The 72089-nt window shown below is 40.5% G+C and overlaps 1 protein-coding gene across 1 annotated transcript; it reads right to left on the reverse strand.

Moving 5' to 3' along the window:
* Positions 1–28935: 28935 nt before the first annotated feature.
* GALNT8 (polypeptide N-acetylgalactosaminyltransferase 8) lies at positions 28936–53179 on the reverse strand. Its single transcript, XM_026106271.2, has 11 exons — positions 52643–53179; positions 47376–47664; positions 45781–45947; positions 44680–44863; positions 43116–43313; positions 41010–41124; positions 38463–38648; positions 36316–36453; positions 35375–35470; positions 34628–34795; positions 28936–32915 (listed from the first exon to the last, which is right to left on the reverse strand). The coding sequence occupies exons 1-11, from the start codon at positions 52836–52838 to the stop codon at positions 32736–32738; spliced, it is 1917 nt and encodes a 638-aa protein (XP_025962056.2). The 5' UTR covers positions 52839–53179; the 3' UTR covers positions 28936–32735.
* Positions 53180–72089: the final 18910 nt, after the last annotated feature.

Below are 72089 nucleotides of genomic sequence, written 5' to 3' on the forward strand. Positions count from 1 at the left end.
GGGCTAGAGTGGATGCAAAAGGAGAACATTTACTCCATGGCCCACAGATGTTCCAGGACTGGTTTCCTCAGGAATTTAGAGCAGTGAATAACATGATTCAAGATGGTGTTTTTCACTCCTCCTCTCTTTGTGAGGAATGGCAGCATCACAGGAAGGGGCACATTCACAGCTCTGCCACAGACCTCTCGTGTGCCCAGGCACATCACAGCTCCCCAGGTACCGAGTGGGCATACAGCAAGCCTCCATCTCTGAAGGGTCTATTGAGGATAAATAGCTAACTTTTCGAGCTTTTTTCACACTGTGGTGACAATAGCAGATAAAGAGACTTAAATAATTGTCTGAAGTACAGAATGTGTTAGTTCTTTCCAGTTACTGAACACACTATTTTTGCCTTATTTGGGCTAAGACAATTGTAATTGTTTTTGTTTAATCATTGTTTTCTGTCTAGGTAAATAGAGTATCCAGTCAGTTTCAGTTTTAATTCTTAGTGATTCCTCTGTTGTTTCCAAGTCAGCAGCAAAACTAACTTTGGAAATTAAAAGATATTGTTCAGTTTTTAACTCTGCTACTAACTGACCATGGAACCTAGGATGAGTATCTTCATTTCCTTGTATACTTCAATTACGCGTATACATAACTATAATAAGTGTAATAGTGCTTGACCATGTCTTCTATAACAATGCAAGACTTTTAAGTGAATAGCTTATTTAAAGCAAACTTAATATTTTGAAGAAAACCCACAAAAGGATAGATTTTTTCTGTTATTTGTTTTTTTAAGGCATTTTGCCTGATATGATGAAAACCATTTTGGGGAAAATACATTTATTTCCTTTGTTTTTCTCTTCAAAAGTCATAAACAAATATGTATTAGTCCTGTCTCTCTGCAATAGCATTTCAGAAAATCTTGGAGAGAGATTTCAATTAACTCCAGGTAAGCTGCAGCTTTACATCAGCATATGCTAAATGCATTTGGGTTTTACTATGTCAAGTATGATCACATGTACCACAGCAGTTTCTGTGCAGTTGCTCGATCTTGTTTTTTATAGCTGTATTTCAAATTTTATGATATTTAAGATTTATCTGAAAAGGAGAGCTATTGTTCTTGCATAAGAACATCTATGCAACTTCCTTCAAGATTTGTTTTTTTATAAAACTTTTTTGTTTGTTTTTTCCTTAGTAACCTTTAGCTCTTGTGATGCAGAGGAAAGCTTAAAAATACAAATCAAATATTCTCCAAGGGCTCAGAAATAAGATGATAAATAAAAAGATGGTAAAACATGATTCTTTTTAAGTGCTTTGGGTAAGAAACTTTGTGTTTCTGTTTCAGGCATAGGATACTTGTTGTGTGTTACTGGTCTTATTAATGGATATTGTTCTTTCTAACTTAGTCTATATACTAGTGTCCTGTAATGAAAATGGTGGAGCCCTGTCATCATGATGGAAGCTTTTGGATTAATTGCTTAGAATACAGATGATATCAGTGCAAGTTCTACATGTATTTGCATATCTGACAATATTTGGGATGTAATAAATGCTGGCAGCCTTGACATTTTTCATTCAAAAGAATGCAGAGAGATATAAATGCCAAATTCGAGGCTGAAAGCCCTTTGGCACACTCAAGCCAGCCAGTATTTCATTTATTTTGATTGAAAGAAATACAATCAATGGGCGCAGTAGATTATATTCCGTCAAGCTTCTGTGCATTCATGTTTCACACACTTGGTTATTACTATATTACTATTGATCATCTTAATTCTAAGGGCTCTCGTGCAGCTCAGTTACTTTAGTAAGGAACATTTCTGAAAGTCCACATGTATCAGTATTCCTGATTTTACTGAGATACTACTGGATACAGAGGTGCCGAGGATAGGCTGTGATTTTGTTTAGTTTTTAGAAATGTTTGGAATTCAAATCTGCCATTTCATGAAAAATTCCAATATTTTGACTTTTATTTCCAAACCAGACCTGAATGTTGAAATTTACAGTCTTTAATATTACCAAAAATGTTAATTTAGGAATAACAAAACAAGCTTTCATTATGTGCCTGCAAAATAGTTTGACACAATCAAATCTGCATTTTCTGTTGGAAAACTGTTCCTCCAGGTTGGAAAAATTATTCTACTAACTCTATTAATTTTTTCTGCAAATCTCAGATTAGTGAATCCCCCTGGAATGCTATTCATGCTACAACCTTCCATCTTTTGTTGTGATGTAGGAGCTTTCTGATCATTCTGCTTAAAATCAGGCTTTGCTGGTAAAGGTGACATTGCTGCCTGGGGCTAAGCATTCTCACTCTGTGTGGAAGCAGGTAATCTTAGCAGTGTACTGTACCCTGTGCAATTGATCAGCAGTCCCCATTCTAAAATAGGACTATAGCCAGAAGAAGCTTACATCCCTCAACCTCATAGCTTCACAGAACACTTTGTGACTTTAACAGCTCTGTTAATAACTAATAGCTATTCTCATGGTATTCCACTATTTGATTGCAATATTGATATATTAGGCATGTATCTGTAAGTAAAACTCAGGGCAGAGAATAAGAAGTGTAAGCGTGTAGGAGTCCTGAAGCAAACAGCATTGCTTTTAAATTCTACTTACAGCTACATTTCATTTAGAGACATCATCAATCAACACATGATTTCTGTAGGTCCTGCATATGGTATTTTCAGAAAATATTCTTTAGCACATTGTTCAAAAAAAGTTTTGGCAGAACTTTCTTGATAATCAGCCCACAGGCAGACTATCAGCTGACATTTCCAAAGCAGAAACTTGTAATTTTGCAAGCAGACTTACCTATTCTTTCATCTATAATCTTGCAAATGGAGAGTTAGCATTTTTCCAAGTGCTCTTGAAGTCGAGCTGCTCAATAATGTGCTGATTTTTCAAGAGTGATCATCTTTAGCTCCCAGTGACTCAACAGCTCAAAAATTCTGTCCTAAAAATGTATTTATGTGCCGAAAAATGTACTTAAAAGTGCATAAGATGTGTTTTTCTAATGTTTCTGCATGCAGCATTAAAGCTTTGTTTTTTAGCATGTGAACTTGAATATCTCAATGAAGACCATCATTTGTTTAATTTCTCAGTCTTCTATGGCATCCAGGCTGATCTCTAATTCTGGTCCTGAATGTATCTTTTATCTTCTTGACTTCAAATCTATTGCACTACCACTATCTAACCATACTGGGAGAGACTGATTCCTGTGTGAGTCAGGTGCACATTCTCTGACCCAGTTATCCTCTCCTGCTGCACTTTCCACCCTGAAATCTGTTAAACACCCATCATCAGCCAAAGAAACTGTGGAACCATTGATAGAATGTGCAACCTGGGAACGTCCTTTTGAACTATTTTAATTATATTGCTTCATGTTGCTGATAATAGCAATTATTTTAAAGCTGCCAAGAACACAAGGGAGCCTTTCAGGGAGTAAAAGATGAAACTCTGGATTACCCAAGAGTTTAAGCGACGCAGCAATGAACTGTCTGAGAATGCAAGGCAGTGAGGCCTGTGCTTTTCCCGATATTTCCTTAAGACTTGCATATATTTAAGTTTTTTACTTTGTGTTTCATCCACTTGCACTGGGCCAACCTATCGGAACCTTACAGTGAACCATCAGTTCCAGCCAGCCATCACTCTGTACCTGCTCTATGAGGTACCTATCGGTCCCAAGGAATGGCATTCTCTTCTCTGTTTGTGAAACCTTTCACCAGAGAGAGCTGACTTGGGGCTGCTTGTTCAGCTGCTCAGAATTCACCTGACAGCATGCAGCTTTTCATTGTCTTGTTGCAATGGCAGTGGTATCTGACTCCACAGCAATGAAAAGGGGATAGCAAAGGAAAGACAGATGGTTGTGTTAATAATGGAAGAAAGAAGGGAGAACTTGGTATCAAAGGAGTGTATTGCTTCACTGCAACTTCTCACTAGTCAAAATTCCCCGCCTGGAAAACTTTGCTGTTTTCCATGAAATTTTTCATTTTGAAATTAAACATTTTGGTGACACAATCTGAATCCTGAGCCTCATCTGGTTCCAAAGTGCCTCACAAGCTCAAGCACAGCACAGTTCTTCTGTATCATGAAGGAAAGATTCAAAACCTCATATGGCTTCAGCTGTGGAGAGCTCCCAGTAAGTAAGCAGGAAACCTTCTGCCTTTTAACTTGAGACAGGCCACACAGTTTGTCCTAGAGCTATGGATTGCAGAAGCCAGAGATCCTACATTTTTCCTGCACTTTTTTCTTTTTTAAGTACATTAGTGCCTTTTCGGCTTTTTTACAGACAGTGTCTTGCCTAAAGCATTCTGCTTTTAGATTAAAAGAGCAAGAGGATCTGACTGCTTTGTAATTTTTTTTTCCTTAGTGCCAAAAATAGCCAGAGCTGAAACCAGGAACTGTTATCTTCTAGAAGGACTGTTTATTCGCCTGTGATAATGAAGAGTTATGTCATTTGTTCTTTAATGAGGCTTCTTCAGAGATTGGGAACTCATGTAGGAAGAACTGGGTGAGCTGGAGAGCTGAACTTACAGAAATGGGATGAAATTCAATAGTATAAAGTATAAGAGTATATAGTAACAGACTAATAACAATTTCTCCTTTCTACTATGTTTTCACAGACTGGAAAAAAATGAACATGAGAAGGACTTCCTATACTGCTTGATTACAGGATGATTATGAGACACCGTCAGGACAAGGCTATGAAAATATCTAAGATGCCCCTAGAATGCATCGAGAAAGGTATTTCCAGAAAACAGTAAAATGAAAATTACTTTGCACTAGGCCTTCCTTTGAAATACTGTGTATGAATCTATCCCACTGTTTGAGGAGGCTGAACCATAACTGTAACAGATGCAGAGCAAAAGTAAGCAGGATGATCAGGAAAGAAGACGGCTGATCATATGAAAAGAGACTAAAAAAATGTCTACTTTACTTAGCCTAAAAAATGAAGTTGAAAAGGGGATATGGTTGCTTTTTTATGTTCCCGGGAGGGTAAATACAAAGAATGAGGAAGAACTTTGAAGCTAAAAGACAATATTGACAGAAGAACATATGGTCTGTTTATTTATACTTACCAAGGAATGATGTGGGCTGAAAATTTGGGAGAAGTTTCTAACCATCAGCTATAAAGAGCTATGAAGTTCTGGAACAGCCTTCAAAGAGGAAGGGGCAAAAGAGCTATTTTTGATACAGAGCTTGACCAGTTCTTGAACTGGAGGATTTAAGAGACCACTTGCAATACTGAGAAAAACAGATGTAATGATTAAAGAAGTCATAGGTTGCCCTGTATTCCTACAGATTCCAGGTCTTTGACATTGTACTGGAGTTAAAAAAAAAAAAAGAGAAAGAGGGAGAGAGAGGGAGAGAGGAGAGAAAGAGAGAGGGAGATGGAAGGAAAGAGAAGGAGAGACAGAGAGAGAGAGAAGACTGAGGGCTTTGACTTGTGAAAAGTGATGCTCTGAACACAGCCACTATTTCACTTGTTGGGGTGAGTAAAAATGAAGCAAGAAGCATAGACCAAACTTTTTTTATTATTGTTAACAATATTGACCGTGTGTGTGTGTTTTTTTTAAGACTGTATTTGAGAATAAAATCAGGCTGGTGAAGAGCAAATAAACCAACCAGCCAAAACAATTAAAAACAGAGAAATTGAAGGTGCTCTGCAATGGCAGATTTCAAGCATAATCTGCTGGTTTTTTTCTGTACATCTCTAACACTGCAAACACTGCAAACACCCCTGCAAGCACAGTTGCAGAGAGAAAATAGAAAAAGTGGCAAACAACCTTCAACCAGGTCTTAGTAGAGTTGGTGCCATCTTTCTCTCTCCACTTTTCTCTCAGTGTTTTCCACTGTTATTCCTCTTTCCATTTGCTTCCTTTTATCTCTTTCCTACACTTTTTTCCTGGAATTTGTTTTTTGGAGCTTTTCTATTCTGGTCTTCTCTCAGTGCAAAACAAGTTGAAGCAGGAGAAAATGTCAAAACTCTTATAGAAGAAAAGAGGATCAGGGGACTAGAGGTAACCAACTTGGGCCTACAGGCTGTATGGGCTGTATCTGCATGAGAAGTTTCTGTAAGCAGTATCATTGGAGGCTACTGTGGGAGCAGACATGAGAAACTCTTTCACAGGGTTTTCCCCATTATATTTATTGATCAAGGCTCATTGAATTTTTTCTGTTACTGCTTTTCTCCAGGCAATGGAGTCACCAGGGCTGAAAAAAGGTAGACAAGACCCTTTGCCAGAAGTGCACTTAGAACATGAAAAGCAAGAGATTTTTTTATATTGCCATCAGTCTCAAATGAACCAGAGTGTCAATTTTTGTAGTACCAGCCACAAGGTCACATACTTCAGGACTATGTGCTGGAAGGTCAACTCCCTTCAACTGGAAATGAATATGGAAGTGGAAGGGAGAAGCATGGATGAGGGAGGAGGGAGCAGGGAGGAGGGAGGAGGGAGGAGGGAGGGCCCACCCACCAAAGGGAGAGGAAGAGAGGAGGGAGGGCCCAGAGGGCCCACCCACCCCCATGAAGTTTCAGCCCAGGAAAGATAATGAAGAGAATGGGGGGCAATAGTCTCTGTCTTTTGGCTCCATTAATTGACTCAGAGGGGAGGAAGAATGGTCTCAGCAAGCCTACAGTGGGGACCTACAGAAGTGAGATCATTTGGAATGAACACGGAGGATGGCAAGGGTGAGGATAAAGGAAAACAAGGGGGAAATAATAGAAGAAGAGATAAAATCAGAATACATGAAAGAAGAAACAGGAGAGAAAGGGGACAAAAAAAGAAGAGAAACAAGAGGAAAGAGAAAAAAACATATAAAAATGTGACAATTGAACTTACAATAAACTTTTCAAAGTTCAGGTCAATACCAGATTTAGAAAGGTCAGCTGAGAATTTTACTCAGTTCTGTTATGCAACACTCAAACCCCAGTACCTACACCCTGTCCCACAAAGCCCAGTGTCATGGTAGCTCTGCTCTGCACAGTGCTCTGCTAATTTGCATCCTTACACTCTGGTTCTGGACTTGCCAAAGAGTTCACCTGAGCATTTAAAGTACTTCACAGGCACTTTGGTGACTTGAACCTTGAGCAGAATGAACCACATAGTAGTACCTGCAAAGAGACACATTCCAGATCAGCATAATACAGTCATTATATTACCACAGGCCTGTACCAGGATACTGAGTGTGCAATGGTAAGCAATATCAGAAATACAGAACAAATATAATAGGATATTTCACTTCATTTCAGAAGTAGGTTTCCTTGAGCTTGAGCAATTATTTCTTTGAACAGAAAACACAAAGATTACTCTTCATTTGAACTTAAAAAGTGCAAAAGACTGAAAAGTAACAATATTGAAGAAACAAGGAGAGTTCCCCAGGGTGGGAGAACTGGCATCCTGTGGCATGGCTCCTCATGGCATGAGAAGACCACTTCCTCACAGGCTCTGTGATGGTGATGTGACTGTATAAACAGCTCAAGAAGCAAAAGGGTGGGATCCTATCTAGGTCACAGAGTTCCTGAAGAGGTACAGAGACCTGGTCTCAGCCGCAATGCCCTGTGCGACGTCTGCTGGATGCCTTGTGGGGGATACGATCTGAAAACAGGTGGAAGGCCAAGTAGTCTCGATATCTCCCCTCTGGTTAGGCTACTCTTTAGACCCCTCTGAGTGCATTTTCAAGACCCAGATAGTTTGAATAGTTAGGGAATTGAGGCTTTTAGAAAGCTGCTGGAGACACTGTCACAGAACAAAGCAGGGATAAGGTATGATCCGTTGCCTGATGAGAGTAACATCAAAACATTTCAGATCGAGAACACAAATAAACAAGTGCTTTCTCTATGAGAAGGCACTTTAGAGCAGCATGAAGGATAACTTGGGACAGTCTGTCGAGGTAATACTTGGTGACAAGTCAGACTGATGTGAAAAGAGCAGTTGCTGAAATTGATAAAATAAATAGCTGCAAGCAGGTATTTAGAACTGTGAAAGTATTTAAGATGTAAGTGGCTGTGCTTCTAACAAAAACAGGCAAATCTTATTAAAACTAGTGGCACTGTTATAGAATATGGGATGTCAAACACTGTACTTATCTTCCAGGCAAGTTGAAATATACTGTGGACTCTAGTGATTAAGGGCTGCATTTTAACTAGTAATTACAATGTTAGCCGTTGAAGTTTCACCTTGATTCCCTCAAAGGATTTAAATAGGTCTGGCTAAAGAACCATTATTTCTCAGCTGTCTGAACTGACTGGTTTAATTTCAATGGAAAGAGTTGTATGAGTCACCAGAGTACTGCCCATAGGTCCAAGAAAGACCAAAAAGTTTTACACACCAAGGGTAAAAGTCACAAAAATGCCTCCCATTTCTTATTCCTCTCCACAGCTACACCCATACTCCATACGCCATGGAGAGGTGCTGCTGCCTCTTTCCCACCCAACAAAACAACCAAACAAACAAACAGCCAAATCTGTGATCTGCTAATTAGACATGTTTGGTGTACTGGTAGAGGAAAAGGGCCATGGTGTTACACTACCACCAGAGATATGCTGTTTTGAGCTCACTGCGCTGGTAGGAGCCCTGCTTCTAGCTGTCTTCTGCAATGTCATCTGCAATGCAACAAAGCAGCCCCCTTCCCAAGCACAGGCCTGAACCTGTGTTTTGGAGTCTCATTTGTCATGCCAGAAGTCATCAGACCCACCAAAAGTAGACCATGGAAAGAGGATTTTATTAAAAGACTCCAGGGCATACAGTAACTGGGAACTAATGAGAGAGGACAAAAAAATTAGTAATTGAGGGTTTTAGTCTCTTGTTGCAGGATATTTTGGCTTATTAAGCACACTGATGATTAACATGCTTCAGATTGAGGCAGACTGATGGCTAGGTCTCTGAAAGCAGGTAGCAAAAAGAAAACTCACTGGAAACTGCCAGTATTTCCATAGAGAGAAGGGAAATACTCTGTAGAACAACTTTTCTGAGGTCTTCCTTGTGGACTGGAAAGATGAGGAAAAAAAAGGGAAGGATACCCTTGAATGTGAAGAAAGGCATTCATATGACAAAGGTCATTGGTGCCTAAAGCTAGATAGCCAAAATAACGTGAAAAGCAATGAGGAAGGGAAGAGGTCTCAAAAGATATCTTCCGAAAAATGTAATAATGCTTTCTTGTTCCCTTCAACACTCATAGCCCTGCAAACCCAGATAAGCAAAGTTTTGTCCTTCAAAAAGGACAAAGAAGAACAAAGGGCATTTCACCATAACCCACTTAAGTCCCAGAGATTCTCTGCCACAGTTAGATGACATCATCTTTGCTTTTTACAAACACTGTTTCTTGGCTATGAAGAGAAAAGACCATTACACAGGAGCTAATTTAAATGAAGCAGTAGAAGAAGTCAGAAAGAAAAAAAGACTGTCTTTGAAACACACAAAGAAACTAACAGAACAGGCAAAAGTTCAGATACGCAGGTGTTTTCTAGCACTGTGTGAGCATATGCATGCATTTTCAAAGTATCGTGCTATGTTGATAAGAAATTGTTTGACTTGCAGAATCAGTCAATGGTTAGGTACTACTAGCGCTAAGGCTGTCTTTACTACACTTTAATGCAATCCTATCACATATGCATTAAGATATAGTCTTGCATCTTAACCATGCAGTGCTTATTTTGCCATCATTTTGTATGCTGGATGGGTGGTGCTCTCCATGCAGGTAACTATGCTGTATTTTTTTTCAGCCTTGTCATTTAGGACAGCTTCAGCTGTCAAAATGCCTTATATAGACATCATTGATGGCAGCTTTTTTCATTCCTTAGGTTGTTCCACATGGGATAGGGTGTTGTGCTGAAACATTGACAGCCTGACCATTGCCCCCTCGCATGTGCTAGAGAAGCGTCATTTCCAAAGTTCTAACTCGGCTGCAATTGTCATGTTCTAGTGAAACCGTGCAATAGAAAAATACTTCTTTTGTTTGCTTGGCAGAATCAGCCATGGAGTTCATGTGTCTGTGCAAACAGGCCACATTCTGCACTGAGAAAGAAGCCCTCTGAGTGGAAGAACAAAATCGGAGGCGAATGCAGGAAGGAAATGAATATAGCCACTACAAAAAGTGGTTGCAGGCTTTCTGTAGTAGTTAATGACTGGAAGACAGACAAGTTTTTAATATTAGGCTAGGACTAAGGCCAGGTACAGTCATTACCCTTATTTAAACTCTTGTGGGGCAGAGGCTAAAACTGAAGTGCAGTAAGAAAGCGTGGAAGAAATACCATATGTTATTATACAATGGTTTTACCTCTATAATAAAAGACCTACATATCTCTTAGCGCTTATAGGTCTTCAGAGCTGGTATCCACTTCCCTTGCTTTAACAGAAAAGAATTCAAATCCAGTACTATGATACTCCAGTTTCATATTGGATATCCAACACTGATGAGCCCTTGCCAGGTCAGAAAAATATCCTCACTGATCTGATGATACAATGTACAGGCAAGCAAAAAAAGTATATATTTCTTATTCTTGGATATGCCCCTGAAACAGAAGATTAATTTTACAAATCGTCTTTCCAGTAATCTACTCCATGCCTTAAGGCCATTTCCTTGCAATTATACTCTGCTCAAAACAATCCCAGGCAAGAAAACAAACATGTGAAAATGATAGAGATTGTTCCTAAAGAATCATGGAGGCTTGCTTGAGGGTACAGGATGACCCTGGAGTAGCTTTTTACTGTCAAGATAAGGCTCATGTCGGTTCAGGCCTTCTTTTGAACTGGGGGCAGTTTTACTTTTGCTTTGTTCCTCCCATTAAAGATCACAGAATCACAAAAGGGCTGAGGTTTGGAGATCATCTTGTCCAAGCTCCCTGCTCAAGCAGGGTCACCTACAGTACACTGCCCAGGACCCTGTCCAGACAACTGTTGAATACCTCCAAGGATGGAGACTCTACAGCCTCTCTGAGCAACCCGTTCCTGTGCTCAGTCACCCTCACAGTAAAGAAGTTTTTCCTCATGTTCATATGGAGCTGCCTGTGTTTCAGTTTGTGCCTGTTGCTTCTTGTCCTATTGCTGGGCACCACTGAAAAGAGTCTGGCCCCATCCTCTTTACACCCCGCCTTCAAATACTTACCTGCATTGATAAGATTTCCTTCCCCCCCCCCCCCCCCGAGTCTTCTCTTCTCCAGGCTGAAGAGTCCCATCTCTCTCAGCCTTTCCTCATACGACAGAAGCTCCAGTCCCGTAATCATCTTTGTAGCCCTCTGCTGGACTGGCTCCAGTAGCTCCACGTCTCTCTTGTATTGGGGAGCCCAGAACTGGACACAGTACTCCAGATGCAGCCTCACCAGGGCTGAGCAGAGGGGCAGGATCACCTCCCTCAACCTTCTGGCAACGCTCTTCCTAATGCACCCCAAGATACCTTTGACCTTCTTTGCCACAAAGGCACATTGCTGACTCATGGTCAACTTGTCCACCAGGACTCCCAGGTCCTTCTCTGCAGGGCTGCTTTCCAGCAGGCCAGTCGCCAGCCTCTACTGGTGCATGGGGTTATTCCTTCCTAGGTGAAGGACTTGGCACTTGCCTTTGCTGAACTTCATGAGGTTCTCCTCTGCCCATCTCTCCAGCCCGTCGAGGTCCCTCTGATACACCAGCCCTCTGGTGTATCAGCCACTCCTCTCAGTTTTGTGTTGTCAGCAAATTTGCTGAGGGTGCACTCTGTCCCTTCCTCCAGGTCACTGATGAGTAAGTTGAACAGTACTGGACCCAGTATTGACCCCTGGGGGATGCCACTAGCTACAGGCCTCCAGCTAGACTTTACACCTCTGATCACAACCCTCTGAGCTCTGCCATTCAGCCAGTTTTCAGTCCACCCCACTGTCTTCATCTAGCCCGTACTTCATCAGCTTGCCTGTGAGGATGTTATGGGAGACAGTGTCAAAAGCCTTCCTGAAGTCAAGCTTGACCACATCCACTGCTCTCCTCTCATCTACCCAGGCAGTCATTCCACCATAGAAGGCTACTGGGTTGGTTAGGCACAATTTCCCCTTTGTGAATCCATGCTGACTACTCCTGATCACCTTCCTGTCCTTCATATGCTTGGAAATGGTACCCAGGATGAGTTGCTCCATCACTTTTCCAGGGATCGAGGTGAAGCTGACTAGCCTGTAGTTCCCTGGGTCCTCCTTCTTGCCCTTTTTTGAAGATTGGAGTAACATTTACTTTCTTCCAGTCCTCAGGCACCTCTCCTGATATCCATGACCTTTCAAAGATGATTGAGAGTGGCCTTGCAATGACATCAGCCAGCTCCCTCAGCACTCGTGCGCATATCCCATCAGGGCCAGTGGGCTTCTGTATGCCCAGTTTGCTTAAGGGATCCCTAATCCAATCCTCCTCCACCAAGGGAAAGTCTTCCTTTCTCCTTTCTCCAGACTTGCTGAATGAATCTCCAGGGTCTGGGTTTCCTGAGGGCTGATCTTAACAATAAAGACTGAGGCAAAGAAAGCATTCAGTACCTCAGCCTTTTCTATGTCCTTTGTCACCATGGCCTCTGCCCCATTCAGCAGCAGGCCCACATTTCTCCTAGTCTTCCTTTTGTTCCGATGTATTTAAAGAAGCCCTTCTTGTTGCCCTTCTTGCTGCCCTTGCCAGATTAAACTCCAAATGTGCCTTGGCCTTCCCAGCCTCAACCCTACATACTCAGATAACATCTCTGTATTCATCCCAGGATATCTGTCTCTGCTTCCACCTTCTTCTGTTTGAGTTTTGCCAGGAACTCCTTGTTCATCCATGCAGGTCTCCTGCCCCTTTTGCTTGACTTCTTGCTCATTGGGATGGACCATTCTTGAGCTTGGAGGAGATGATCCTTGAATATCAACCAGCTTTCTTGGACCCCTCCTCTCTCTAGGGCATTCTCCCATACGATTCTTCTAGTCAGGTCCCTGAAGAGGATGAAGTCTGCTCTTCTGAAGTCCAGGGTCGTGATCCTGCTTTTTGCCCTGCTCCCTCCTCACAGGATCCTGAACTCCACCATCACATTGTCAGTGCAGCCAAGGCTGCTCCTGACCTCCACATCCCCAACGAGCCCTTTCTTGCTTATAAGCAAGAGGTCCAACAGAGCGCCTCTCCTCATTGGCTCCTCTATCACCTCTATCAGTTGTCACTGATGCTCTCCAGGAACCTCCTGGATTGCTTGTGCCCTGCTGTGTTGCCCCTCCAGCAGATATGAGGGTAGTTCCAGTCCCCCATGAGGACCAGGGCCTTGTGAATGTGAGGCTACTTCCAGCTGTCTGTAGAAGGCCTCATCTACTTCTTCCTGATCAGGTGGCCTGTAGCAAACACACACAACAGTGTCAGCCAAGTTAGTCTGCCCCTTAATCCTTACTTGCAAGCTCTCAGTCAGCCCACTGACCATCCCCAGGCAGAGCTCCATACATTGCAACTGCTCTCATGTAAAGGGCAACTCCCCTCCTCGCGTTCCTGGCCTGTCCTTCCTAAAAAGCCTGTGTCCATCCATGGCAGCATTACAGCCATGTGAGCTATCCCACCACATGTCCATAATAGCAGTGAGATCATAGCCCTGAAACTGCACACAGATCTCTAATTCCTCCTGTAAGATAAAAGCAATGATTTTTCTGAAGACCCCATTCCAAGTCATGGCTTTCTTATATGAGTCACTAATTTTGGATGGAAGCCATGTATGCAGCAAAGCATAAGTCATCCTGCTGAATTACCCCAGTCAGGATATTTACCCCAGCTATACCTTTCAGTCCTGACCTGCCAAGACTTTGCAGGGCATATGACTGTCGCTTGAGAAGAAGAGTCTGAGGCACAGCAAAACGCATTACTTAGCACTGTCACTGCTGTCGCTTTCAGTAGTTCTTCCCCTAGAATCCGTGTTGAAGGAAACTGGAATGAAAACGCTCCCTCAGTGAGAGGCTCCACTGCTGTTCCTGGTACTGCTCCCCTTTTCTTTTCATCTGCCATATAGAAAAAGGCTGCAAGACAAATAGGAGCAAGAACTGAAGCATCCTGAAAAGGGAGTAGTAGAGCAGGAAAAGAGGCACAAAGAAGAAAAACATAGAGAATGTCAGAGGAACAAGTGATAGTCCAGTCTTGCACTTATTCACTCTACTGATACAAATAAATGATGACTAATAGCAGGCAGTGAAAGAAGGGCCTGACCCCTGAGGCAGGTGTGAACATATGGATGTTTGTGCATTAGATTCATTATTATGTACATTGTATTTTGGGCTGCATCTACCAAACCATTAAGATGTGATTGCCAAAGATGCCTGTCAGGACATTCCCAAAAGAGAAACTCCTGCCATGAAAGTATAAGATAGTTCCACTGGGCCAACAGTAAGTCAAGTGTTTAACTGCGTAACGCAAGCTAAACTGGACTGAACTAACCCTGCACAGAAAATATGAGTGATAAGAAGCTCCAATAGTTTTGCTCTGAGTTTGTATTCAAAGTGTATTATAAACAAGTAAGACAGGCTAGCATAGAAAAAAAGAATATGAGATCCTCTATACCCGCTTTTTAAGCACTTAAAGAACAAATGTACACATGGTTTAATGTGTTTTATATTTTATCCCCACAATAAATACTACTGAATTCACAGCACAGTGGGAACATGAACTGGGACAGTATGTTTCAGTCCTCAGAAAAAAAGAACTCAGAGTAGTGATAAATTATTATTCACCAAAATATTCAATTAATTTTGTGGAAAATATTAATATATTAATATTTTAATATTTTAATTATATTGTTTGTGGTTAATAATATAATTATTACTGTTATCTTATATCATTAATATATTGTATTGTATTAACATTTTAATTAATATTTAATATTAATAAAAATATGCATTTCCCCTCTAAATTCAATGCACACCTTCGTACTATTAAATGCACCATTTTAAAGTTGCTCCTGAGCTAGAACCTCTAACTACAAAGTGTGTTGATGTTCTCACTGCCCCTGTGCTGTGTTCTTTGGGAACATTAACATTTCATGATTGCCACAGATGGTGTAGAAACACAGAGACTTATTTCTTTGTTCCAAAGTAGCTTTCTGCCTAGTTCTCAGTGTGCACAGAATTGCACCATAGTTTGTTTTAGGCAGCATATTTTGGCAAGGAAAAATTAAAAAACATAAAAATAAAAGATTTCTAGATATAATACACAACACTCTCAGGCAGCCTTCCCTCTCTTTCCCCCTTCAGGCAAATTTTACAGTGTGCAGTGACTCCACAAGAAGAATACACCCAACTGAAGACAACAAAACAATTATTTGGCACAGTAGATTATTAGGACTAATGTACTCCCAGGCTAAGCGTTAATATGTTCACTCTACCCAAGAAAATACCTGATGAGTCTTGGCTGGTAAGGTAGTCATCAATCTATGTGAAAGTAGTGGCCTCCACTGCTTCCTGGAACAGGCTGATTCTAGATATTGTTGAGTTGCTGTCTTCTCACTCCCTTTTTATTTTCACTTGGTTTCAGTCCTTGCCACGTAAGAAGTTTTCTTCTTGAAACCTTAAGGTGCTAAGCATTCTCATCTCAGAAATTTTGCTGCTGTGTTTTTACTGCTGTATTTTACTTTTCTTATATTACATAGCTTTAGCATAAAGACTTTCTCAAATCTTAAAAATAGTCAATAAAACAGTTTGGTAAAACTGATCAATAACAGTGACTGAGCGTTGGATTAGGTTTTCCAGAAAGGTTGTCGAATTTCCATCCTTGGAGAGTTTCAAAACCTGATTGGAGAAGGCCCTGAACAACCTGCTCCAACTTTGAAGTTGGCTCTGTTTTGTGCAGAGGTTTGGACTACATGACCTCCTAACGGTTCCTTCCATCCTAAGTTATTATATGAGACTGTGGATCTAAATATATGCAGCTTCTTTCTTGTCTGTAAGGTGAATACCACCATCAACACACAAGAAACCAGAGCTCCTCAGCTGTTGCTGTGGGAAGGTGTAAGGTAGGAACATGGCTGAATTACTTCTGAGCTAGAACAGAACAACAGCACAGGATCCAAGGTGAACATCTGTACGCTTCAAAACACCCCTTGTGCATACAACACAGAAAGCAAAGGGACCTTGGGACAGAGCAGAGAAACAGGACTTGGAAAATTTGGATCTATTCTGTTCAATAGTGAATACAGTCAGCCCTTTGCTGTAGTTTTGCCTTCAGGTAGACTAAGACAGAAGAACAGCAGGATTGAAACATTTTGTTTTAAGTGGAATAAGAAAAGTAATTTGCAAAGCTACAGACATATTTATTTTTCAAATCAGTTGTGTGCTTGAACAAAATGTCTTTTTCTCCTGAACAAGAGATTTTCCAGTAGAGTAACCAGTCATGATAGTGTCACATCTTCAAAACCAAAGCTACAAAGTGAACACAGGCAATTGGTATGCTCGAACATTAGCACTTTTTAATAGGATTATAATATAACTACTGTTTAAAACCTAACATCTGTGAAGGTTTTAAAAATACATTATAACACACTCCTCACTGACACAGAACTAAAGATGCAAAAGCTATCCTGAGCCCTGAGCATGGGTTTACCTCAGATAATTTCACAGCACTCTGACCTTTTTATTCCAGCCATACAGGCCCATGAAAATTTGCACACCTCTTTGCAAAAGCATATGCACAACATAAAAAAGAATCTGTCGATATTTTTTCTAGCTTCTCCTGCAAAAGTTGCACCATACTCTGCAAAAATTGTCTTATCAAGAAGAGCTTCTGGTATTCTTACTATGAAAAGTCTTCCTTTTATCTCTGTGTAATAAAGAGAAAGGTTGTGAAACTGAGTGACAAAAATAAGAGAAATTCCACATGAACAATGAGGGAAATTTCAGAAGTGCTAAAAAGCAGAAGAAGGAAGAGAGGTGGTAAAAGAATATAAATTCAAAGTTTCTCTCTGGCCTTAAACAGATGCCCCTGCACTTCTCAGCAGTCCTGGTAGGTGACATCTTTTGTTCCCAGTTGAATTTAACAGTGCAAAAGAAATTAAGAAATTCTAAAATTCAGGCTTAGTCTTACAAATTGTAACTTAAAATAATTTGTTTCCTTTGCTTCGTTCTTTTGTTTTCTTTTTAAAAACAGTCATTTGATTACTTTGTATACCCAGATGTGATGGATGTGGGCTTCTTTTAATGTTTTTGTTAAACTGAAGTTTGTGTATGTGATGTAACATATCGTATTGTTAGTTAGCATTTGTTTGGTCCTGTGTCATCTATACTGACATATAAAGAAATAGTCCTTGGGTCAAAGATTTGAATACACCTAGAGGAAAACAAAAAGTTTCTTGAAGATACCTAATAACAGGTAAAAAAATGGTTACTGACTTGTGGAGAATTTCAGAGAGCTACTGGATTTTTATTCAGAATAAAATGCTGCAGTCAGCATTCCTCCTGGAGAAGAGTAGTCCTGCTGGGCTTGCTCAGATTGAAGTTATGACTCACTAGCATGACATTGGCACATATTCTGTTCAGGGATAAAAGTTCTCTGATCATATCCAAGTCAACCTGCAAATGAAGTTATATGTCCTATAATCTCTTTTTCTCCTAATTCAACTGCAACCAAAGCTAAGTTGTGTGGTCTCAGCTGTGTTTCTCTTTTTATGGACTGATTTACTCTAACTAATGAGCTGTAAGATATTGCTAATATATCACAGTTTGCTCTGTACCACAAAGACTTTCAGATCACCTGGGGGATGGAAAACAGTATAAACTTACACATATTCAGTAAAACAAAATTAAAAAACCTGCAAGCCATGTACAGAACAAAATCAAAATTCAGCAAGACCTTAAAAAAACTGAAAAGCTATCTGAAATCAGCAAGATGAAATTCAGTAAATAGCAAAGTAGTCTTGGGAAAGACACTGCTGAAAAGCTAAGTGAGGGAACGGCTAGTTAGAAAAAGAACTTAGATTTGAAAAAGATCTGAGGGTAATGGTATATCCAAAAGTAAATACAAGTCAGCAGTGCACTACTATTTTTAATAGATAAATGTCATTCTGAGACACAGAAATAGGCATATCTTACTTAAGAAATGGGATAACCATTGTGCTCTATCCTGCATCATTGAGGCCTTGTTGGAGTAGTGCCCAGTTACGGGAACCACACTTCAAAAAGGAGATAGCCAAAAATAGTCCCAGAAGAGGGAAAAAAACAGCAAGGCACAGCTTAGAAACAATCTCTGAGGAGAACCTGAAGGACTGCACTTGGGAAAAGTCTAAGGTGAGACTTAAGCCTTCAATTACATTGTTCTAAAGAAAGTGATTGTCCACTGCTGAACCAGAGATGCTCTCAGTATAACAGACAATGGTGGGAATAATGAAGCACCCAAAATGGATTGCTGGGGACGAAGGCATTCCTGGTTGTCTCAGAGAGCAACATGAAAGGATGAATCCAAGATAGCTTAAAGCAGATGATTAGTTCTTCCAGACCTAAATCTAGATGAAATAAATTCTGTACTAAGCATTTGAAGAACTGGCTATAAGCTTAAAGCCTGAAATATGTATTGACCAAAACAATGCAGAAGATGTTTTCCCCATTCCTCCCAGCTGTTTTCCTTTCTGTCTTTAATACTTTGGTACAACTTTGGGTGTTTCTAGTGTCAGTTACCTGAAGAAGTTACCACAATCCTCACACAATCCTTATCATCATTTGAACCACAATAACTCCCAATCACTTTTTTCCTTCAAGGTTAGTCATTTCAGTTTCTGAACATGTTTAGAACTAAATTTTTTCCAGTTTCCTCAACATGCTTCTGATTTTTAGGTGAGCAAAAGGTCCTAGGGAGGTCCCATTAGCTAGGATTTCTTACCTCTCTGCTTGGACAGACATTCCACATGCAGCAGCCTCCAAGAACTGCTCTGATACATTTCCCAGATCAACCTCTTGCCTGGTGCCTTCACTTTCTGATTATTCTCACCCAAGGTAGTAAACTTTCTAAGAAAAGATGCAGATGGTCATTGTATTTGTTCAAACCATAGCACTGCTGACAGAAGGTAAGTCCGCAGACTTGCCCGTGTCTGCCGTATCTCCTCAGCCCTCAGAGGTTTTCTCTTTTCTTATTTCACTTCAGCTGTCAGAAAATAAGAAAAATTTGGCCATTCTCCCCTTGCTATTGTACATCTCTGTTACTAGACATGTTACTCCTGACACAGTATTTCCTGACCCTTCCGCCCCATATTATGGCTCATGAGTTGCTCAGATATATTTTCCTTGAAACACTGTGTGAGGTTTGAGCACTGCCTATTCCGTATTTTATAGATGGGGATGTAAGGTACAGAAATAATAAGGTGATTAGCCAAATGGTAAGCTGCAAGGGAGCAGGAGATTGAATCCAAATCCCAGATCCACACTGCAGTCTCCAAGCCACCCTTCTGGCCTATCTTCCTGCTCCTGGACCCTTGTATGACAAACATTATGGAAGGGGATGCAAAGTTGCTCTTACCAACTCACTTCTGAGGGGAGGTTGGCCCCTTTACCCCATGCTTGTTTCACTCATTGCATTTTGTTATCTGATTTCTCTAGTGGTTCTGACTCTGAAGTGTTACTACTGTCCTTCTGGGAGGAGTTGCAGAGTCACCAAGATAGGTTATGCTGGAAGAGTTACCATGCTACCACAATTACCCCCAGCCTGGGTAAGCAGAACAGAGTAAGCGGAGCAGGGTGGACCATGGGTGTCACCAGTTAATAGGACATAACTTGTTAATTGATGGGAAAGAGAAATGTGACTATGAAAACTCGGCTCCCACTAACTCCTGTCAAGAAGGGAGAAGAGGTAGCATAAAGAACATCCTGGATTTTCTCACAGGGAAATATGTTAAGAGCCAGTCTGTACAAATGTTTTAAAGGGGTGGACCTACGCAATTAGGGTGCACCCTACGCAATTTGCTGTGGGTATGACCATTGCAATGGACACAGACCAGCCACACCAGCCTACCAGGACATGCTTATCTTACCCATCCTGCCTCTTAGTCCCTGCACAGAGAGCATTTTGCCCAAGGGGGAAAGAACAACATTGGGTATATGGATATTTCCAGTCTCTGCTCTAATCTCTCTTTGTCCCAGTTTTGTTCTGGTAGCAGAGAATTAATAATAAAAGATACCCCAGCTTCAAATCAGCTGTGACAGTTTTATGTCCATTTAGCCTCTCTTTTGAAAATGCAGGGGCTTCTTCCCCTTTTTAGTCATGGGAATAAAGGTAGCCTCCAATAATGATGACCGCAGACATTAGATGGCAATATCTAATTTTGCAGCCTTCATTGTGCAGACTGGCAGCACAGCTGCCAGCTCAAGTCACTCAGAAATCTGTCAACCCACCTCACACACACTTATGTTGCAGCATGTCCAGCTATTTAGTCCTCAGACCCCATCTGTTCTCTCCAGCAGAGACTCCAACCACTTCTCCTTAATCCTGCCCTGGAACTATCCCATCTTCCACCAACCCTGTCCTGGGTTCCCTACACAGCTCCAGCAATACCCATCACTGCTGTTCCATGCAGTCCTTCTGCCATCCTAATATGGCTCTGCCAAAGCTCTGCAAGTCTACCTTGATGTCTCCTTACTTTGTACAGTGGCCATTAGATGTTTCCTTCCCCAAAAGCCACCTAAATACATCCAAGTTCTTAATAAAGAAGAATTACACAAAATATGAAGACAAACACTGAGAGATAAACATAGAAAACATACATTTTTCTTGTCCTACCAGCTTTGTGGGTCTAAAAATGGCTGCTGAGACTGAGTCAAGACGTGAAGTATATGTACAGGACATTAATTCTTTAAGATAAAATTATTACCCTGATATGAAACCTTGCGATGTTCAGCACTCAGCATGAAGTGATACAGGTGTTACATGAGGTCACTTTCACAAATCCAGGTAAAATAAAATATTGATGTTTTTACAGACAGATGCTGAACTCCACCATCACATGCACAAAAAAAATTGCAGTGCTCTGTGTCCATTGTATATAGGTGTCTACAACCCCAAAGAAGCAACAGGACAGAAAATCAGGCTTGTAACAAGTACATATAGTGTCAACCAACTTAGCTCTTTCACTCACTCATAGGTTCTGCACTCCTAATTGTCTATGTTTGCAGCCTCCCTTTCAGAGTGAACCAATTAGTTCTTTCTAAACAGAAACTAGGGAACAATTCTGAGCTCCTGGGTTCCCTCTCTCTTGGCATTGTGGATGGGACCACCCCTTCACGATGCATGGTCTTCCATGCTCTCCCAGCAGGCCTTGTAGGCCAGCACAAGCCCATATGTTTCATGCTGCTTTCCCAAGCATATAGCACACCCACTTGATATGCTGAATTTTGGCAGAGTTTCAACCCAGTCCTCCTTATTTTGTGTGTTTTTTTCTGGAAAAAAATCCAAAAAATGAATTATTATAGCTTAGTAACAACTATAAGATGTGTGACAAGGGCTTCGCGAGGTGGGTACAGCTAATCCTGGGCAATATAGATAGAAACTCCTCAGCTTTGCAAGTGGCTTGTGCTCAGGGTTGTCTCCCTGTGGTAGTTATCTCCAGCCGTGTAAACAACCAATGTGAAATCTTCTATCAGGTAAGCCTTGAGTTTCATAAAACACAGTTCAGGCCCTGAAGAGAGGCAAGCCCTGAGACTGACATAAAAAATTTAAGTCTTTGGAAGTCACATTTATTTGGGCTCATTTTCCTTCTGGTTTCTGAATCTTTAATTCATCATTTCCAGCATTCTGTCTTGTTTTCTTACTCAACAAAAGTTTATATTTTATTGCAGTCTTGTATTAGCCATAGAACTTTTAAGAACAGCAACCATTTAGAGTTTCTTAAAACCAAGAGAGTTGGTCCAAGATTTACTGTTTTACATAAAGTAACTCAGATATGTCTGGGGCAGACTGAACTGAAAAGTCTGCTAAGGAAAATTTTCATTTTTGTTCAATTAAATCCATGTTGCTGAAATAAAAATGTAAGTTTGAAATGAGCTGTGTAAAAGTGAAAATGTTGGACACAAGTCTGCACATGAAATTAAATGCTTTGCAACATCAGACAGAAAGTGCGTCAAACATATAGTAATCTAGGGGGGGCTAATTTCCTCAGGAAATAAGACCTACGGATGCATGGTCTGTGTGCAGGTTAGTGCATGCATCCACCTGTTCCAGCATTCTTTCCAGTTGCTTCTGGACCTATGGGTATCTCCAACCCAGTCTGCTACAGGTGTAAAGGTTTCAAAGCAAAATAAGTTCATACAACCTCCTTGAAAATAATAGGAAGAAAAGGGCTTTGTTAAGATACTCACTGAGAAAATAGATTTCATAATCAGTAAACAATTGATAAAGATAAGAGCAGTTTCCATTTTGTTTCTTAGGTTTATTCCTCTAAACACAGTGTAACCACTATTGGAAGCTGTATTTACATTGTCCTGAACCAGAGGCATGATAACTATAATTAATGTTAGAAGTCAGTCTCAGGATGAATAATAAAGCACGTAAGTATTTTTTCTCACACATACGCAACCCTAATACATAAAAAACAACAAAAGGAACAAGCCTTCAGAACAAATATTTGGGGAATCAACACTGAAGCACAGTTTAATACCTCCTTTATTAAAAACTCATTAAATTGTCCTATTCATTAACAAATTATGTAGAGTATTTCTGAGCCCACAATAACCTTGGGATATATTTTGTTGGGTCTATATAACTCCATTTCTACTTACATCACAGTATCATTCATGGTCATGAATACCCTTCCAAGTACATATCAAGCATTTCAAGTCAAAAGAATTTGTCCTCATAAAACCTTATCAAAATAAAATGTCAGAAATACATTAATAGTCTAATATCATTCCAGTTATAGTGAATTATCATGTCATAACTCTCATTATCTTGTTATCTAAGCAGCCAGAAACACACATGCTTTCTATGTCCTAGCAATATCATGACATCCCACCCTAATTTCACAAAAATTGTCAATGCTTTCAAACTCACTAAAACTCACCACAGCTCTCAAAGCCCTATCCTCCCTCTGCCATTTTTATTCAACTAATTAAGCTTTAATATATCAGCAACAGTTCCAAGGTGCAGAAAATTAAAGTTCACAACATCTTTAACACCACAAACAAGAACCCAAATACAGAACTGTGAAGTCATTTCCAGTTCTCAAAGAATGATTTCTTTTACATTTTAATGTATCTAAGAGTATGAGGAATAATTACATGAAAAAGATAGTGGGGTAAATATCTAAAGGATTAAGAGATAGGTAATCAGCCCATTTGATAAAATGAGTTGTTAAGGGTATTTCTCTAGAAATGTGTTGTTTGCTGAAGCCTGTAACTAAAATATTTAACAATCAGCTCAGTGCCATCATGGAAGTTGGTGTGAGTAATGATTAAAAAAAAAATCTCATTAGGAACAGATGTCTGTTCAAAAGGCAAACCCATTTTTCTGTATAGTATGATAAGATATGCAATCATATACAGTATTGAACCAACTAGAAATTTATCACAAAAATAATATTAAACTTTACAGGCATGAACGGGTGTAAACATGAAGGAATGTCACAGATATACTTCAAGCCTGCATCTCTGTGTACCCATGGTTGCAGGTACTGAAACAGCACACGTCTAATGGAGAGCCTCAGAAAAGGGTTTGAGGTGCGGAGTGGATTGCAAGCTTGGATTGATGGTGTCATGCTGTTGCGAAAAAGGGTGCTGTCTTACTGGCATGTTTAAACAGGAATATAGCTTGCGAAACACAGGAAGTCATTTGTGAAGTAGGGAAACCTAGGCCAGACCATTAGGAAACTATTTTAAACCCCAAGTGCCACTCTGGAAGAGGTTGCCTGAGTCAGCTGTAGAGTCCTCCCTTCTGGAAGACTGAAAGAGCAAGTTAGACAAACACCCACCGCGAATAATACAGACAGAAATGATCTTGTCTTGGGCCAAATGGGGCCCTGAATGCCTAGAGAAGAGCGCGCCAGGGACCAATCCCCCATGTCAAGGCAAATGGTACAACTGGTTCCTCATTGTACAGCTTGGAGCTAGTTCTTTCTAGAGTGGACAATGTCACATTGCCCTTAACTGTGAGTGTCCTCTGGATGCTGGGTCAAGCCTAAGTCCAGCAGCTCCAGCACTAAGTCATAATGACTGGTTTGTACATGCTTTTCAGTTCAAAGTGTCTGAAATAATGCAAGGGCTATGTTGCAGCCTCCAAAGAGAGTTTGGAGAGGGGGCTTTTTGTGCAGCATGCCTTGGGATGCTCAGGCAGGGTGTGCGTGGAGGTGTCTGAGGGTGCACAGGCTGCTGGGGAAGTTTTGGAGAGAAGAAGGTCGAGGGAGCCAGGTGTCACACCATGCTGTCCCAGCCACAGGTCCTTCTGAAGCAGCCTTGAGGTGAACCATCCCTAGCCCATGCTGGGGGATCAGCCTAACAAAAACAAGCTGGAGCAAGCTCAGCAGAGGTGACTGGAGCAAGCGCATGATTAATCTGTGGGTCCCAAATCTGTGGGTCCCAAAGAAGGGGTCTAGTACTTGAGCTTAGTCCCTGGCACTCATTTGTTTAGCAATGCACTCATACCTGGAATAGATGAGATACCATTTTGATGTTTCTTACAGCTGTACATTTTACAATCTTGCTCTACCAGGAACAGACACAATAGATGGAGTTCAAGTATCAAACAATTGATACAAAGAGATCTACTTGTGGTCTAAATCAAGTTATTTGTACTAAGAGAAGCAAAGACTTTTAGAACAAAATTCATTTGACACATTTGAAACTGCAGCTCTAGGATAAGAATGATGTTTCAGAAGTGTCTATCAACCTGGAAGAGAACATGGATGACTAACTTGGATATAAACATCTACACTGGGAAATTTACTGTCAGGTGAATCCTACCCAAGGCAGCAGAACTGGAATTCAAACAAGAGTTCAAGAGGGATGACTGCTCAAAAATACCTTGAAAATAGAGGTGGCATAGAAATTATAGACTGCCATTTACTGAACCACCCTTACCAAGTATCAATTATATTCCCCAAGACAGTATTCTATTTTGAGCTAGAGCTGATTGAAAAAACTCTGACAGAGCTCTTCGACATCATAAATTACACTGAATTAAATGATCTGTTGCAGTCAGGCATTTTCATCTTCATTTTTTGGAGAAAACCAGAAAAGAAGTTGTAAGAAATTGAGAGTTCCTGGTTTGACATATTTACAAGAAAACATTTCATTTTTATTTTGAAATAACTCTTTCTGAATAGTTTTATTTCATACTATATTAAATATAAAAAGTGAAACATATTTAGTGAATAACTATTTTTCATTTGTTTTGCAGAAAAATCAGTAAATATCAAGCATGAAATTACTCATTTTGTCATTTTTACCTTCTAATTCTTCTGAAATCAGGGAGAAAACCCTAGAGTTTCTTAACACAAGGAATATCCATTTTCTATTCAACACCAGTTATGTCTACAGCTACAATTCAAGTAGAAGCAGCCTGCGTATGTCTCAAAGAAAAACGTACGTCTTCCAATTTCTCCATTCCATCTCTCTGAAAGTATTTCTTGCTTTCACTGCTGTTGAATATTATTTTCTGGTTTTCTCCCTCAATATTCTTCCTAACAATTTCTGAAAAAAAAGATGTTATCCATGACTTAATTAAAAGCAAACAGAGAGGACCCTCAGATGAAAGCAGATCTTCGGTGAGTAGTAAAGTCCCACAATTAAAGCATAAAAAGCCTGAGAAAGCTAAGCATGGATATGTTTTTTGCTAAGCATGGATATGTTTTTTTCTACTTCAACATTCTGATGCCCAAACAGATTTAAAAAAAAAAAAAAAAAAAAAAAAAAAGATGTCTGAGCTCAGGCACAGAGGGTTAAAAAATAAAATCAAGAAATACTGGCTTCCTATGAATTTAAATCACATGGTATATTGACTTTCTAGCACTTGAGAGATGTAAATTAGACTGAAGTTTTCTCTGTGGCAAGATAGCTTGTGTAAGTTCTCTCCCTTGTGTTGTTTCTAGCAGTTGAAACCTGACAGTGAAACCTTACATCCATTTGAGGCACTTGTCTCCTCTGTTCTCTGTCTGACTCTGTTTTCACAGAACTTGTAGAATTACATACTACTGCTAAGGGGTATATAAACAATAAGGAACGAAAGAACATACAGAATGGCTTTATGAACTCTCTTTCCACAGGAAACCAAGAAAATTGCATGGACTGATTGGAAATTTGTTTTTCCCCCTACAGGCATGTCTACTTTTTAATTAAATAGTTATTTCTTTCGAAGTATTTTGTATTTTCCAAGAGACAAAAAAAAATATGAAGAAGAGGTACCATCCCCCTATTCATATGCACATAAAAAGATTTTAATGAAACTTTTTACTTTGACGTTTCTCAGTGAAAAGCACAACACAATTTCTACCTTTACAATATCATAGCAGACTCTGTACAAATGCAATCTTCTGTCTTTGCAACAGCACAATGCTGGTTTCTTTCCCAGCCTTTACAGTGAGAAACATTATATTATGTTATTTAAAACTCTGTGGACAATTGACATGGTCCTTGAAATACTGTTTGTTATGGCATCACACTTTGAGAAACATCCCATCCGTGGAGGCTTCAAGCAGTATGCCACTTTTACTGTCTTTTTATATAAAGGAATCAGAAGAACAGCATTAAGGATAGAATTTTTATTCCTATTTGTCCATTCTGTTTCAAAGAGGAAGCCATGGAAGGATTTCTCTATGAAGAACCCAGCAACAAAGCAACTGAGGGTGATGCTTTCCATCTGGAAGTTGATTGATGGTCTGCATCTCAAAGAACAATACCCCAAGCAGGGCAGTGGATAAAGTAAAATAGCAGTGAAACAGGTAGGCCATAGTATGCTAAGGACTGCAAGGTGGGATGATGGGAACTGTGGAAGGCAAAGGCAAGCCATGAATGTGGACTGACCTCTTTTCCTTCATGACACACACATGCTGCAAGATAGCCAAGGTAGCCAACTCAGTCTGATGATTCACCCCTGCACAGATTCACTGCCTGCTCTCTTTAAGGGATGTTAAGATTGATTCCATTTTGTTCACCTCATGCACCCTTTTCGTACTGTACTAAGCTCTTTGGATGAGTTGAAAATAGCCTGACACTCATGGCGGAGGGTCTCAATATTACACAACCAGGATGGTGAAGGAGAATCTGCTAAGGAGCTTCTGCCATTCCACACAGTCAAGAATGCATGCTACTAGGCTGTGCCCATGAGGTGTAAAACACAGCTAACTAAGCAGATTCTTCTCTTCAGATCCATTATAATAGATCAAAAAGTCCACCTTCCAGAATATTTTCTTGGACTTGGGTTTCTCCTAAATAACCATGGTCATGACACAAACCAACACAGGCATCAAAACTCATCATATAGGAAAACTTTGAATTCAGATTCCTGTTGTGCACCTAGGAAGTGCTGGTTCTTTCTGGACCTCAGAAGAGGTCAGCAAGAAAGAATCCCCACTTGAATCTTTAAGTATAATACAATTTTTAATCAGAATAATAAAAGACAGAAGCATAATAAAAGATTAGCAGTTAAATCTTACACCGCTTCTGATGCTGGGAACTCCAGCATGATACAGCATCCAACAGAGCTCTCAGTCAGGACACAGCCCACTGCGCAGAACCCACACGTGGTGAGATTCACCGGCAGTTTGGTCTTTAGAGCTCTTATAGGATTTTCTTAGAAGAAAATGACTCTATTAATCATTGCTACAGTCAAGAGAAAGGATGTTCACGTGACAACATGCTGCTTCACTTTTAGATACAGACAAGGACACAGAATTGGCATAATCCTTGGTGCCAACTGGGATCTGCCTAAGGACTCCTTCATTACAATTAGCTGGCTAAGTTTATTCTGCAGCTACATGCAGCACAGCACAGGCCTGTGCCTACTCAGTTCAACTCTTACGTGGACCACTAACTCCTCGATGTAGTCTTCCTGTTAGGATCACTACAGATCCCAGTTCAGTATCTTCCTGATAACAGAGGGAGGAGGAAGAAACTTGCTGTTCAGTTACTTTCTGGTTCCCTTGAATTCCTACAATACACAAGCAGAGCAGATAAAATCCATATTGATTAATCTTGATAATCCCATTGTGTCCAGCACAGTCGTAAGATGATGTCATCTGGATTTTGTTACAGCAGGGCTGTGCCAAACTGGGCCTCCATCAGCAAGTTGGCCAGTTTTCAGTCTCTGAATCATGGCTGCTAACACCTATATCACTCATTCACGAATGCAGTTCTGATTTTGTGTGTGAATGGATGTCTATTCAAATAAAATAACTTGAACTGGTGGAATCATTAGAATCATTTTCTTTAGACAATCATATATTTTCATATTTATCACACAATCCTCAGCTTCCTTACTGTTGAAGGGCATGAATGCCAGCTTGACTGGATTTTAAGCATCGGGAAACCCTTTCAGCTGAAAAATTAATAGTTCATCTTTCATCAGATTTCTGGGGAATTCTGCAGGCAAACACATACACTGTAAGATTGCCTTTTGCTTTGTCCAGGGGAGGGAGGTTGGAAGGGCCAGGAACTGCAGATAAATTATCAGTGAACAGATGGAGGAACATGCTTTGAAGGAACAGTGAGTTTCTCCCCAGTATCAGCAAAAGCAGTCTAAAATCTAATCCAAGATTATAAGCATGACCACAATAGCTATCATATCTCAGTAGATGTAATTTACCTACATTGTGGAAGTAAAAAACAACTACTGAAATCACATTTGCTATAGGGAGGTGAGCTGAATATTGAAGTGGAATTTACGTATGTGTGGATACAAGCATGAAGCTCAGTGCCATATTTTCCATGCGTTAGAGATAAAACATGGCCTGAGCCTGTCTTTAAAGCCTAATCTGCCCTGTGTGATTGGTAAATACTTCATCTCTTTGGAAATTTTCAGGCTTGCACTGTTGTTACGGATTGTTTCGGGGTGGTGATAGAAACTCTTTATTGTGGCTCTTATCTTTATTATCATTATTAAGTACATATAGTGTCAGAGCAAAAGAGTAACAAATTAGGCTCTGTCATGCAAACTGAACAAACACAATCAGGAAGAAAATAATAATTCATCTCCTTCAGATGCCAAAGCAGATATCATAAGGAGACAAGTACAACTAGAGAACAGAATGAGCAGAGGAGGCTGGAGTGTCCCTAGCTTAACTACTCACAACCCCAGAGAGCCCCAGACCCTCTCCTTACTTCCTCAGGACAGGCCAGCTCTTTCCAAAATCCTAGCTCTATTCTGCATCAGAGCCATTCCTCCTTACCGCAGACACTGCTGTGTCTCTCCACTCATTTGCTTCAATCTTCATTGTTTCCAACTTCTGTCTCCTCTATCGAACAACCCTCTCAAGTCCCCACTGTTCCCCGTAAGCAGCTGATGTGATCTCCACTTTATGAATCCTGAGCTTGCTTCTTCAGACTTCTGGTGCTCTACATCCTCTCTTTCTTTTCCATCTCTAGGGTATGTACTACTCAGCCTTAAGTTATTATCTCCATTTATGCACTCTGAGCAGCTCCACGATTCAGCCCAGTCCTAGCAATTACCTGCACTCTCCTTGGACTGTCACAACTGGCTAACCTCCTTGCCTCAGCCAGGTCTCTCAGCAGAAGGAATATCTCAGGTTCCTAGTTTGCCAAGGATTTCAGAAACCACTCACTCACAGAATACTTAGCAAAAATATCCTGGAAAACACACTGTGCTCGAAGATGTGTGCATGAAAACAGGCAGGCATATGAAAACTTAAATAGGGATGAACAAAGCCTAGGAACATTGCCTGCAACCAGAGAACAAAGTGTGTTATTTCAATCTTGTTCAGAAATGGAAAAAATTTGTTGTGATAAGGACACACATAGTGGAAAACTGGTGAAACCAATAGTAAATCATCCAACTCTCTGAAAAATGTAATTCTTCTACCAAATGTTCTTATACCTAGAGAGGAACCCATACTCTGGACATAAAACAGATAAAATGATAATAATTATTTGGTTTAAAATTGCCCACTGAACCTGGTTGCACTTCTTTCAACTTGAGTAGACAGCCATACCCCAATGATAACACGTAAGTTTAATGATTCAAAAGGATGAGCTCCACAACAAGGGGGAAATTTAGGAAATTAATTTTGGTGGGAAAAATCGGGCATAAAAATGTGAATGAAAACAGTCAGGTTGTTTTTTAAATTTATTTGATTCTTAATTATCACAGTTCCACCCCTCACGGCTGGTCAGAAATAAACTAATCCCCTGATGATAGATTAAATAATAGTCTGCTCCCTGATTTGTTTTCCCCCCAAAGAGATTAATAATTAGCAGTCTTTAAATAATTCCTGTTCCCAGACTGCCTCTTTTCCCTATTCTCCCAGGCAATAAAGAAAAAACTCTTTTCTCCCTTTAATTCCTCCTCCTAAGGTGGCTTCCTATTGCATATATACTAAAACAAAGTTTGCTAGAGCACAAACCCAAAGAAAATAGCTTTCCTGGTCTGTGTAGGCTTATCCTTGGGGCTGCCTTAACAGTAGCAAACACCTTGGTCATTTTGTTTATATTTATTCTGAATTTAGGCTGTCCTATTCCTTTGGGGCTGCACAACCATTAAAAACACCTGTTTATGTTATTATGTATTACCTGTGTTCCTCTGGATAACACATGGTACTGCAGTATTATTGTTATTTTGCAGAAGCTGAGGTGTGTGTTTCTGTAGGCTCAGCTGAAGACTGGTTTTCAGGTCAATGAACAGATTCCACTCATTATGCCATGTCATAGTCATAGCTTCCTTCTCAAGATACCCCATGATTTACAGCTTCTAGTCCTACCACTATTGTTGACTTGTCAAGGAATCATGCACCAATCACTTCATCGTGCAGTGAATTTCCAAGTGGAAAATTATTACTAGTGAGAACAATGAATTACTATTGCAGCATAAAAAACATTAAGTTGTTATTTATGTCTCACTAGAAAGCACTAGTCTGAAAATGGAATTTCTCTCCTCTGGCTACTATTTTTTTCCCATTAAAAAATTAGCCAAAAAGCCATATTTTTGGAGGGTCTTCAGGAAATTAAAACTACTCATATATAGGATATATCAAAATATTTGATTTTGATACATCTGAAGCATTTTGTTTTTGTGTTGATCCTTATATATAACTAAAGGCTGTACATTTGGAAACGGAAGATCCAAACTTTATGGAACTTTTTGATGTTTTCCGAACTCTAATTTCAAAACAAAATTGTCCAAATGTCTGCAACATTTTGGTTCTATTAAAGTATTGTATTAAGATGAAAAATGATTAAGTAAATGTATGCACCATCATCAGCAGTAGCAGGACAAATTATGATCTCAATGGTACCAGCGAAATTCCCACCATGTTCATTGTGCTTACCACAACGCAAATCCTTGGATTTTGGTAAGCCACTTTGTTACTCCAGAGCAGTTATTCCTCTTTCTGTAATGTTATTTGCTTTAACTAAGGATATGGCAATAAAAGTTGATTCTAGTAATTTAATTGAAGTCGGATTAAAATGTGGCTTTTTACCAATAACTTTTCAGAACCAAAAAAAGCAGGTGAACAGACCTTAAGAGACTTAAGATTGTTCTTTAAGAGCTTGCCCAATTACAGTCCTGAATACCAGAGCCAAATTATCCACATCAAGTTTAGAGAGAAATTAGGAGGCACACAAGTTCACAAGATAATATTCAAACAAAACCTGAATCCATTTTCTATTCAGATAAAATGTTTGGCATGCTTAATGGTGAAACTACTTCAGGCCAAAGCTCTAAATGATTTCAGTGAAGTTTGTTTTACAGGAGTTCCCTTCAACAAATAAAGTAGGACTTAGAAGTGGTTACTCTAAGAAGCAGAAGAACCATTTCCACCTAACCCTATTTCTAAAGCAGAGAACAAGAACTCACAGCATGTCTACCTGGAAGGGCTCAGAGAGACACAAACTACCTCCCTTTAGCATTCCTGCAATATTTTACTGAGTTTCTTTGACGCATGCACACTATGGCATTGGGCTTGTGTTCATTTGCAGAACAGACTGAGTTGGATCCCCTTGCTTCCAAAGGTTTGACTGGATTCTATCCACACTGTTAGGTGGCTGGCACAAACCAGCTTCAAGTACTGCCTTAGTGTAGTACTGCCCAATCTAATGAATTTAACTGAGAAGAAGATTCATGTCTAGTGGACTCATAAGAGAAGCAGAACAAGGATGCATTTCTTTTCCCCCTCTACCATAAACACACCCTTACAAGATTTTTTTGTATTGTCTATACAACCTAGAAAAAGACAAATGGTCCATTTTTAGTAAACTCTGTGTGTGACAGGAAATCTTAGACTCAAATTCATTCCTTCTAAACTGCAATATGTAACTGAAATGCCTAATTTAGAAAGTTAGAGGGCTTACACCATCAATGAGCAGAGATAGTCACCTCTAAAGAACATAGAGAACTCAGATGGGCTGAAACACTTCTAGAAGCAATCACTTCCCTCCCATGATTATAAGACAGAGCCAAGGCAATCTCACTCCTAACTGAGGAAACTCTGGCAGATGGCATGAATGTGGTAAGATGAATGTGGACCTTTGCAGTCATGGCTCGTAACTACTGGAAGTAGTACTCATTGTAAATGAGTAGCTAGTATATTGTAAGTTCCTGTGTAAACAAACTCTTCAAACTGTTGCTTCCAGTGTTGTGTTATGAGCACAGAAATTTTCATGAATCAAGGTCCTCCAGTCAATGCTTTGAATGCTGTGTCTTCTGTTCCAGATCTTTCGTCTTTCCCCAGTCCTTAAGAGTATGTTGAATATTCCACCTTTGTCCTGAGCAGGCCTGCATCACAAGTCGGTATGAAGACTGATTGTCTCCTGTAATTTCAAGGCATCTTCTAGTGTTTCTGTTGATTACTGCTGATCCCTGCAAAAGAAAGGAAAATACAAGGGAGGCTGTGGGCTTAAAAATTTACTGCTCAGTCAGGAAGCAATTCTCTTGGCCTCTACAAATGTGTCTGATAAATACTACCAGGGCACAGACCGGAAAGAAAAGTTTTGCACTTTCTCCATGTTAACGAAGCATGACAGCTTTCAGAACTCTCCAATGTTTATTAAAATATATTTGCATACTTATTCTGTTTCTGTTTTTCTGAGGGTTTTTATTCTATTTTGTGGGGGTTTTTTACAGTTCAAAACATCATTTTAGTAATTTTTATACTGTATCTTGTTCTGCAAGAAAAGAGCTAATAAAAGATCAAGAGAATATTCACCTCTTATCTCTGTCAGTATTTCAGTGTAAACTATTGTGAATAGGGTGGGTGTGACTAAGTCCTCTCATCATACTGGAAAGGATGACATTTGTAAGAGGCTGGGTTACAGAACCAACAAGATCTTAACAGGCTTCATTAGGCAAATAGTTGTTTTGCTCTAATGATGTTTGACACAAAGAGCCAAAGATTTACTTTTAAGGTGGGTCTAAAATCTTTAGAAACATACCTTTGCCTTTTTCTAAGTTCTGTGGTTACACAGCAGACTAAGAACAAGAGAAACTCTGTGCTAGCAAAATTTCTGGAGACTGTGTAGAGCCATATTATTTGTTATACATCACTGAAACCTTTGTCTTTCAGCAATTCAACCCTAGTCTCAACCACTTCCCCAAGATTTGTCTCCTGTCTAGTATTTCACTGAAAAAGGGATATAGTAAACAGGCCCACAGCTTATATGCAAGATTAATTACTTATTAATTACATAAACTGATGAGATCTGAACTGCCTGAGAAGGGAAAAGCTTCATACCTTCCTTTCCCACCTCTCCCCTCCATCGTTGCTGCTGCTGCCCATTTATCTTGCTGCAGCATCTGCCTTAGGTCAGCTGACTGAGCACAAGAAAGAGACACCGAATGCAGAATATGAGATTATCACTTGGGATCTGAAGTTTGTCAGTGTCAGCTGCCATAAATACGGCACAAATGGAGACAACTGAACTATGCACTGGGTGAGTTTTATCGCAGGCTGTAACCTGAGCCCAGAGAGGGTGAGCCCAGCCTGATCCCTGACAAGGACTTCCATGCTAAGATGCTTTTGCTGAAGATGGCTCCAGAGAGTGCTCTGGACATAGAGGCCGGCCTGCTGCTCTTTTGTCAAGACAAACTGGTCCCATGAGGAGGCTGGGAAGACAGATGGTGGACAGCGAAGAGAGTTCATAATTTATAGTCTGACCATCAAAAACAGGAGATACCAAGTCTTGCACATTTTCTGCCTGTGAAATGGGCTGTGACAGATGAGCAAGTGAGAATTTTTCACCTGCACAGCTAAAAAGTAAAAGGCTTTAGATTAAACCACTTGATTGCACCAAGACAGACAGATGGACAAATCTGTGCCTATGGCTCAGATAATGTGTAGTAATTGGTTAAATTCTGGTAGGTCAGTCAGTTACATATGTGTGACTGTCCCCTAGTTTTTAACATCACACACCCCTGCAGACTCATTGACTTCACCTTATCTCTTCCAGTGGTACCTGCAAGTCCTGAAATTGAAGCAACCCTATTCAGAAGCAAACCCTTTTGCAAGGAAGGTGTTTAGGATTCCTCATAGTGAGAAAGCTTACTGAAATGAGGGGATATAGAAATGTACCTACTTGCTTAAAATCCCAATACAGGTTCAGGCCGCTATTCACAGCTGTGTCACATTGCTCTAAAACTGGCAAGTCTCCACTCCCAGGGTCAGTTAGGCATCGATCAATCGTATTCAGTCGGGCACGCAAACCACCTACATATATTTCTCCAGTGCTGTGATAAAAGATGTGCTGAGAGGGAAGGTGACACCACTGTCAGTGAATTAAAATACCAAGGAAATCTCAAACGGTTCTGCAACTCACATTAAGTGTGAAATATTGGCTGTACAGAACTAGCATTCACTGATCAGTAATTAAACCAGGATGAATTTGATCCCATACAAGGGACGACATCTTTCTCCTTTGCCTATAGACAAAAGCAAGGTGTTTGCAGTTGAATGGTAACCCTCAGCTTCCTTCCTACTGAGAGGACAGGCAGCAAGGTGTGAGGAAGAGCTGTCTCTGACCTATTCAGCCCACTGATCTTCTGTTAATCAAAAACATCAGTCAGTATCAACACAAGGTCTTACTTTTTGGCAAGATTAAACCAAAAGCCTCAGTTTAATGTACTTAGATCACCACAGGAACCTGTGCTGCTATTGTTTTGATGGGGGCAGAGGCAGAATGGCAGAATATACTGAAGTGAAGGTTAATCTTCCCCTCTAGATAGCACAAAGATGACAGTTCTGAAATGCCCATTCTATAGTCCTGTGAGAAGTTACACTTTAGTAATGGCTCACATCTGAAGATCTGATCAGTTGTCTGCATTACCTGCGGTGAGTATGCATGACAAACATACATAATTGGTGTATTTCCAGGGACAGGACCTTGATCAATGCAGATGTCTTCTTTCAATGTGTTTCTCATCTACAGGATAAAATAGAAAATTTACTGTGAGGAACAGCTATCCTGTTTCCAGCACCTCACTACTGATTTTGGAACTCTCCTGCGAGCAAGGCTCTGAATCAAATTCCAAAGTGGAAAATACAGTATGGAGTTAGAAAAGAAACCTCAGACTACCTTTGCAGAAATGATTATCATAGCACAAATAAGAAACAAATCTAAGGTCCTTCAAAGACTCGTCTACGTTGTACTATGTAGCACCATGTCAGAGGTCACCAGGCAGCTCCAAACAGGTGGTACAACTGCCCAGCTCTACTGAGATATACAAGCTTGGGTCTAGAAACAGTCTACCTATATCAGGAAGACACTGCAGCCTGACTGATTAATTCTCTCTCTTTTGCAAATAATGGCCTGTCTTCCACACTATTATATGCTATTTTGTCTTGATTTATATCTGCACAGCTCCCGAATTATTATCCTGCTAGACTTTTAATCTCAGCAGAAGAATTCCACACTATTCCATTGAAAAATGCAGACCATTACTGGAAGATATTGATCCATTCTTGTTACTCACCTGGCAAGTTTTACATGCAATAAAACAATGCATATTAAGCACTTTCCCAAGCAACTTTTATGTTCCCATCAGTACATAAAAATAACAACAGTTCAGAAATTCTAGATTCTCAACAAATATGAAAAAGATTTTAGAAAACTTCAGCGTCTAGAAAGAAATTTAGAAGCCTTTCTAAAATTTCTAAAAAATTATATCACAATCTCTAAGCAAAACATAGAACTGTTCACAACAGTTCTTCATAACACTGGAGTTAATGAATTGTTTCATATTTGAAATAAGTAGACTCAATACTTACTGTTCCATAGGCCACAATGTTGGGCAGAACTACTAAATTAGGGTAAACATTTTTTATGTACCAGTCAAAGCCTTTACAGTTCAGTTTTTTCCTTAGTTCCTTTCTGGAAGAAACATCTCCAAAGTCTATTCCAGGATTCTGGAAGCACATCACATTTAATTTCAGCGCATTAAGACAGTCTGAGAAACTGGAGAAATACAGACTTCCTTCTCCATATTGACTACTCACAACAAACAAAAGATATTTAAAAGTTCATTTGAACACACATTTTTTAAACTTCAGAAATTCTGAGCATGTTTTGTCTGGAAGTTCCAATAAGCTACTGAAGAACTAACATGTTATGACTTCATAAATGTAAAGAATATCAAAACTAGACATGGATAGGAAGTAGTAGTTTTCCTAATTTATAGTGACATAAAAACTAGATCAAGGTGAAAAGATGAGAGAGCTTGTTAACAACGCTAGCTTGAACAACAGTCTATTGACTGTGGCACTTATGTCATATGAGAGAGATCAAGATTCAAATTCTTGTTTCAAGATGATGTAACTGCTTATATAAAGCAGAACAGCTCCAGCAGGAGAGCTGGACAGAAAATAGCCTTACAGAAGATTACATCCTGTTTTTACACAGTTCTCTAAAACACAGAACAAGTCCCTGGCCTGCAACATGTAGCTCAGGAACTTTAACCTGGCTATTGCATATTCCAAAGAAAAGTGATTGTTTAAGATGAACAAGCTTCTTTCAAGACCAGAAATTGATTCACTGTGAAAACTGGTGCTTTTGTTCCTATCAACAGTTTCATTTTTGGTGACTAACATTTCTGATGAAAAAAATGGTTCTAAGGAAGAATCCCAAATACTTTCAGTAAAAGTCAATTAATGGGAAGAGGAAGTGGATTTTTTAATGTATTAATTTATGCTATATATTTAGCATAACACATGTATTTTAGAATATATTTTAATTTGTTTCTTTAATATCTATTCAAGAAAACAGAAGGAGGTAGGAGGCTATCCTTCCTTTATTAAAGATGCATAAATCCATTGAAGTAAGGACTTCATGAGCTTTTCCTTCTTCATGGAAGATATTAATACTCAAAAAATGGTGTTGACACTTCCAGTATTTTTAACAGTCTGTCAGGAGGGAAGTTAAAACCATATTCAGAATTACTGAGGTTAATTAAAACAAAAAAACCCAAACACAGTAATTTAAAGGACATAGATTATCTCTAAAGGAAAAATAGCAGTGTAAAAAACAGTTTTTCATAAATAGGCATAAAAAACCAAAATCTGATCGCAGTACAAGAAAACTGAAAAGTTCTAACAAAGAATCAAACAGGAAGCTACATTCATAAGGTTTACTTTGTAGTTCTCAGTAAGGGTTAAGAATATCAAGTCAAATGAGGAATCGATATCCTGGGATTTAGTACCCCCCAAAAAAAGCATTAAAAATCACTTTATATGCGTGGTGCCTGATACAATTCACAATGCTGTGTTAACAGATCATATTAAGAACAGCACCACATTGAAGAAAAAGTTAATACTGAGCTTCCAACTGTATCTATGAACACTGAGAATTTATAATTCTTAATTTCCTCATATTAGCATTTTTCCAGCCTTCCAAGGATGCTATAAGACTTTCTCCTTTTTATTCCAGGAAAACAAAAGCAGAACTTTGAAATGCAGACAGGAGACCTCACTTAAATAGCTGTTGGATATTTGATGAAGAGTAACTGAATTTTCTATTCAAGGTTCACTTTTGCCTATTTAAAGATATTCAGGGACATCCAGATCATTAGAGAAGTTTTCTTTCACAAGAATTTGTAAAGATCCCAGGTAAACTAATGCTAAGTCTGCTAGATATCTGCTAGATAAAATGTATGTGGATTGATTTGATTTAAAGTCTTTAAGCTAGCTGTCAGCTCTTGGTCTGTGAATATACAGCACTTAGCATAAGAGGGACATGGCCATGATCACAGATGTTGGATGCCATCTGTATCAATAATTAATGTATCAGTATTAATAACATTTTTTTTTTTTTTACAGTGAATCTCATAACCACTCCAGCTTGCCTCCTGTCATATGATCACTTGCTCTTATTTGACTTTTAGACTATGGATCCCAATTGAAATACAGGGAAACACCACCACCTCCACTGGAAGATTCCATGCTAAGTAGACCATGTACTTGTAGTCATCCATCCACACTTCTGCCACCCGCAAGGCATTCCGTCTCACAGAGATACTCAAGTCTGGCAAGTAAGGCTTGTGAGCTCTTTCCAAATGAGCAATTCTTGAGCAGGGCAATACTTCTATTTTCCCTCCACACTGCCAGGCCTGGATTGAGAAGAGAGAACTTCAGGTAAAGTTGCCTGGTTACTCAAACTCTTTTCACTTACTGTTAGAATGCTCCTATTTCTGCTCCCCCCATTCCTTTACCAGACAGACTCATGTGCTCTAAACATTCAAAGCCCTATTTCCTGACTTGAGAAAATAAAGGGAATTTTTCAATATCTTTTATTCCCACTATGTGTAGCCTTATCACAGGTCACAGCTCCAAGAGAGTAAAGGAATGTTCTTTCTCCTCTTTGCCATCATCATCAACAAAACTGTTCACTAGTTTTCAGTTATAATGCACTCAGAATCATTGGCACAGATGTGCTAAGATAAACCAGTGCATATCTCCAAATGATCTCACTGGGACCCAAACAGCTAAAGACTGTGGTGGATGTGGGCCTGAATCTTTCAGAAGTAATAATATTACCCAGGAGATGACAAGGACAAAATTGGTCCTGCAGAATCTTAAAAACTAGAGAGAATTCACGAAGTAGTTGTCCAGTGGATTCCTGGAACGTGCCTACATGGCATCCACAGAGATGCCTACTCATATTGCAACCTATGCTTCAAAAGCATAAGGGTCCAGCACAAACACACCCAACCTGACTGTGCATGAGCCAGTGCAAGTGTGGAAGCTCTTCAAGAAACTATAAGCTTTGTATAGTACTGGATCTATGCTGATCTAAGCTCAAGCTGGGAAGTACACAGGGCACTAGCTTAGACCACACAGCACTAGCTTCACAAGGCAATAGAAAATAAAGCGTAAATGTATTTTCAAGCAAGACAACTGAAATATTAATTCACCACCTGTGTCACCTGATGTGATGTGATAACATCAAATTTCTATTTTACAGACAGAAACTGAAGAATGGAGTCTTTGGACATCTCCACTACGTATAGTGGTGATGTTCAAAGGTGTCAGCATCTCCAATAGACCATCAACCCAAGTTAATAAATCCATGTAACTCAGTGTGCTGTCTGACACAGGATGTCAATTTACAGAGGAGTTCCATCTGTCCTAGCATTTAACGTAGTTGGAAGACAGTTACTCTATCTCCTCTCCATCATTTTTTCTACCGACTAAACAACTTCATTTCCTCCAGTCTCTGCTCTAATATCACATGTTGCTAGACCTCTATTCATTCTCTACTTTGCTTCAGACTCTTCAGTTGTTCCCTGTCACAGAAAAGAAATAGACCTGTTTGATATAATTTGTTTAGACAAATGTATGTTGTCTATGTTATCTTAAATGTGTTTACAAACAGATATCAGAACTAAAAGAAAAAGCTGTAAGAACATAAGAGAATGGTCATACCGGACCAAAGGCCCATCTAGCCTAGGATTCTGTATCCAGCAGTGACCACAAACTAATGCCTGGGAAAGAGTAAAAACAAGGCAAATAGGGATGATACTTCCCACAGAATCCAACTATTTTCAGCTCTGGGGACTTTCTGCATATTCCTGTGGTTCACATTTGTTCGCTAACTCTCAGAAGGTTTTTCTTTCAGAAACCTGTTCATTCTCCCCATGAATCCCTGCAAGTTTTTAAGATCCACAGTATTCTTTGGCAAGGAGCTCCATAAGTCTGTTATCTGAAGAGTAAAGAACCTCCTCATGTTTATTTTGAACTTGGTTACTAGCCTCTTTCAAAGCTCCCTAACTTGCATATTGGCAGAGAGAGCAAATTAACCAACCCTCCCCCCCCAGAAATTGAAATCTTGCTGACAGGTTTATAATTCTTATGCCCTACCATCCTTTCTCTTCTTTGTAAAGATAAGTGCTATGTTCATTTTTTTTCCTCTCAAGTCTTCTAGAATACTTCCCACTACTATTACTTTTCAGAAATACTTGTTAATACCATTTCTAGTGCTCTAACAAATTCTCTAAGAACTGAAGACGCTCCTGGTGAAACTCTTCCAGCAAAAAGAGGCATCCATCCTTGAGCTGAAGATACCCAAAGATGACAAGCACATTACTTTCTAGGACAGACAGACTTGTTTCTGTTACAATTTTTTCCTAACTTTATCTAGCTTTACTTAATTTGATTTCATCTTATTCTATTGTTGAGCCAAAAGACATAAATTTCTGCAGAGAACCGCATCTCATGATTCAGTATTTTCCAATTGAAGCATGTTTTCACATCAGGAGTCAAACTCCTTAAGAACCACATATAAAAGTGTGCTGCTGAGACTTAAACACTTCTGGAAACCTATCCACATCCCTTGGTACCCAAAATAAACTGAATTATTCTGAAAAATTAGCCCATGCTTTGGGCAATGACCAGTAACCTGAGTACTTTCAAAAATCATGTACCAATTTTCAATGCTTCTTTTAGAAAAAAAACCCCAAAAAAACGTTTACCCTCAGGCCAAGTTCCACGTTTTCTCCTCCATATATGTGCATTCCACCATCCAGGACACCAATCTCACCCAAAAATTCTCTATGTGCAACAAGAATCCCCATTATAGATGGGCTTCTGGAGAACAAAAAAGTAAAATGAGAAAGAAGCAACAATGATGGAAACAAAGTAAAGTCAATTAGCAATCAATCACTGCTTAGGCTTCCAAAAGGATTCCAAATGTATTTCAGAGAGTAACAGGTTAACTTAAAAGAAATCATGTAAACCAGTAGGAAAGAGTCCAGACAACAACAAAAACATAATCAGAGGAGACATAACAACAGTCTTCAGATATCTTAAACAAGAAGAAAGAATCAGATAAAACTGAAGCAAGGAAGGTTTAGGTTAGACATTAGGAAATTTTATCTAACATTAAAGAAGCTAAAACACTGAAGCTGGTTGCCAAGGGGGACGATGGAATCACTATAAATTGAGGTTTTGAAGGAGAACTGAGACAACTCTTTAGCAAGAACAATTTTACTATTGTTGAAACCAGCCTGTAGTGTGGGGGAAAGGGAACTGAAAGTGACATGGTGCTCCATTGGGGGATCTTATCGATGCATATAAATGTCTGAAAAGAGGGTGTGAAGAGGATGGGGCCAGACTTTTCTCAGTGGTGCCCAGCAATAGAACGAGACACAACAGGCACAAACCGAAACACAGGCAGTTCCGTCTGAACATAAGGAAGAACTTCTTTACTGTGAGGATGACTGAGCATGGGAGCAGGTTTCTCAGAGAGGCTGTGGAGTCTCCATCCTTGGAGAGATGTTCAACAGCTGTTTGGACAGGGTCCTGGACAACGTGCTGTAGGTGACCCTGCTTGAGCAGGGGGGGCTGGATTAGATGATCTCTAGAGGTCCTTTCCAACCTAAATCATTTTGTGCTTCTAATATCCTCATCCTCTATGACAAAACCTAGTTCTATTTTTTATTGTCTAAAAATTGTGACCTTCTCATGAGCCATTCTTTAAGCTACATTTGGCTTTCATTTCATTGTCCTGCCTGAACCATTAATGTTTACTATAGAATACTTTTAATGCACACAGGCTCCAATTTCACACAGTTATTTATCTAGGCATCTATGCAGCCTTATCTCTAGTGTTTGGCTACCAAGAGTAAGATAAGAGTACATAAAGAAAGAATTCTTCCATCTCTTCTGACAAACACAGTACATGATTTTGTAATGTTTTCACAGTGTCTTTGCTCTTCAGGATTTACACAGTACATTTTTAAAGCCCTTTATGTAAATAAAATAGAACTAGAAAAATATGATGACTGTGTCTTATATATTGCTGGCTTTTTTTTAATATTGCTTTACAGACAGTTATTAAGGGGTTGTAAATAACATTTGGCATCTGTATAAAACAGGGAGATCAATGCTTTTATGTACTCAGCAAAAGATGGTGGCTTATATCATAGTACACCTGTAATCATCTTGTGTTGAGTATATATACTAATCTGAGTAGTTAAGGGAGATACGGGAAGCACAAGGAAATGGACTGAATCCTAAACCTAGCAGTAAAGGGCTGCTTTAGGTAAAACAGCCATATGCATTGTGTTAATGCCTTTGTCTTACTTTTGTGTAATCCTACTCATCAAGTGGTAATGGTTGAAAAAGGCTGTCCAAGGTAATCTCAATTGCACATTGCCTCTACATCTCTAAATGAAGAACTTCAGGGCTTGAATCGATGTGAATCTTCACAGCTGGGACATGCCATTGCCCAGCAAAGCTGTAAGATCCACCCCAGACTCGTGGGCAAGCAGAGAGAGGGACCACAGTTCACCTCGGACAATTAATGAATATTGCTACCACCTTCCCAGGTAAGGACCAAAAGACAGAAAAGTTAAATAACTTGACCAGGATTGCCTGAAAATTTGACAGCAGGATTAGCACAGAGGAGACTGGAATACAGCCAATGCACTGAGATTTTTCCCATCCATTTCAACTGCCTAGACATAATGTGCTTCATAGGTATCTAACCCACCACCTATGAAATCTCTTCTTCCCTCTTCCAGCTCTAAGTTGGATATCATGTATCTTGGCTCCCTCTCAGTGCTATCCATACTCACCGAACTGGAGCTGTTTCATCTTTGAGAGCATACCATTCAGCTGGTAAAGGTTCATAAAGGCACCAGAGTGCCCAGTCAAATCCATCCGCAGCCACTGAATACTGGAGAAGCTCAAAATTATCAAAGTGAATATTGTCAAATACTGGTGATATTATAACAGTGCGATCTTCTTTTATTCGAGACAGGATAGGTTCAGCCCTACCAAAATTAGCAAACAGAGTCTAATCACCTTGAAGAAGTGGAAGTCTTACGAATAGAACTAAACTGTAGAACCATTTTCTAAAATTGGGTTACCTTGTTTATTTAATCGTTGATATTTGCCTCTACAAAAACAATTATGCTGTTCTTGGAGCACTAGTAATACAATTTGCTAATGTCATGGCTCAATCCTCCCTTCCATTAGGCAACTTTGCATTTTGACTGTCACTTATGCTAACCATAACTTCCACTCTTAACTTGCTGGGCTGTATTGCCACCTGGGCCTGCTTCCTACAGACTCTAAATGTTCTTCACTATCTGCACAAAGAGACAAGAGGAGAGAGGTTAAGAGGATCCTCAGGGTCTAGAGCACCTCTCAGGAAGATCTGTTCCCCCTCTTTCCCTTGTGCCTTAATGGCATGGCTGCAGTATGAAGTAGGAAGAGGCCAGTAGGAGAGGATGGGACAGCATTTTTTGCTAGAACACTTACTGTTGTTAGGCCTGGAGGAATAGACCTTTTATCTCCCTATATACTCTTTGCAGCTTTGTCTACCATATGGCCCTAAAAGCCATGACTAAAGGCCTATGGTATTACCTTTAAGACTGTAACAACTAGGAAGTGTCAGTGAGTGTGCTATCCAAAGAGAAGAGAGAGATCTGGATCAAACTGCCTTTTGGCCTGAGGAGGGCTGAGAGAAGAACTTTATTCCCAGGAAAAAAGACAGCATGGACAATAGTCAGCCACTGAATTCAACAGTCCAGAGGAGAGAGAATGTAAAGAGACTTGACACAAAACAGCATTGTGAAGATCATTATCTAACAGAATACAAACATCCATCATCAGACACTTGTGTCTTGTTCCAGAGTACTACATAACTATGACACGCTATTAAATTAACGGGCAACAGTAGTTAAACATTCTAAAAAGCCAAAATTGTAATAGGAATCAAACCAATTTAAAGTTGTGTCAGTATTACAGCTGCCTAATATACTTATAAAGGGCTAACAAAGTTGCTAGGACTGGAATCATCATTCTCAACCATCATTCTCATGGTATTTCACTGCACAAAGTCTTTTCTCCTAGAAATGTAATAAATATATAGAGATGGTAGGCATTGCTCTCTTGTTCTTCACTAAACAGCTTACTCTGTTACCTGGCTGCTTTGCTATTTATTTCAAACAATTTTACCCCTTTCCCTCTCAAAAATAATGACTCAGTGGCTGTCAATTAACACGTGGTTTTCCAGAAAGGAGAACTATGTACAGATGCTTGTCCCAGCTATACAATTAAACTCCTTGTCCTCCTCCTCCTCCCTACTCTAAAAATAAATAAATAAATAAAATAAGCCAATCCTCTTGGTTTTACCATGCTACGTTCACTTCAATATGGGCATCCAAAATTGCAACAACATCTGCAGTTGACACCTCCCAGCCAGAAATCCGGGCTTGTGTTAGGCCTTCTCTTTTCCGATGTCTTATGATTTTCAGCAGTCCAGGATGCTTTGCATTGTAACTTTTGATGTGTGCTTCCAAAGGTCCTTTCAGATCATCTAAAAACAGCTCCATACATTTTAATGTTTTTTAAAAATTAACAGAGGTCATCAATATTAAGAAATAGAAAAGATCAAGTAGGCAACTGCTTTCTAGCTTCTCCCTGTTCTGGACTGAAAATGCCTAAAAGATTCTTTAAAATAGAATAGCTAGAAGAAGGAGAATCAATCACATCTTATCAGACAACATAAAAACAGATTTGCCTGCAGTATCCAAGTGAGAGTGCTGTGAAAACTGGACAGGACAGAATTTCCGCTGTAAGCAAAAAAACAGAGGTGAGGCCCTAACAATGCAATGGTGGTGTTGGTCATAATCTATGACAACCTGTTTAGTTTTCAACAAATTTAAAAGAACCTACTGACCAGCTCAGAGTTTGATTGCCATGAAAAATCATGGGACTAATTTAAGATCTCCCAATACGAGACAGATTATAACTAGGGTAATTTCAACAGACATATATTGTCTATTACAGCACCCTTGAGACCAGGGGCATGACTATTTCTTAAAGACCATTTTCCAGTCTTTTGCTCAGTCCAATTCTAAGGGCAACAGGACTCCCAATACTTCCCTCAGGAGTATTTTCCATAACACTATACACCACTCTTCAAGGAGTTCAGATGCTTACAAAAACGGCTTTCTTAGTATACTCTCATTTTTGTACCTTACCTGACAATCCCATGAGGATAAATAGTCTCCTACTTCAGTTTTTAAACTTTTCTAATAGTTGCAGATCATCACCATGTTCCTTATTAATTGCCATTTTTCAGGCTAGTAAGGTGTACTTTTTTCTTGTATACTCAGTTTACCTCTGAATTTTGAGAGGTCTACTCTGTGTGCCTCCAAAAGGCCCGACACATTCATTTAACACAATAGTAGCATAAATTAGAAAGGCTCCTGCCTTCCCCAGGTCACTTACCATTTGAACTGTAATCATCTACCAGGATGATTTCTTTCAATAAATGAGAAGGTGTTCGATTAATTATACTAGTAATTGCACGTAGAATGATTGACAGTGCCTCATCCATAAATATAAGTACAACACTGAGTGTTGGAAGGTCTTGGGGATATGTTTTCCTTTGACAGCTATAAGAGAAGGAGAACAAATTAGCACAGTTTCCAAAGAAAATCAGAGAGCAAGGCAGCTGCAAGAAGACAGAACTGGCACATTAGGCTTAAAAACACATAATGAGAGTTAGTAGAAGAGGCAAGAGGGGAATCTGCCAAAACTCAGTTTCACCATTCATTTGAACAGTGTTATACTGAGAATGTAAACTGTTGGGGTAAAGTTAATTTCTGTAAAGATAAAAACAACAATTATTGTTTTGCAGTCCTGAAGGGTCATAAAACATTGTAACTGAAGAATATGCGTAACTTCACTAGGGGTGATTAGCTTACAAAGCAGTGGACATGTGACTGAAATTTGGTTTCTAGCATCCACAGAAGGAGATGACAGTGGTCAAACTTGGCAGTAAACAGAAGCAAATTAGATCATACTCCTTTCATATATGCAATGAATAAGATCAAGATAGGTATAGCTATACTTACAGGATGACATGTGAGACGAATAACTTGGACAAGGGATCTCTTTAGGAAATCCTTGAAGGAGCTTCAAAAATCCTTCTTACTGAGTCAACAGTCCCTGTAGAACTCTATGCTACCCCACACTAGACTGCTTCTAGTACTGAAACAAACTAGTACCATGCTAGCTCGAGTACCTCTGTAGTTCCTGCTGACCCTGCCTGAGCACCTTAAGGCATGCTGCACAAAAAGCCCCCAAAAAACTGACTCCGGAGGCCAGAACACAGCTCCCACGTTACTTCAAACACTTTGAACTGAGAAGCACATACAAAACAGTCATTTTGACTTAGTGCTGTAGTTAGGGCTTGACCCAGTGCCCAGAGGACACCCATGGTCAAGGGCAATGTAATGTTGTCCACTCCAGAAGGAAATAGCTCACAGCCATACCACAAGGAACTGGAAGTTAGCAACATATAGGTCTGCTTCTTTAGTGGCTATATTGGCATGGGGGGGAGGGTCCCAAGCAAGAAAAAGTTTAAAACCTCGATATTACCTGGATATTATACAAGCCTCTAGGTATTGCAGCATAGAAGAGACTTACAAAAGACAATGTAAGAGACTAGAGCAAAACATGTTTCAGATGTCTTGCTTTTGGGGCTTAAATAAACAGACCAGAAGGTCTCATATCTTCTGAATTTTTTTATTATTTTTTCCCCTTTTTCCTGACTTTAGAAGTCCTATTTCAATTATAATGCTAACATTACATTCTTTTTTTCCTAAGTAACTTCTCTATACTGTGACTTCTTTTCACACTTTGGAGTATTACCTAAAAGTCGAGCAATACTTGGAAGAAAATTATAGAAAACATTCTAAACAAATATAGCATAGATTTAGATCTGTTTGTATATTATTTTAACTTAGTCTAAAGCAATGCAGACCCCTTCCCTTTAATTTTATGTTGTCTTGTGAATATAGAGAGGGCTTATACTGCACCTGGGAGATCTGGTGTCTTTAATAAGTCGGTCCAGAGGTAGGTGGTCGCTGAGATAAACATTATACCCATATTTTAAGAACAGATTCTGTGCAACAGTTTGCTCCTCTTCTGTTAAATCTGCACCCCAGCGCTTGAACAGAAGCGAGTCTGGGTACAGCAAGCGATGTACACTCTTCTTTTCCTCCTCTGCATATCCAGCCTGATGTACTTCACTCTTGGAGTTATCTTGCAGTTTCTGATCATATTTTATTTGTTTTATATTTTCATGAAACTGTTCCACTGATTTTGCTGGTTGAAAATGAAAGCAGATTGATTAAATCAGCAACTGAGAATACTGTCCATCATAAGTGAGCCAAATTATCCTCACAATGATGCAAGTCAAGAGATATGTGAAGTTACAGCTAACCTGAAATTAGCATGACAGTAGCATCAGATCCTCCTTCCTACATGAGAAATATCTTTAAACATCACATTCTGCAATACCATTGGCCAAATTCTGCTCTCAATCGCACTAACGTAGAGCAAGTGACACCACAGTGGTATCACTGGAGAGATCTAGGAGTAGAAGCAGCACACAAATTAAATCTGACCCAAACCATATCCGTGATGTTTGACTGACGTTAATCTATCAAAGATCCACAGTGGGGTTCCCGTCTATGTTAGGATGTTTGTACCATATTGGTCTTGGCCCTCTTTTTTGATCAGCTTATCGGGAACTTTGGAACCTCACCTCTCAGGGTTCTGTGAGGTTTACAAGGTATGACTATGTCATAAGACACTGATAACACTACTCCCCTCCAAGCTATTCTGGACTAACTTGGGAGGGATACCGTAATTATTTAACCCAAAACAATGAATACAATAATGACCAGATAATAGACCTAGTAAAATGGAGGGATATGCTTTTCTCCACAAAAAGCAGCCAGTCAGTCTCCAACACAAAGCCATGTTTGTCTTGCTCTCTGTCAGGCTGTGTATGAAAGAACTTAGCAGCACTGCAAGGAGAGTCTCTCCTTAAGGTAGAACACAAATGCCACTGAACATAAAGTAACATTATAGATTTTGAGCACTGAATAATAAGTATATCCTAAAAATTTTATGGGGCACTTTATGATAAATTACTACCCAGGATCTGACATTTTAGCACTAAAACATTATTTGGAGTAGCTTTAACTACATTCAAAAAAAATTATAATTAAATGAAAGTATAGCAAAGATAGTATTTTAGAAAAACAAATCCAAAAACAAATTTTAAAATCTAATTCATGCTCAGGATATGTATTGCTGAAGAAACGATATTCAGGAATACTTTCAGATATCCCAAAACTGCAAAGCAGTTTTGTCTATCTTTACCAATAAAGAGAAAGAAAAAAAGGCATTCTTCTTATGTGTTTCTCACTTTGTTGCGTTAACACAATCAATTCAAACAAATTAGCATCCTTTTTCCAGATGCAATGGAATAACTTCAGAGTCACTGAACTAGACCTGATCTCCTAGTATTTTGTACTCAGGGCCCAAAATGGAACAGAAGAGTATGCTCCTGTATGCTCCCTGTGTATATAATCTTAACTTATTTAAAATTTGCCTTACAAATTACTTTGTGCAGCCATGTCCATATAGCACGATCCAGTGCCACATGGTCTGTCTGGATTTAAGTAAACTTGGTCACTCGAAGCAGCTTAGACATCTTATCTTGATGATCTCCCTGGACTGGTAAGCCTTTCACTGCTCTGTCCTGTAAAAGCCACAACTCTGGCATATTGAGAAAGCACCCACAGGGAACAGCTACGCAAAGTTATTGCCCTCGTACACCAAAGTTAGTCTAACTAAAAGCTTGCGTACGCAAAGTTATTGCCCTGGTACACCAAAGTTAGTCTAACTAAAAGCTTGTGTCCTCAAGAAGGACTTAAATACCTAGAAGGCCAATCCTGCAGGACTTTGCTTTCAGCATCCCGTGCTCCACGTGGAACCCACGCAGTTTGGTTATGCACCCAGGCTCATGGGACAGAAAAAACTCAGCAAATGCATATACCAGCTCTCCATGTGAGAGCAAGCCAACAGGAAGTGCTGTGCATGTTCTGAAATCTCCCTCTCTTGGTTTTGGAGCTTCACATTCAGAGCAGACAAATGAAAGTATCTTTGCTCTCCAGCATTCAAAATACAGAACTTTTTCAATAAAGGCAAGTGCCTGTAACGTTTACTACAGAATCATCCCAAGCACATGCATGTAAATAAGGAAGTGCCTATGGCACCATATTATGGGGAAAGCCCTCATGTCCTTTCTAGGAAGTCAGTACACCGGGGTGCCTCTCTGAAGTGCCTGTACACTAAAGCATGCAGCATGAGAAGCAAACAGGAGGAATTAGAAGGCTGTGTGTCATTACAGGGCTACAGTATCATTGAGATCACAGACACTTAGTGGGATAGCTCACATAACTGAAGAGCTGCAATGGATGGATGCAGGCTCTTTAGGAAGGACTGGCCAGGAAGGTGAGGAGGAGGAGCTGCCCTTTATGTGAGAGAGCAGCTGCAATACATGAAGCTCTGTCTGGGGACAGGGAGGGGTCAGCTGAGGACTTGTGGGTCATGATTAGCCAGCAGACCACATGGGTGACATTGTAGTGGTTGTCTGCTATAGAACACCTGACCAGGAAGAAGTAGTAGATGGGAGCTTCTTCAGAGAACTGGAAGAAGCTTGATGTTCTCAGGCCCCGGTCCCTGTGGGGGAATTGAGTGACCTTGATATCAGCTGGAGGGGCAACACAGCAGGGCACAAGCAATCCAGGAGGTTTCTGGAGTGCACTGATGACAACTCCCTAGCACTGGTGACTGAGGACCCAGTGAGGAGAGGTGCTCCGCTAGATCTCATACTTAAAAACAAGAAAGAAGTGGTCAGAGAGGTGAAAGTCAGGGGCAGCCCTGGCTGCAGCAACAATGAGATGGTGTAGTTGAGAATCCTGTGCGGAAGGAAGCAGGGCAAAGAGTGACAGGTGCCACACAGGCAAGCATGGGACTCTGGATGGTGCAGCCCACAGAAGAGTGGTTTGCTCTGGGGTGGTCCCCAAGAGTTAACAAACCCTGAGTGCACCACGGCCAGAGCCTCCACATTGTGAGGTTGCTGTCGCCTAGGGGCACACCCTCCAATGACCCCATGATTGACAAGTCCAGACAAAGGAGAAGTGACACCACAGACCCACACCATAAACATCTAGGTGCTGTGGAGCCATTCCCCACAGAATGACCTGTTAATGGGCATATTGTTACCCACTGAGCACTGTTGTGGGCTGAGCACTAGATTACCTGCTGATATGCACACTGTTATTGACTAGAGCCATACAACATTTGTATAGCTGTGGGCTGGCATTGTTTTGACTGGCTATAACAGACAGTAAGCCACATACATTTGTTGCCGACTTGGACCCACGGTCAGCTGGCCTGCGGACCCAAGGACGCATCAGCAGGGATGCCCCTGATGTCAACAGCATGTTGAGGAGAAACTGAGGATAATTAGACCAGAAAGATGGCCCATAAAGGGCAAGAGTGGTTGTTGTACAATGCACCTGCTGTTTGGGAATCCGGAGAAAATTATAGCAGAGGGGTGGCCTATAAGGGTTAGAGTCGGGAGAGAGTCATTGCTGTACTGTGCACCTGTTGCTGGAGAATCTGGGGGAAACTACCAGAGGGTGGCCCTCAAGGAAAGGGCAAGAGCAGTCATTGTACCATGCACCTGTGATTTTACTGGAGAGCTCTGATATGTATATATATTTTCAGTTCCATTATATTTCTAGCTTTACTATACTTTTATCCTTGTTATAACCTCTTATCTCTAATAAATTCTCATACTTGACAAATCATGATCCCTTGAGTTCAGTGCAACTAACTCCGGGATCCAAAAGAAACCCAGACATTCCTGTACGGACACGTCACAAAGAGCAGGATCACAACCCTGGACTTCAGAAGAGCAGACTTTGTCCTCTTCAGGGACCTGATTGGAAGAATCCCATGGGATAGGGCCCTGGAAGGAAGAGGGGTCCAAGAGAGCTAGTTGATATTCAAGGATCACCTCTGGCAAGCTCAAGAACCGTCCATCCCAATGAGCAAGAAGTCAAGCAAAGCAGGGAGGAGACCTGCATGGAGGAACAAGCAGCTCCTAGCATACTTGGATAGAAACAGGAAGTATACAGAAGATGGAAGCAGGGACAAGACCCAGGAGGAATATAGAGACACTGTCCAAGCAGGTAGGGATGGGGTTAGGAGACCTAAAGCTAAAGCCCACCTATAGTTGAAACTGGCAAAGGATGTTAAGGGCAACAAGAAAGGCTTCTACAAGTACATAAGTAGCAAGGGGAAAGCTAGGGAAAATGTGGGCCTGCTACTAAATTGGTCAAGGGCCCTGGTGGCAAAGGACACAAAAAAGGCAGAGGTACTCAATATTTTCTTTCCCTCAGTCTTTACTGGTAAGCCCAGCCCTCAAGAATCCCAGGCCCTTGAGATCAGAGGGAAGTCTGGAGCGATGAAGACTTACCCTTGGTGGAGGAGGATCAGGTTAGCAAACACTTAAACAAGCTAGACATACACAAGTCCATACCCTTCCCAACAGTCAAAGCTACTACAAATAACTGAAGCAAGATCCTTCGAAATTTGTAAACTGCACTGTGAGAAAGTAAAGGCCCTTCCTAAATTAATATCCCTCATACACAAACACATCTTCTTGGATGTTGGGCTTGCACCATCATAGACTGAGAGAAAAATAGCCTTGCTGGTATATATCAACAAATGCTGCTTTAGAACATGGTCCAGTTAAGTAGGTGGCACTGAGTTCAGCAATCCCCTTTCCCTCAGAGCTACTCCATCGCGTCTATACTTAAGGCACAAGGACTAAGGCAAGACCCTTGTTCCTCACCCACAAAGCAGAGGCTGAGGAAATGGGGTAAGAGGATTCCCAGGGACTCCCTCCATTTCAAGGAATAACAGCCACTTCAGATTAGCTTGCTGATACAATCACCTTAAAACCACTAACCCCTTCTAAAAGAGTTCAGGGGTAGGAGCTATCTAATATGCAAAAAACACAGTGATGGCTGTGAAAGACTTCATTGTGTTATATATAAATGAAGACATTATCAAGTCCTTTTCAAGTTTGCAAGAAAGAATGAAGAATGTCCAGTGAAATCCAAATTAATATTAGCTCTACTATCTATCATTCTATCCTTCAGGAAAACTAGAGATCTGATTTTCACAAAGTTAAACAGCACTGTATTTTACTTACAGAGGTTGTAAATGCGCCAGTCCAAATGGTCCAGTTTCTCAAAGATGGTATTTTCTTGGTTAAGAGACCAAGGATTAACTACTACAGAGTCACTTCTTCCCTTTCTTAGATCTTGTAGTGAGTGCATAATATAAAACACAAAACCTACATTTATTATTAACAGCATGACTTTATCCAGTCTCCTCCAGGGTGCCATTCTAAGTGTAAAGAAATCGAGCCTTCTGCTGGTTGGAATCTGTATTTGTTTCAGGTTTCCACTGTGTTTTCTCTTTCCAAATTTGCTGTTTCAAATAGCTCTCAGTCAAGCAGATGCAAAGACTGCTCAGATGAAGCACTTAACTGAGTTTACTAGGTCATATAATTGACAAAAATAAGGTACAATGTAGACGTATTTTCACTACCATTTTTACATATATCTGTAAAAGTTACCCATTGACAGGGAAAGCACGCAGCTCTCACAGCTTTCAACCAGTCAAATGACCTGAGGTTATTTTGTAGGAAGTAGAAGGCCGTTGGGTAGCTATCAGAAAGGCTCTGACGCAACAAAGCACACCTACACCCAAAGAAGATTGGAATAAAATGTAAGCCACTTATGTGTTTCGTGATCACTATTAGCTGGGAAATATCTGATTGAAAAAAACCTGTGAGTTTACCACGTGTGCATCTGGGTGGGATCCAGATTCTCCAGTTGAAGTTTCTGACATGTAGGGAGTATGCCAAAAAAGAAATGCAATTTTCCTCAGAAGAATTAGGTCAGTGCATTAGTTCTGGCTTGCTCTGTTTTTTTCATAAAAGGCAATAATTCTCTGAGCTCATCTTTTGAAAATGCAGATAACTGCTTTTATGTCCATCTCCCAGTCAATGATATTGTGTTGAGCTTCATATGCATACTGTATAATGCTAAGATTTACCATGGTGAATTCCTTCTTTCTAAGTGAATATTAAGGTACATGTTAGTATATCCTACTGGCTGGGTTATTTCATTTTCCTTGTCTGAATGCAACACGGGCAATAATATTTCATAACTATACTCCTGCTGAACCAGACTTTACTTTTTTTTTTCAAATGGGTCACAGGGTGGGTTCCTATCGCTCAATAGCACACTATTTACCTAAATGACTTACAAACGTTGATTTTCCTCTTTTATAGCACCACACACAAACTCCCTTCTGTTGTCCGAAAAGCAGATTCGTTGCCCGATGTGCAATAAACCAATAATTACACACTCAGGAGAGACATTTGCTTATTTATTTCAGAGTTGCGCAAGCCTGGGTGCTCAGTGGTTTCCCACAAATCAAGCACACCCCTCCAACTTTTCAAGTAGCATTTATACAAATTGCCAGGTTTGCAATTTTCCCTTTTACACTGATTGGTTAGTGATTTCTTCATTCGCCGGGTCCCACCCCTGTCTCTCAAGGTCCTGATGAGGGGGAGATAGTAATTCCAGCAATTAACACTGCCCCAGCAGTGACAGTAGGTGTTATCTCCCAAGGTCCTGACGAGGGGGAGATAGTCCAGACCCCTTAATTAACATTGTTTCAGCAGTGAGAGGAGGCTTTGTTTCCCAAGGTCCTGGTGCCCAAGCAGGCCTTGTTTCAAAGCCTTGACATCCTCCCTTTCGGAGTGTGGGGCATAGGAATGCAGACTGCTTGTAACTCCCTTATCTTTCCAGCCTGCACCAGCTCTGAGGCCCTTTCTTACTGAACTAGGAGTGCGGGCTAAGGGTTCAGCAAATTTAGCTACTCATGCTAAGCAAGTTTTATCTAAGCGGCTACCTCTAGACAGCTTCAGTTCAATAATTTACAGTTCAAGTCCCAAGGTCTTCAGTTAAGGATCTTTTAGGGCTTTAGCAGTTCTAGGATGCCCTTGATTAAAGAATGCTTCGTTTTAGAAAATAGAGATAGAAGTTATCCTAATCTACCTAGTTCAAACATTCTTTCTGAGCTTCCCAGGGTTGTCTTGTAACAATTCCCCCCTTTGAGACTTATATGATCATTTTCATATTAGTCTCACTCTTTTAAAATCTTTCCCATATTAATTTTGTACAACATCTAGAAATGCATTGAATCACTACATAAACGCATACAAAAACTACTAACACCATTCCCAAAATTGTTAAACACTTTTTAACCCATGAGCTCATGTCAGGGAACCAGGAAGTCAACCATTTCCATGTTTCTTCAAATCCGAAAGAGGTATCATCTTTCTGAACCCCATCTAAGATTTCAGTCTGCTTCCAGATTTCATTTAGATCGGTAGAAATTCTCCCGCTTTGATCCACATATACACAGCAACTAGTATTTATTACTGTACATACTCCTCCCTGAGATACCAATAACATATCTAGAGCCATCCTGTTTTGGGTAGTTATTTTAGCAATTTCCTCTTGTAAAGCTGCAATGGCATCAAAGGTTTTATTCCCTATTTTTTCAATAACTGCTGAAATATTTCCTAAAGTACATGTCCCTGACCAATTAGGAGGTAGCACTATTCGTGCCTTGTTCCCACACAACCAATACCATCCACTACCTTTCGGAACACACCACCCATTTAGCTCCTTACTTAGCCACTTCTAACCTATTTCAGATATCTGAGAGCAATCTTCATAACTTCCTACCTTAATGGCTCCAGTACAGTTGATCGGTTGCTTTACATAAAGTATAGTTTTCTCCCACCATTTATTACTATTATTACATCTTCGGATACATTGATAATAATCTCCTGTCACACTCTGGACTTCCCATTCCTGTTCTGTTGGTTCATCATATTTTGTTTGATCACTATCATTTCTTATCTGTTTCATAAATTCTATAAAGGAAAAATTAAGAGGCACTCCAATTAGTGGGAAGCCCTCGTTGGAATGTTCAGGGAAGTGGGTACACACCCAACAATCCATCTGGTTAACTATCTTCATAGATTTCGTAATTACTTCCAAATGGAGATTTTGACCTCAAAATCCTTCCTGATTCCCTTTAATTGTTTGGCTCAGGTAACCTAGAAAAACTAACCACCACATTTCTCCCCTGGTTGTTAAGGAGAACATCATTTTTAACAACAATATTAACCCTATTCCTAACAAACAGATTAAAGCAATTTTTCCCTGAATACAATCTAAAATTAAAACCGATTTGCTTCTAATACAACTCATATATCTTTATATATTTTTAACTTTAAAGGTTGAACTTGTTCAGCTTTCCACATCTCTCGAGGTACTGCTTTCACTCGGGTGTAGTGGATCCAGGAATCAATTCCCTGCAGTTTCACAGCAGTATTTGTTGTTAATAGTACAAGATACGATCCTCTCCATTTTTCTACCAACGGCTTATCCTTCCAGGTCCGAAGATATACTTGATCTCCCGGCTGGAATGAATGTACAGGTGAATCTAAAAGTACAGGAGATCTTAACTGGATGTACCTACGGAGAGAAGTAGGAACCTTTGCCATAGACAAGAGATAATCACTTAAAATTTGATCACCCTTAATGTGCATTTGAATTTCATTTCCAGTTAAATTTACAGTGTGAGGTTTACCATACAGAATCTCAAATGGACTAACTTTCTCCCTAACCCTTGGGGTTATTCTGATTCTTAATAATGCCAGAGGTAAAACATCAGTCCATTTCATCTGAGTCTCCTGACACAATTTTCCTACCTGTCTCTTAATTGCTTGATTCATTCTTTCCACTTTTCCACTGGATTGTGGCCTCCAGAGGGTATGTAAGTCCCATTTAATTTGTAGTATTTTTGAGATTTGCTGTACTATTTCTGCTATAAAATGAGGTCCCCTATCTGAAGAAAATCCTTCTGGTACCCCAAATCTCGGTATGATTTCTTTTAATAACATTTTCACTATCTCCTTTGCTTTATTGGTACGACACGGGAAAGCCTCAGGCCATCCTGAAAAGGTGTCAACAATTACCAACAAATATTTATATCCATTACATCTTGGTAATTCAGAAAAATCAATTTGCTAGTAATCCGCAGGCATGAAGCCCCTTTTTACTTCCCCCGTGGGGGGCTTCTTCTGAATCTTGGGATTATTTCTAAGACAGATTTCACATTTTTGTGTAGTACCCTTTGCAATTATTAACATACTAACTCCAACAGCAAATCTTTTAACTGTTTCAACCAATGCCTTGGCTCCCATGTGGGTACTATCATGTATTTGCTTCATCAGCTTCTTCATTATCGGCAAAGTTACCACACACTGTCCAGTAGATGTTACCCATCATCCTTCGGAAGTTTTTATGCATTTCAGTATTTCTGCTAATTTATTTTCTTTTTCAGTGTATACTGGAATTTCCATTTTTAACATTCTCTTTGGAACTAATGCTGCCACTGACACGGATAACGCTGCCCTTTTTGCAGCCTCATCAGCCCTTTTGTTCCCTTTAACTATGTCAGTCTGTCTGGACTGGTGCGCTTTGCAATGCATTACTGCTATTTCTTTGGGTTTATTAACTGCTTGGAGTAGTTCCATAATCTCCCTACTGTATTTTATAGGATTCCCTTGAGAAGATAGCAATCCTCTTTCCTTCCAAATTGCACCATGGGCATGTATAACCCCAAAGGCATATTTTGAATCTGTAAACACATTAGTCCATTTTCCCTCTGATAATTCCAGAGCCCGGGTTGAAGCAATCAGTTCTGCTTTCTGGGTGGATGTATTTGCTGGTAGCGATCTTGCTTCAATTTCTTCTTCCAAAGTGACAACAGCATATCCAGCCCTTCTTTCTCCCTTTATTATAAAACCGCTCCCATCAGTAAATAATTCCTAGTCTGGATTCTGCAATGGAATATCTCTCAAATCTGGACGGCTGGAATATACTCGCTCAATAGTTTGCAGGCAGTCATGAGCCAACCTCCCCTCTTCATGAAGTGGTAATAAAGATGTCAGTAGATGTTGGAGTATTGTACTCGGATTGACATTCTTGCAACAGTCCATACTTTAAGAAAATATTAATTATAGGCTGCAGTCCAACACGGGCCTCTAACTTCATGGGATACTGTTTTCGCCTTACCGCTTTAGCTCCTTGTTTTAATTCCACCTTTACCGGTTCTACACATCTGGCTCTTCCAGGTTTCTCCATTGCCCACACAAAAGGGACTACTGCATCCATTACTTTGGAGGGAATTTTGCTTGGTCCACTCTCCACCTGTTCAGAATCCAGTGCTTTCTGTGACATATATGCTTGTGCCTTCCAGGCATTATTTTGTGGAATGTGCACCTGAACTTTGTTTTTATCAAAGGTTATCTGTGCCCCCAGTTTATTCAGTAAATCCCTCCCCATTAGGGGTAATGGGCATTCTGGCATATATAAGAATTCATGTGTTAACACTCTATTTCACATTTAATTGGTTGAAAGAAAGGTTTGACCTCTCGCTTTCCCGTGGCCCCAATTACTGGCACAAAGAATTTACTCATTGGTCCCTTACAGCTATTTAGTACTGAATATGTTGCTCCAGTGTCTGCTAAAAATTTAACTGTTTCGTTCCCCAGCTTTACTGAAACCAGGCGTTCGGCTGGGGAATCCAATTTCTCAACCCCTGGTCCCTGTCAGTCTGAATCTTCTGTACCAATCATGAGCAAATCTGCCTCTGGAACAGATGCAGACTGAGGTTTCCAATGATCTGATTGTCTTTTCGGGCACTCATTTTTCCAGTGCCCCTTCCCCCTGCAAATTGCACACTGATCTCTCCTCAGTGGAATTCTATTTCCCAAATTCCCTCCTACTCTATGCCCTCTTCCACGTCCTTGTCCTTTCGGAAAACCCCTTCCTTGAGAGGAATTTTGTGCCTGGGCAAATGCAGCTGCCAAGATTGCAGCATTTTGCCTCTTATCTTTCAGTTTCTCCTTTTGTTTTTCCTTTCTCTCTACTTCTTCCCTGTTATTGTACACCTTATAATTGAGATATTGACATCCCCGACATACCATCTACTTTTTGAAGCTTTTTCCTTATATCTGGTGCTGATTGTCCTACAAATAATGTAGTAAAAGTCATCTTATTTGCTTCGTCCTCAGGATCCATGTCTGTCCATTTTCAGGCAATTTCACATAACCACTCGTAAAATGCAGAGGGATCCTCATTCTTACTCTGTGTGACTTGATATAGTTTTGCAATATTTTTGGGCCTAGGTACTCCATGCTTTACCCCATATAATATTAACTGTTGGTACTGTTTAGTCATTAACCTGCCTGCCCCTGTATTTTGATCCCAATCTGGTTCCTGGGCCGGCATAAAACGGTCTGGTCCATCTCTAGCATTTTGTCTTTCATTCTCCTCTTGAGCTTTGTCTAATATCATTCTTTTCTCCTCAGGTGAAAGCAAAGTATTTAAAAGCACCTGTAAATCCTGCCAATCTGGATTATGATTCTCAATTACCATTTTAAAGGATTGAGACATCTTTTCTGGATTTTCTCGGTACGACCCGGCAGACTCCTTCCAATTCATTAAATCTGTAGTTGAAAAAGGGACCTTCACATATACAGGCATCCCATCTGGTCCGACTGCTTGATGCAGCGGGGCCTGAATCACGGGATTTTGTTGAGCCCGAGTAGCCCAAGTTCTGCCTGCAATCGGGCTACATGCCTCACTTCCCTTATTTCTGCTATTGACACTACCTTGATCTCTTTCCGGAGAGACCAATAGTTGTACATCCTCTTCCTCCTCACCCACTTTTAAACATCTTTTCCCAATACTACAAGCAGAGCAACACCAAGGCGTTTTCTCTTTGTCTCCCATCATCATTAACACATTTGAGTCAGAGATCAATAGCTTACATTTTTTTCTAGTTTCATGATCATTTCTCAGAGAGAAGAACAAATCTACATATGGGACCTCATCCCATTTGTTCTGTCTTTTGCAAAACAACATGAGTTGCAAGATTGTATTATAGTTTAGCATTCCCATTTCTGGCCATTTTTCCTCATCCTCCAGTTTATACATTGGCCAGCACTGAGTACAGTATTCCTTTAATTTTCTCCTTGTTAAAGGATTCCCACCAAACTTTCTCCAGTGTTTCAGGATGCATCCTAAAGGAGAACAGGAGGATACCCCCACAGATTGTCCTTCCATGCTACACTCATCTATAAACACTACACATTCCACTCCCTGGCCACTTACCAGTGAGTTTTCTTCAGCACAGACAGCATGAATGTGTCTCTTCTGCATTTTCTTTCAATCTGATAGATGTAAAGGGGAAATCCCACTGCAGACTTTTAAGGGTCCACACCAGTAAGGCTTTTGAACACATAATTTACTGTGCTTGCGTCAACCACTGTCCTCATGTCAAGCTTATCACAGAACATGAGAGCGAGCCATATTTCTTTCTTTAGACGTTTAGAACATTAAAAGGTAATTCTGTATCATGGGGTTAATACTGTTTTGATTCAATAATTATTAGTCAACTCCCGTGATGTAGGAATACACTTTGTGCACCTCATCATCTGTATTTTTAATTTCTTCAAACACCATATTTTCACTCTGTCCATTTCAAAAATACCAACATAAGCTAAGTTCCCATTGGACTTGGGTCCTTGTATCAGTTACGCAATTTTGAAAATATTACACTTGTGTTAAAAGGAATTGCTTATAAGCATCTAAAAGTCTTCAGGATACATACAACATCATTGTAATGATGGAACATGAAATTGAAGAAGAAAAGGCAGAGCCATTTCATTATTTTCCTTTTGTGCTCACTTCAGAACCTCACCTGGCAATTTCCTGTTAAAATTGAACTGCTGGTATCTGAAATGTAGTCACCTTTGATTTGTTTATGGCTTTGGGGAAGAAACAAGTGAGGGATGCAAGGCCAACTGTTCATAAAGGTTTCAAAGTTTGTTTCTTGATTTTCACTTGTGACTATAAATCTAGTGTTGCTGCAAAAAGCACTGCTTGGAGCTAATTATCATTGTTCATCAAATGATCTTCTGTTATCATATTTGTGAGAAACAGGCACAAGTTGTGTTTACAACTGGCTGGTGACATCTGAAGGGTGAAAAGAAGGTAAAATATGCAATGCAGCTATGTGCACCACCCATCGTGTACATTAAGCTCTACACACTGAATTTGCTGCTAAATCTTATGCTACAGTAAGGTGAGCAGTGATCCATGCCTCACTGGTCTGATGATCACATAGCACAGTATATGAAACATTCATTGACCTAAAGTAAGAGTGGAAACTCATTCTCCAGTAAGGCAACTGGTGACGCTGTCTTTCAGGACTAGGAATAACATAATTTACCCTCCCCGCAACAGCAACAAGTAGATTGCATGAGAGGTTAATACTGAGGTTTGTATTCTTCAGTATCTTCATCAGCGACCTCAGCAACACCACAGAGTGTACTCTCAGCAATTCTGCAGATGACATGAGACAAAGGAGAGTGGCTGACTCTGGAGGAAACATGGTAAATCTGAAGACTGAGACAATAGAAACCTCATGAAGTTTCATAAGAAGTTCAGAGTTCTGTACATGGGATAAAATAACTCCATACTTTAATACAGTCTGGCAAATGACTGGTGACATAGCAGTCATGCTATAAATAACTGGGGCTTACAGCAAATGACAGGTTGAATACAAGCCAACAATACACTCCTACCACAAATATGGCAAATCCAGCGGATCAAGGGAAGTTACAATCACCCTTTTCTCAGCACTGGTGAGGTTGCACCGGGAATATTGTGCCCATCTGTGGGCCTGCAGTTCAAGAGACATGTGGAGAAACTACCCAGCATGCTAGCATTACCTCAGGCATTGTAACTCTTTAACACATTATCACAGACAAAACAGTCTTCACTCAGGGAATTATTACTTTATTTATTGCCAGCTAACACAAACTTCTTGTCACTAACTCAGGCACTGAAGAAAAAGAAAACATAGACAAGCACTTAAGGAAACATCTTTCCTCCCCTTTTCCCAAGCTCAGCCTCAGCCAAACACCTTATATCCTCCATCTAGTCTCAGCTTCCCTTGCTGCTATCATGGGTTACACTCAGCCCTTTCCGATTCCTTTGGTGAGTGTGGCGGACAGATGAGTGAACTTTTGCCTTAAACATTTCTCGGTACATAAGGTGCAAGCAAACCATAACCCCGAACAAGCCATCTGTTCCCAGCGGAAACAGGACTGAGCTGCTGCGACCCCCGAAATGGTCTCCCTGCGACCATTCGGGACACACCGAGCCTGCGCTGAACCGGACCATGATCGGACAGAGACTTTGGGACCTGGACTGCAAATTACTGCTGCTTAGCACAACTTTTATAAAACTTGCTTAGCATGAGTAGCTAAATTTGCTGAACCCTTAGGCCGCACTCCACAGTTCAGTGAGAAAGGGCCCCAGAGCTGGTGCAGACTGGAAAGATAAGGGAGTTACAAGCAGTTTGCATTCCTTTGCGTCACACTCCAGGAGGGAGGATGTCAAGGCTTTGAAATATGGCCTGCTTGGGCACCAGGACCCTGGGAAACAAAGCCTCCCCTCCCTGCTGAAACAGTGTTAATTAGGGGGGTCTGGATTATATCCTCTTCGTCAGGACCTTGGAAGTTAACACCTACTGTCACTGCTGGGGCAGTGCTAATTGCTGGAACAACACCTGTTTGTCAGGGTCCTGAGAAAGAAGGGCAGAACCCGAGGAATCAAAACACATTTGTCAGCAGAAACCGCAACAGTAAAGAGAAGGGAGAAAAGCAGCCTGCCTGGGAACAACGATGAGACCCAATAGGGAGCAGGAGACCCCAGACCCAAAAATTACTATTGGTCTGAACTACCGCGTGAGGGGTGGGAAACTTAATTTGAAAAAGCTATAATTGCCCAGGGATTTCTTTGTTTGGGGTCCCTCTTTGGAGGCACCCAACTCGAGCTGTTACTACTGCACGCGTGTCATTACAATTTATTTATTTAATTTGCCTTGATTTGGCTCCGAACTTTTCAGCGGGAACCTAGGGTCGGACCCTGCTCGAGTTGTAATTACTGCATGCGCATCGCTAAAATTTACACCCAGGGTGAAGAGGACCAACAGGACGCCGCTGGATCCACGGGTGGTGATATCTCTTTCTCTTTCCCCCTTTTCTCTCTCTCTCTTCCCTTTGCCTCCCCTTCGCCTTCTCCCCCCACCTTTTCTCCCCACTCTGTGGAAAATAAAGTTAAAAGGTTGTATGATATTTGACCGGTTTTAGCATCTTAATCTCGTCCTTGGGATCGTAACGAACCCCCCCCCCCCCCCCCCCGATATTGGATCGGGACAGTGAGGCAACAGACACTGTAGGAAATTGAGGTTGGGCATGTAACGGTTTCCTTCTGTTGCCCCAAGCTTTTCTCACTGGGTTTCCTCTGCTCCTCCACACTTCTCAGTGTTGCTGCTCTGGAATGAGCCCTCCACAAACCTCCGTCCCTTCAGGGATGTACCTGCTCCAGCGTGGGTCCTCCATGGGCTGCAGTCCCTTCAGAGGGATACCTCTTTGGCATGCAGCACCTTGTTCCAAGAGTGCATCTCCAGCTACACATCTCCTCAGCTGTTTCTCCTTCTGCATGTGTCCCAAGAACGTCTCCTCCAAACACATCATTTCACGTATCTCCCACCCTAGCAGCTACTATTTTTGTCTTATATAAAAGTTTGAACAGCAGTAGCACATGCTCCTCTGATTGCTTGACGTTTTGGAGCACCATGGGCAGTTTCCATCTGTTTCAGAGACAGCTGGAACCAGGACCAGTTCATGGCCTCCTCCCACACAGGGCACCCCTGCAGTCCCCTGCTACTGAAATGCCTGCCATTTATGCCCAGTACACATGTGAACCTGAAGTAATGCTTACAACAATGACAAGCATACGATCTCTTCCTTTCTATAAAAATATAATTTTTTCCCAAATATCAAGATCCTCTGGGCTTCTTAGGATTGCTGCCATAGCATGGGTCCTCTACAGGCTGCAGTCCCTTCAGCAGTATCCATGCTCTAGCATGGGTCCTCCATACGCTGTAATCCCTTTGAAAGTGTCCCTGCTTTGGGGTAGGTTCTCCACAGGCCACAGTTCCTTCAGGGGTGTCCCTACCCCAGCATGGGTCCTCCACAGGCCACAGTGCCTTCACAGGGGAGGCAGGTCGCTGCTCCAGCACAAGTCTTGCACAGTCCACAGTCCCTTCAGGGGAGTCTCTGCTCTGGTATGGGTCCTCCACAGGGCACAGGCCCTTCAGGCATTCTTTGTTCTGGCTTGGGTTCCTCTACACAGCACAGTCTCTGGGGGTGTCCCTGCTCCAGCCTAGGTCTTCTACAGGCCACAGGCCCTTTGGTGGGTCCCTGCTCCAGCATAAGTCCTCCACGGGCCATAGTCCTTTCTGGAGCATATATGCATGAAATGCCTTGTTCCAAGAGCAGCCACAAGTCTCCTCAGCAGTCCCTCCCCAAGGGCATCCCCTCTGCATTTCTTCTGCCCAGCGGCTGCTACTTTTTCTTAAATATGTATGAGCAGAAATGCCATGAGCTCCTCTGACTAGCTGAGGTTTCTAGGGTCCCATGGTCTGTTTCCATGGGTTTCACAGTCATCTGAAACTGGCTGTGAACAGCACGGGGTGTTTCACGGCCTCCTCCCCCCAAAGGGCACCCCTGCAAGATCCCTGCTACCATAACCTTGTCATTTATGGCCAATACACATGTGAATTTGTTGTAATGCTTACCACAATGACTAGTGTATAAATCCCTTACTTTCCAAAAATACATCAAACTTGCACCTGAATTGCATGAAAAGTGAAAAACTGAGACTGTGGAAAAAAGGCAAATCAGCCATGTATGCCAAGATCCATTTAGTAAATAAATTGCTGATGAAAAACAGAAAGGGGAAGAAAAAAAAAGAAGAAAGAAGACAGACAGACAGACCAAGATCCTACCTCAAGCAATAAAAGGCAGTGCAGATGTTAAAAATGGGTCTCTGCTATTCATTTGCATTTCTTTGTCCTCACAGGTCTTCCACTTCTCTTCCTCCCAAGGCCTGAGTATTACAAATGATTCTAGACAGTGCAGCTATTCACCTGGCAAGAGCGAGTCCTACGCAGTAGAACAAAGTCTTCCTCCCTCTGATATAAAGTCCACTGTGGCATGGTAGTAAAGTCAGCAATGACAATATCGGCCAACCCAACATCAAGTGTATCCTGAAAGAAGCAAATTGGTGCTACTTCTGCTCTTATCTTGAAATACTGGACTGTTATGTTACGTGCTAGAACTTCATAAAATTGAACACACACATGTTGAAGTGTGACTTGTTTACTTTATAATTTCCAAAGCTACAAAGTAGAAATGGATGATAAAAAGTATGTGATAGTTACACAGCAAGAACCAGAAACTGGTGTCACACTGCAGACTTCAGGGGATTCTATGACCAAGTGGCAGCAACTGGGGAGACTGGGGATTCAGGGCCAGCTACCAGATAGACTGTCTAAGCTCATATACTGGAGAGATCCACACTGGATATATGTATATATTTCCCACCAAAAGACCTTCATCCTGATGAGTCACAGGAAAGAACAGGATGAGGCCACTGGTGCTGTTTGCATTTGCATGAGTGTTGTCTGTTTCTGTCTGTGTTGACCTCTGTGACCAGCCATGTGTAGGTTTGTATGTGCATTGTATACACACGTTTGGGAATTCATGCTCAGCTTTGCTACTGGTTGGACCTGGGGGCATGGAGCTGCAGCAGCCTCACCTCCATTGGGCTACAGGATTCAGAATCCTGTAACATTTGGCACCTTTTAGCGTGCTTATTTTTAAACAAAAGGGTGAGAAATGTCCTACTGCAAGGCTTTAGCTGAACTGGGATTCATCACAAACTTGATAACTAGATCTCTCTTTCCTACCTAAATTCCACTTCAGGCCAAAATTGCAAGCTTGAAAATTTTGTTCAGCTACCATCTAAATCCAGAGGCATGTGAGCATAGCCATAGTGCAATGATAAATAAAAATATGTACACATGCGAAACAGATAAGCCTCATGATGGCAAACTGGAGACAAGCAAACTCCATTTGCTTTTATTTGCACTCAGTTCTCTCACTGCATCAAGCCACCACTCTGTTTAACACTCTCCAGCCACAAAACTCTGCACTTTGCTAAGCATAGCCTCAGCCTTGGGGGCCTCACCAAATACAGTAGCAGCCTAAGTGACAGCAATCTCTGTTTGAGGTGCCTCTCCTAAGGAAATTAGGTCTATAGCATCTGGCTGTGCGTGTGTGTTCCTATCTATCTGACCTTCCCTCAGTAATTCCTGATCCTGTTGGCCCAAGAGAGCAGACAGCTTTACAGAGAAGAGACTATCAGCCACTTGCAGAAAGACTACAGCATAAATTTAATCCTTAAACACTGGTTAATTCAATGAGAGACACATCATAAATGCCGTAACAGGGACAAACTGAAGGTTTTATGCCTCCTTGGACAGCTGACAAACCAAACATAGGGGACAAATCCAGAAGAAACTACTTTTCTTTAGGTAGAGAACCTTTCAGGTGCTCACTGAATCCCATTTACACAATGGCCCAGGTCAGTGACGCTTGGACAGCCTTCTTGACTCTGTAGCACCCATGCTAAATTTTTTGTATAGCAAAGAGTCAAAAAGACCTACCAGGTACACTGCCTGTCTGAAGGGATGCAGGAGCTCTGGGAACAGCTTGCAAGCAGAAGGTGATTGTAGCTCCACAGAGCTCCCAACACTTTGGCTTGAGAGGTCTAAGCTGATCCTCTCCATGTGCCTGACTCCCTTACCACCAAGGTAACCCCTGTTCTCAGTACCATTTACTCACCTTTGCCCCCAGTACCTCTCAGTACCATTTACTCACCTTTGCCTCCAACCCTCCTGAGGGCCATGCTTAACTACAGTTGAAGGGCTCCTCAGCTGCAGGCAGTTGGACAAATCAAGGCAATTAGAGCACTGGGTTTCTGCTTTTCAGTGTTCTGGGTTCTGTATTTGATACTATAGAATGCTTTGATCACAGACCAGAAAGTGAGGGTCATCTCCTCCAAGCACAGTCAAATTTGCACAAGCCACGTTCAGGGATAACCTTGAGAGATGTGAATTCAATAGTTTTAAAGCAAGGAATGCACCCTCTATTGCCAGAATTCAAAAGGTGCACAAGCCTAAAAAGTTGCATATGCAGGAGGAGTTGGGATGCCAGCAAGTTGAGTGACACCTAGCAATAAACAAAGGCAGTTAAACTGACCTCAAAGAGACTAAGCTATTGTCAAAGTCTGCTGTTGGTCAAGACCAGTAACTCTATGGTAGAGAAAAATCTTGGGATATAACCATGCCAGTAAACAGAACACATTCAAGGCACAGGCTCATGCATTTCCCCATTATTGCCAATGTTGTAAATTTGACATGTTCCTGCCTGCACCATCAAGGACTTTCCCACAGAGTACCTGGCACAAACTGGGCAATAGCACTTGCTGGGACTTCTTCCCCAGTAGGAAGAGCTTGGGCATGGCCAACGTGTTCTTGAGTGGGCAAGAGAGAGGAATTCGGTGTGCCAACAAGAGCCATGTCCTTCCATTCACTTCTAAGGCCAAAGAGTGATCCTCCACTGATCTTGCATCACAGCACAGAGGTAGCTGTATGTACAGCACACTGCACTTCTTTCTGATCAATGACACTGGCATAGCCAGAAAATCAGATGGCCTACATTTCATCAACCATACAAAGGAATTAGAAAAAAAAAAAATCCTACTCAAGGATCCTACTCCTCTTAGATTTTTTTTGTCAGTTTGTTTGTTTGTTTTAAAACAAATCATTCCCATTTTCCCTTTTTCATGAAGAGTTATAAAGAGAAGCGGAAAGCATTTTCACCAAACATATAGATAATGCTATCGTCAAATTTTTATGAAAACGCAGGAAAGACAAAAATAAAGAGGGACTTCAGGACAGAAACGGCCAGAAAAATGACAAAACGAGATTAATCCTGGAGAAGAAAAAAGCTGAGCCAGCAAGAGCAGAGTAAATTTTGTAATGAAGTCCAGTAAACAGTATAATAGGAAACAAACAACTGCAGTCAAATTAACTACAACATAAAATGCTAGGAAGAAAAGGTAGAGTAATTCAGTGTTTCCAATAAAGTGACATGTCACCGTAGGCAGCAAGATAATAGTCTGCTCACTATAATTTTGCCAGTGTCATTGGTTGAAATATGTTGAAGTTCTGCTGCATGTTTTAGAACCATAAAAAAGAAAACTGGAGTGAGCTGAGGAAAGAGGAACTAGTGCACACAATGGGTCTGGGCAGGTTAATGAGCAAAGAGAAATACAGATAATCTAAATACCACACCAAAGCTAAAGAGACAAGTAATCAGCTGCAAAAGTGGCAACTGCAAGTACAGAATTGCTTGCTTAGTACAACAGAAAGGAAAGGTGGTGAGAGAGGGAAATGCACCAACAAAAGGAATACTTCAATTAGTAGTACAAGTATAGTCCAATAGTATTTTAAAATATTTCAAGTATTTGAATACTATGTGTTCTGAAATACTTATTTTTAAAATATTCCGCATTTGGTTAGAAGTACCAACAAAGTATTTCTTTGGTAACAGGAATAGTTTCTGCATGACCTAGATATATTGGGGAGGGCAGGAGAGAGGAAGTAAGTGTACCTACAATGGCTATACTGTTCCATGCACTTTCAGGGCCACAGAATGATCCTTCACTGGTCATGCATCGCAGCACAGAGACCACTGTGTATAAGACACAGAAGGAAGGAGGGAGGGAGAAACTATTTCTAAGACACAGAATTTCTAAGCACACTCAGCATCCTCCACACCTATCAAGGAAACACTGAGTAAACACACAACTGGAGTCAGTAGGATTTCTGCCACCATCTGCAAACTCAATTTCTACTCCCAGGGTAGAAACTGAGCACCATCCAAGGCAGGCTCCTAAGAAGAATGATAGTTTTCCAGCACAAGAAAGGACAGTGCATTAGAACTGGACTAGAAAAAGATGGTCCAGGACAAGGAAAAAGCCTACATTAGCCAAGAAAAGATGTTGTTAATCACTCTTTACATTGGTTATTTTGGTTCTGAAATGATTTGAAACCACAGTTTTCAGGAATGGAAAGTCAGGAGGAAAGAGCATAAGCTGGTGTAGACAGTCATTGTTATAAGCAGAGTTATGCCCTTCATCACCACCTCAAGACGTGTTTCTAACCTTCACACCATGAAGCAGTCCCATGTGCACCATACACTATAACCATCAAAGCTGTTCAGCATATTTCTTTCCAGGTAGTTCCTTTTCACTTGATGTCTGATGATTCTTCTCCCAAAAATGCACTGGTCTGTATTTTTCCTGGATGACATATTTTTGTTCTTTCCTGTCCACATTCCTCACATCTTGAATGTCCATTCGAATGCCTTTACCCTCATAGGTCTTTGCCAAGCTTTCGAATTTAGAAGCACTGACAAATATCCTAAATGCACCATCTGACTTGTCTTGCAAATCACAGGGGGAAATTGCATTACATAAAAAATTAGCGAAGTGTTCCTCCTCTTTAAATCAACACAGTGTGGCTGTGTACACTGTTGTGAGCACTGTATTTGCCTTGCAGTCCTTAAGTTTCTCCAGATGCATTTAAACCCACATTCATGCTGAAACCTCCATCAATCTGAACGACATTTTTATATTGGAAGGAATGCATATGGGTGTGCTAGAGTCAGAGAGATGGAACACTGCCAGAATCCACTCATTTTGTCATTAAATTTGAAGAGATTGACACATGCTCTCCAAATGTTCTGTGGTTCTTTTATCCTGTTCCTTCACAATTATTTGCCTTTGTATTTGTCCACCTAGGTTTTAAAGCAAGGCACTCAAACTGGTAATTGCTCAAAATAGATAGAGCTGGTCTCCATAACTAAAAATTGAGCCATGTGGTTTCCAGTTTATTCCCAATCATGCAGGTTTTGCCAGAGCTGATCCAAAATTTTCAGCTGTTTTTATGAAAGTAAATTTTTCAACTGAAATAGAAATGTTTGGTTGCCCAAGATTTTCTCAAGCTCCCTATCACCCATGGGTTTTTTTTCCCCTCCAAGTAAAGGAAAAGGAGGAGACATAGGAACATGGAACATGAAATACCAATACAGCTATGATAAGCCCTGTCCCCAGGAAATTACTTTCATATTTCTGCAGAAGCCATCAACTTGTCTCCTTCTTTTTTTTTGTTTTAAATTATAATTTCTTCTATTATACCAGGAAACTTAAGTATAAAATAAACAAATTCTCCTTCTATGTATATATTTAAAGCAGGAAGCTTTGAAGAAAATTATTTAATGTCATTTCAGTCAGTTTTAGCAGTCCAGAGGATAAACGGTGGCCAAGAAAGAAGTTACAGCATAGGAGAAAAAAAAACTAGAAAATACAATTGCTAAATCAGTACTACCAACTACTGGTTGATTAAGTTCTAATCATGCCTCTGGTAACATGTAGGCTGAACCAAAGGACGAGCATTGTTATGTATGTTCCTTAAACCAGGTAGTCAGCCGGGCACTGTGTCCTGCTCCAAATCGGAATCCCAATAACAAAATCTCCAGGATCTGGATGACACTCCCTGGTGACACCAGAAAAAACTGATTTTCATTTTATAATGTTCACCAAGAAATCAAATGGGCTTTGCCCACTAACGTTAAAACATTCTCTAAAATCTTAGAAGTAAATCAGCTGTGATTTTCAGTTGCTGATTTATACACAAAGCCAAGACAGAAATGTGTGACAAAACATGCCTAAGCAAGCACAAAGGAAAACAAAGTAGAGATTCACAGAAAGACAAATCTGGCTTCATTCAGAATTTTGTCCAAAAAGTATCATTTGCTTATTGGAAATATTTTGAGGAGACCAACTTTGTAAGCTCTTTCAAGAAAGAACAGTGTTTAAGGTGAGTGAGTCCTGGTCTGTAACACCATTACAAGGATAGAAAGAAACCATGGCAGCACACTGTGGCTCCATTGTCAGCTCTGCCACCAGCCTTCTTTTTTCACCTAGAATGTCCTCCTTCTTCTGCCTCCATACCTCAGAGAAGCAGTAGTAATAACATCATGAATTACTCATGAGTTCTTACCGCACTTTGAATTACTTTAAATACAGCTGATTGCCTCATTCCATATAAAACAGTTCTTTTTTGGTACCTTTTTTGGATTGTGTATCACTTTGGGAGGGAAAGGAAGAAAGAGAGGCAATCAGAGGTAATTACAGAATAATGACAGCCAGTGTGACTTTGAACCTTTCCAAGTGAATCTAGAAGGAAAATAAAAGTAGTAAGAGTAAAGCAGCACAGGCTTAAGTCTATACAAGCCACCTGTTCCATCTTCAAGCTATACACTACAAAACAGCATAAGAGAAGTTTCCACATTTTCAGCATGAATATGCACATAATTAGCAGTAAGTCCAAACCAGAGTCCTTTCTGCTTAGGATACACATAGTCTTTGAAGAAACCAAGCCCAAGTCCTTCTCTCCATCCTTAGATACACATCTGCCTCCTTTCATACTGAAAAATTACACTAGGGATTACATTCTCACTAAAGGATAAAGATTATCAGTATTTCCCACATCAAACAAAACTGTAGAAGTACCCTAAATGATACGAATAGGACCATTGCTGGTAGAATGCTTCCCCTCCCAAATATTCTCCTGCTTCTTGCAATTTCTCTCCACCAGTCAAAATCTGCCCAAAGACATCATATGAACTACAGTTCATATGTACTGTACATATGTAACATAGGTACAGTAACTACATCCATCAGAAGTGTTGACTTCTCCTTCCTGTCTGAGTACCAAAAGTGAGAAGTCATGTTTTAATGACACCTATGCACCACTTCCTTTTTTCTTCTCAGCATCAGGGAAGTGCATAATTTCCACCAGACTGTCCAAGGTTGTGTGTGTATATACACAGACAACTAGGTGTACATGCGTGTGCATGTATACGTACACATACGTATAACTAGACACACACAAATAAAATGACTGCCACTGTGATTGCTTTTCCCACCCCTTCACCCATTTTTGGTCCTTAACCACTGCCTTCTAATGGTATACGTATACACACATATGCATATACATATGTATCACACACATACAGAGCCACGCAAACACAATCCAGCTGGTCCACAGACAGCTGCTTCCAAGAGTCTACTTTCCCACAAGACCCTCTACAGCATGCTGAAGAAGGGCTATAGGTTAGATTAATATGGTGACGTGCTACAGCAAGCTACTATGTTTTCCAGAGGACCCAACAGGTGTCCCATCATAAATAGCAGATTCCCATTACCTAGTGTAGGTGTGTAAGGGCCAAAGCACATTCCCTCCCTGTGTTGGATACCAGTACCATATATTATTTTTATGACACCGTATCGAAATTTATCCATGCATAGTTTAGGGATTGACCGGAAAACCCCTTTCTGGGCAACCTTCTGCCCGTGTGCACATAAAAAACAGGGATCAGAACTGTC

This window comes from Dromaius novaehollandiae, chromosome 1 (assembly GCF_036370855.1).
Source record: "Dromaius novaehollandiae isolate bDroNov1 chromosome 1, bDroNov1.hap1, whole genome shotgun sequence".
Classification (NCBI taxonomy): Eukaryota; Metazoa; Chordata; class Aves; order Casuariiformes; family Dromaiidae; genus Dromaius; species Dromaius novaehollandiae.

What these genes read in the sequence shown, in the direction of transcription:
- GALNT8 (XM_026106271.2), bottom strand. Translation starts at nt 52,838, where the DNA reads ATGGCACCCTGGAGGAGACTGGATAAAGTCATGCTGTTAATAATAAAT. An exon ending in AAAGACACCAGATCTCCCAG is followed by an intron (nt 45,948 to 47,375) that starts GTGCAGTATAAG and finishes CTTCTCTTATAG; the next exon opens with CTGTCAAAGGAAAACATATC. An exon ending in CATGGAATCTTCCAGTGGAG is followed by an intron (nt 36,454 to 38,462) that starts GTGGTGGTGTTT and finishes ATGTGCTTCCAG; the next exon opens with AATCCTGGAATAGACTTTGG.